Here is a 72,089-nt window from a genome sequence, read left to right on the forward strand (position 1 = left end):
CACCACATTTGCTTATGCACATACTTTTCTTCAGCCGGGAAGGTGTGCATCCTGGAATCCCAATTTAATAGATCAAAGTGTTCTTGCATTGAGTAACTGCCTTGCTGGAGGCCCAATGTCCATTTACTGCCTTAGTACTAAACCTATAAATATATGCACATAGATCTGTTTCCCTACACTAAAATAAATATATTTACATGTGTACATTCCTGTCTCTAGACCTCTATAGATACCCTTTGTCACCTAGTTCTTTCCTCTTTTCCTTTTACTTTCCCTTTGTCCCACTATCATGCTCAGCCTTCATTTGGGTTTCAGTAATTTCTCTAGGTTACCTTGCCTTGCTGAATCCCTACCAGGCCACTCACACCCTCCTTGCTACTGATTTTGGATCACTTATTGCTCCGCTGTCCCTGGGTTGGTCAGCACCACCTCCTTGCCCTCTCCTCTCCCTTTCCCGTGTCCCCCCGGAACCATTGGTCCCGTTGTTTTCTCCTCTAGACTATTCATCCAGTCTATCTTATCTAGATAGATATGTAGAGATAATAACATGCACCAAAAATGAAGTCATAGCAAGATAGGCGATGAGTGAGAACACAGTGGTGACAACTAAAAAGGAAACCAATTACCCATAGAAGAATAAATTAATTAAAAGAAAAAAATTTAAAAAGAAAGAAAAACCTGTAAATAGATCAAGGTCTGATTTTTTATCTCTAGGCTTTTCCTTCAGTCAGGTCCCATGGGGTAACATGCTTTGGCCCCAGAGTCTGTCCTTTGTACTCCCTCAGGGGCTCCCTGCTCTGTTCTCACGTTTGCTCTGCTGCATGCTTTTAGGGGTTTGCCTCAGTGTCACAGGGTCAGTCTGGGCCAGTCCTGACACTGAGTCTCCAGTTTTGTCCCTCTTAGGCCCTGTACCATCAAAGGACGGTGTGTCTCAAAGTGGGACCAGCCATATTGTCCACTCTGTCTATTGGCTGTTCAGAGGAGGGATATCGTCCTCCAGGCCTGATGGGCCAGGATGTGCTCCACTCTCTCTTCCTCTCCTTCTTTGCTCCCATTTGCTCTGATTGAACATGCTCCTCTCCCCTAGCTGCAGATTCAGTGTCCTCCTCTCAAGTAAATTCTTCTAGGATGAGTGACAGTTGTCCACATAGCTGGTATGGGGGTCGAGCCCTCAGGCCCCTCCACTGGCTCCCCACTCATTGCAGGCACACTGCAGTCACCTGGCACTGGCTTTATATCTGGGCCCTCTTTCCCTGTAGAGACACAAAATTACCTTCACTTTGGGTGGGTCAGTGCCCTATTCCCCCATCACACATCTTTTTTTTCTTACCGCCTTCTTCCCTCCACCCCCGTTTTAGTTGGCTACCATATGTACCCCTGGATTTGGTCTGGCCCCTGCCATACTACCTGGACCTCACCCCTGGAGTGTTTGTATACAGTAGCTTTTTCCCTGTGCCCCTTTTGCACTTAACCTTTCTCTTCTCTCTTTTTCTTTATATATATATATTTATATAAACTTACCTCAGCGGACTCATGTTATACTTGTCCTTTTGTCCATGGCTTACTTCACTTAGCATAATTTCCTCCAGTTTTTCCCATGTGTCCATATGCTTCATGCGTTCATCACTGCTTTTTAGCGATGCACAGTACTCCATTGTATGTATGTACCACATTCTTTAATCCATTTGTCTGTTGATGGAAATTTGGGTTGTTTCCAACTCCTTGTGATTGTGAACTGTGCCGCAATGAACATTGGAACACAGAGGTCTGGCCGTGGTTTGTTTCTTGCCTCTTCTGGGTATATGCCCAGTAGAGGGATTGCTGGGTCATATGGTAACTCTATTTCCATCTGTTTGAGAAATCACCAAATTGATTTCCATAGAGGCTGTACATACCTACAGGTCCACCAGCAGTGGTTTGAGTTACTATCTCAACACAGCCCCTCCAACACTTGTTGCTTTCTGGTTTTTTGAATTGAGCTATCTTTGAGGGTAATAGGTGGTATCTCATAGTTGTTTTGATTTGCATTTCTCTTATGGCTAATGATCAGGAACATTTCTCATATGTTTATTGGCCATTCGGATTTCAGACTCTGTGAAACTTCTGTTCAGGTCATTTGCCCACCTCCTCAGTGGGCAATTAGTTTTTCTTTTATTGAAAGCTTGCAAAGTATTGCAGATTTTAGTTATAAGGCCTTTGTCTGATGTATCATTTCCCAGTCAGTGGACTCTCTTCTTACTCTCTTGGTGAATTCTTTCGATGTACACAGTTCTCTTATCTTCAGTATATCCCACTTGTCTATTTGTGACTGCTCAGAATTTTTATCCTTCCCTATTTCTGATAGCCTATGTATTCCCTGTGCCAAGGTTCTTAGGTTTGTCCCAATTCCTCATTGATGGCCCTAATTGTTTGGGGTTTTATCTCAATGTCTGTGATGCATCTTGAGTTTATTCTTGGGAATGGAGTGAGGTAAGGGTCTTGTTTTATTTTTTTCTGCAGGGAGATATCCATTTTTACCAGAATCATTTATTGAAGATGGCCTCTGCTTCCCATTTAATATTTTTTGGGCCCCTATCAAAGATCAATTGCCTGTATGCTGATGCTTTTATTTCTGGGTCTTCAGCTCTTTTCCATTAGTCTCAATATCTGTCATTATGCCAGTACCACACTGGCTTGACTACTATGGCCGTATAGTACTTGCTAAAATCAGGTAGAGCAAGCATTCCCCCTTTGTCCTTCTTCTTGGGGAGTTCTCTGCTAATTCTGGGCTACTTCCTTCTTCGTATGAAGTTGGTAATCTGTTTTCCCAATTTTTTGAAGAAGGATGGTGGTATTTGTATTGGGATAGCATTGAACTTACATAGTGCCTTGGGCAGAACTGACATCTTTATTATATTCAATATGCCAATCCATGAGCATGGGATATTCTTCCATTTGTTGAGGTCACTCTTGATTTCTTGAAGTAATATTTTATAATTTTCCTCATACAAATCTTTCATTTTTTTAGTCAGGTATATCCCTAGGTATTTCAATTTGTGCTTGGCAATTGTAAAGGATACTACCTTTTTAATTGTCTTTTCTGTGGTCTTGGCTGATGTGTAGAGCAGTCCAATAGACTTCTGTTTGTTGATTTTGTATCCTGCCACTCTTCCATATTCCTCTATTGCTTCCAACACTCTGCTTGTGGAGTTTAAGGGATCTTCAACATATAGAATCATATCATCTGCAAATAATAATTTCAGCTCTTCCTTCCCCAGCTGAATATCTTTAATATGTTTCCTTTGCCTTATGTTGTTAGCTAAGATCTCCAATATGATGTTAAATAGGAGCGGGGACAAGGGGCATCCTTGTCTGGTCCCCTTTTTCAGTGGAATTTTTTCATCTTTTCTCTGTTAACTACCACATTAGCTGTTGGTTTTTCATATATGGCTTGTATAATATTGAGGAATTTTCCTTCTGCTCCGATCTTCTTAAGTGTCTTAAACAGAAATGCATGTTAGATGTTGCTGAATGCTTTTTTCTCATCTATTGATATTAACATGTGGTTCTTATCATTTTTCCTGACAATGCAGTGAATAATGCTGATGATCTTTCGTATGTTGAACCTTCCCTGCATCACTGGTATGAATCCCACTTGGTTGTGGTGAATTATTTTTTTAATATGCTTTTGTATTCTTTGGCCAGTATTTTGTTAAGGATTTTTGCATTGATGTTCATTAGGGATATTGGTCTATAGTTCTCGATTCTTGTGGCATCTTTGCCCACTTTAGGTATCAAAATTATACTAGCTTCATAGAAAGAGTTTGAGAGTTTTCCATCTTTTTTTATGTTGTGGAAGAATTTGTATAGGATTGGTGTCAGTTCTTCCCTGAATGCTTGGTAGAATTCTCCTGTGAAGCCATCTGGCCCAGGGGATTTTTTGTTGGTAATCCCTTGATTACCTTGTCTATTTCTTCCTTTACTATGGGTCTGTTGAGATTGTTGACATACATCTGGCATAGTCTAGGGAGGGATTGTGTTTCCAAATATTTGTCCATGTCTTCCAAATTGTTGAATTCATTAGAATATAGACCTTCATAGTACTGTGTAACTATCCTTTTGATTTCATTAGGGTCCATTGTAATGTCCCATGTTTCCACCCTCATCCTTGAAAATGTCGTTTGTTCCTTCCTTTCTTTGGTTAGGATTGCCAGAGGTCTATCAATTCTGTTAATTCTTTCAAAGAACCAACTTTTAGCGGCATTATTTTTTTCCATAGTTTTCTTGTTTTCCCTCTCCTGTATCTCGGCTCTGATTTTTATTATATCTATCCTCTTGATATTAGTAAGGCTGTCCTGTTGACTCTGCTCTAATTGATGTAAGTTTTGTGTCAGCATATCATCCACGAGTCTCTCTTCCTTTTTAATGTGTGAGTTTATTGCTATCAGCCATCCTCTAATAAATGCCATTGCTGTATCCCACATAATTTGGTACTTCGTATTTTCATTCTCATTAGTTTCTAGAAACTTCCTGATATCATCTCTGACCTGGGTCACTACCCAATAATTTTGCAATAGGAAATTGTTCATCCTCCAATTGCTTATCATTGTTTTCTTCACTGTCCTGTTAATTTCCAGCTTTTTGGCACAATTATCGGAGAGAGATGCCTGTGTAATCTCTATGTGCTTGAATTTACTCGTTTGACTTGTGTCACAGCATGTGGTCTATTTTTAATATGTTCCATGTGAACTTGAAAAGAATGTGAATTTTTTGCATGTGGGTGGAAAGCTCTGAAAATATCTACCAAGTCAATTCGTCCAATTTTGTTATTTATATCTACAGCCTCCTTGTTGAGCTTCTTTTCCAATGATCTGTCTTCATCAGAGAGTGGTGTATTAAAGTTTCAACTATAATCATTGAGCCTGTGATCTCTTTTTTCATCTTTTGGAGTGTTTGATTTACAAAATTCACAGGTCTCTCATTAGGTACATATATGTTTATTATGCTAACTGGCTCTTGGTCTATTGTTCCCTTGAGCATTATATAGTCCCCTTCCTTGTCTCTTGTTATGGACTGTATCTTGAGACCAATTTGGTCAGATACTAAGATCGCTACCCTGGCTTTTTTTTCATTACCATTTTCTTGGTATATTTTTCTTCAGCCTTTAATTCCCAAACTGTTTTTGTCTGCAAGCTTGAGATGAGTCTCCTGGAGGCAGCAGATCGATGGGTTATGTTTCCTAAGTCAGTCTGCTAGCCTCTGCCTTAAAATACCTGAGTTCAGGCCATTGATAGTCAGTGTTATTATATCTATCTGTAGACTCTGTGATGTCATATTGCACCTTGTGTGATGGATATTTTCCTATCTACCTATCTTATCCGCATGTTTTGTGTGAGTGGTTTGTATATGCCTTCTTTCCACTATTGAGTTGATGCTATCCTGGGGCATGTTGCCTCTTTGTCACCCTACGGGAGGACTTGTTCTATGTGATGGTCTCTTATTTGCCCTCAGTGAGTTTTGATCTTCTGCCCATATTGGATCAGCAAGGATCTTTTGTAGGGCTGGGTTTATTTTTATGTATTCTTTGAGGTTGTCCCTGTCTGGAAATGCTCTTACTTCTCTATCTATCTTAATGGATAATTTGGCTTGGTAAAGTATTCTTGGGTTTGTGTTGTTTTCTTTCAATTATTGGAATATGTTACTCCATTCCCTCCTCTTCTTCATCGTTTCCGCTGCTAGATCTGAACATACTCTTATTGGGGTACCTTTATACGTGACTGCTTACTTTTCCCTAGCTGCTTTTATGATCTTCTCCTTTTCCTCATAGTTGGATAGTTTGACAATTATGTGTCTTGGTGACTTCTTGGGATTCAGTCTGGCTGGTGTTATTTCAGCCTCTTATAAGGTTGCTTGATTTTCATTTATTAACTAGGGAAGCTTTCCTCTAAGAATTCCCTTGCTATTTTTGCTGTTGACTTCTTTGTTGTGTCTTGTCCTGGTAGTTCAATTATTCTAATATTATTTCTTTTCATAGCATCTGACATGCCTCTCAAGTTTTCTTCAGCGATTTTGATTGTCTTATTTGACTGTTTTTCTCATTTGCTGAGGTCAGCTTGGTTGTCCTCTAGGTCACTTGTGCAATTCTCTGTCTCCTCAAGCCTATTCGCAAAGTCTGTAATTTGTCACTGGATTCTGTTATTTCTTCCCTTCACTCTTGTATTTGTCTGTGGTGCATTGCCTTTATCTCCTCTATCATTTCATCTTTTTCTGCATTACTTCCCTCATATCCTTTATGACTTTAAGCTTCATTTAAAATTTTTCTTTTTGTGGCAAGTCAATAGCTGCTTTTTCTACGTACATCATTAGGTTCATGACTTCTTCCGTCATTGTTTTCTGTTTTTCCTGCTTTTTCATTGAAACTGTTAGAACTGGCTGCTGTTTACACGTTCTTTTAGAGGAGCCTGGAGCCATATTCCTGAGTCAAAGATCCCTGGGCTCTCTCTTGGGGGATTTGTCTGAGTACTTCTATGAACTACCTGCCGGTAGCTGTTCTCAGGGGTAAGTTTATCGCTATATCTTCCTGTGGTTTCACTCTTATCCTAGCCATCCAGAATTCCATTACTTGGAATGTGTGTTGGATATTCCTCTCATGTGACACTGGTCGGGTTGTCATGGACCCACAATGGCATCACTTCCATGGCCTATATCTAAGTAGGCTTCACAGTTCTTGAAGTGCCTTGACTGTCCTGTGGTGTTTTTCTCTGCAACTATAGTGCTGAGGACAGTGTGCAGATATACCCTCCTTGGTGTAGAGCTCTGTAGCTGGCAGGGGAATTACCGGAGACAGAGAGATTGCCTTTCACCTTGGAGGTTAGGTGGCTGTTCCCGCAGTGATGTGGAGCCCCACAAGTGGTGGTCAGGCATTTCCCCCAGTCACTTGTAGGACCTCAGGATTTAGGCTTTGGATGCCTCTACTTTTTGTAGGGGAAAACCCCCTGCTGCTCGGTGTGTGGGAGAGGACCGGTGTGAATTCCCCAGATGCTAGCCAAGCCAATAAATGCGGGTGGGAGCTCCCCCAATTGGGCCTTCAGAATTTCCCTAGGCAGAGGGGAGTGCCCTGGAGGCCACTAGAGTCTTGTGACAGGAAAGAGAGTGAAATGAGTGGAAAAAGAAAGAGGAAGACACAGATTGGAGCAATAATGCCAAGCAAACTGACACCCACTCACCCACGCACACTAAAATGCACAGAGTAAACAAAGGTGAAAACAGTAAAAAAAAAAAAAAGAAAGAAAGAAAAGAAAACTAAAGAGGAGAACTAAATCTGTTGAGTCTGTTGTAGGAAATAGAGAAGAGCTTGAAGGAGAGGAGAAATAGCTGACTGTGTGCTATGCTGTGTGTAGCACTGTCTTAGGGGTCAGGCTACTTACTGGGAGGACAGAGTTACCCTAGGCAGAGTGTAGGGATCTGGGAACTAACAGTGGCATGTGAAAGGAATGAGAGGGAGCAGAGAGAATCATACAAGCAGAGAGAGGGGCGAAGAGATCAAAGACAGAAAGAGGAGAGAATGAAAAATAGAATAAAGAGAAAGAAGGAAATAAGCCCAATTGAGTTCACTAAGATTGGCTGGGATGGGAAAGAGGGAGGAGAGAGAGAAGGAGGAAATAAAGAATAAAGAGATAGCTGATCCCTGATTGCTTGGATGTGGGGTCAGAGGAGTTTAGACCCTGCCCTAAATGGCAGTTTGGTGTGCCCTTTTAATGCTGGGACATAGTGGTGCTGGGCAGAATTGTCCTAGTTGACGAGATCACCTTAGATGGCTGACAAAGTTTTCCTCAGCAGCACAGTGCGGTGTAGGTGTTTGTCCCAGGTGCCTTGTGTGGTGTACAGCACTCCCGCGGAGGGCAGCCTGGAGTTCCTCCTGCTATTTGGGTTGATTTGCCCTCAGTGGAGGGTAGTGACCCAGAAGCCATTACTCGCATATGATAGGAGAGAGTGGGAGAGAAGAGGAGAAAGAGGGGGGAAAAGAAGAAGAAAAAAAGAGGGATAAAGAAGAAAGAGAGAAAATAAAACCCCAACACAAACCTGAGGTCATTTAGACTGAGTGCGGTGGGAAAGTCAGAAGAGCTAGTGAATGTAGAGAGAACAAATAGAGTAGTAGGTAAGGAAATAACTGAGACCTGATCACCTGTCCATGAGGTTGGAGGAGTTCCAACTCTTCCTCAAGGGAGTGGGGTGGTGTACCTGTTAGGTAGCTAGCATCAGGGATGGGAAAGTCCATTTACGCATGCCCAGGAGAGCCAGCATAGGACAAAGCTGGATTTCCCACTGGTGGAAGCAGATGGGCATTACACTTGGAGCAGCCAGGTGATTGCAATTCAGCCAATGGCATCAACCTGGGGTCGTTCACCACGCCTCCCCCAGGAACCCTTGAAAAGGCAGGGACCCCGGAAGGGAGAGGGGTGGTCTGGTCGTCTTGTGGGAGGAGAGATCCTTGCGTGACCCGGAGCAGTCTCTGCCAGGCCGCATGGTCAAAGGAATCCTATGGGTGGCGCATAAAACCTGAAGCTTCTTTTAATTCTCATTAAATTCACTTGGATCACGAGCCCGGCTTCGGAGTGAAATCTTTCTCGCACAGAGCCAAGGACCGAGGTTGGAATTTAGGCCTGAGGGAGAGACCTTACATACCCATTTGATGTAGGGTTCCACAGATGCTGTGTGGGATTACTTCAAAAACAAGATTGTGTGGCCAGGGGTCACTTGGATGCTGGCGTGCACTGCAGCAGGGGATGGGAGGGGGGCACTGGGGTGTTCCCTTAGCCCTGTCTAGGGCCCCAGGACAGGCAGGGGCTCCCCAGCTATGTGTAGAATTACTGAGAGGGAAGCTCGGCTTGTTGTTCTGTCTAGTCTGCTGGTATGTATTAGAGCAGAGGATTTTATTATTTTTTTATCCCCCTGGCCAGCTAGAATAAAATCAAATGAAATTTTCTGTCAGTCACTGGACTGCAGCTCCTTGCTGTTTAAAGCTGACACTTGCTACAGTGGGTCTTTGTTGTGCTAAAAGCTGCAAGACCCTGTAGCTGAGTTCTGGCATTCCTTAGCTGGGCTGATTCTTATGCTGATTTATGTTAAGGGCCTCCACCTATGTGCTCCTTGGAGCTGAGAACCAGACCTGGGTTTGAGTTTTAAACCAATAATATGTATTTCACCCTTCTTTAATTATTATGTTTGTGATGTGCTCCAAGTTGGGGGCTGTCAGACTGAGCCCCAGAGGGGGAGATCCGGCTTATCAGGGCGGGTTGTTTCCTTCTCGGCCAATTGGAACTAAATTTGCTCCCTGGACTCCCGACTTTCTGCCTATTTTCTCTTACACAACGAGCTTCCTAAGGTAATGATATATTTTTCCTTTCTACTCTAAATTATGGCTACCCGCCACCACTTCCCTGTCCATGAGCTCGAGGCAGCCAACCACGCAGAGAGCTCTGGAGTGGAGCTCCCCTCGTGTCTGGGATTCTGTCCCCTCTCAGGCATCCTCCTGCAGAAATCTCTGCTCCAGGCAAGGGACCTGCTGGTGCCTGCTGGATTGCCAAAGCTAGAGCGCTTGAAAGCGTTCTTGGTTTGCTTTGTGAGTGGAAATCCCACACAAACAGGGGTTCAGGAGAAACCCTGGTACCCCAGTTCTAATTTCATGACTCCACCTCCCCGTTTCCTTTGCCTTACCTCCCAATTTTCTGGTCTGGCAGCAGGAGCTCCAGAAGCATGAGTCCTTTCGGGTCGCCATTTTCTCCGCTCCTCCGACTTTTAATATTGAGCTGTAGATTCTTATTGATGTTTTCTAGAAGCTTTCCATGGAATTTGGAGGTCACCAATAATTTCCTGTCACATAGCAGCATGTAAGATTATTCATTCAAGGTCAAAGCACACAAGGACAAGACTGCTAGGACAGTCTTATAAAATATAATGTAATTATGGGAGTATTACACAATAACTCTTACTGCAATATATATATTGGATCAAATCACAGATCCCAATCACATTCTAAGGCAGAGGATTAGACATGATCCTGAACAGAAGGAAGCATGAATCACTGGCACTTGTCTTAGGCTCTATCTGCATCATAATTAGCAAAATCTTATGTATATTAAAGGCAAATACATATGCATTAGGCTTTGAAAACTATAATGGTCTTATGATATAATAACTTTCGGGACACATCTCAGCTCATCTCATGCCTTATAGCTTTAGTAAAATAACCAGTCAAAGGTCAAAGGATATGCTTTCATTTTTTTAGCCTTTATATATTTTATTGTACTTCTCCCAAAAAGGTATTTTTGCATTAGAATATTTTGGGATTTTTTGTTTGTTTTATTCATCATTTTATTGTGGGGTGGCTCTTACAAATCTGCCAGCAAACCATCATTCAATTGTATGAAGCACACTTGTACATATGTTGACATCAATGTTTCCAAAACATTTTCTTTCTACTTGTGCCCTTAGTATCAGGTCCTCTGTTTCGCCCCTTCCTGTCCCCCACTTCACACCTTCGTGAATCCTTAATCAATTACATATTATTATTATTTGTATCTTACACCATCCAGTCCACTATCTCCCTTCACCCGCATTTCTATTACTCGTTCCCCTAGGGGTGGGTGGGCTATATATCAAACCCTGTGATAGATTCCCCCTTCACCTCCCCCTCCCCCCGCCCCCGCCAATACACTCATGGTAATCGCTACTCCCACTACTGTTCCTGAGGGTTTTATCTGTCCTGTATTCCATGTGTCCAGAGCTCTTATCTGTGTCAATGTGTGTACTACTGTCTAGCTGGATTTGTAAGGTAGAACTGGGTCATGGTAGTCGGGAGAGGAAGCTTTCAGGAGCTAAAGGAAGGATGTGTGTTCTGTCATTGCTATGGTACACCCTGATTGAATTGTCCCTTCCTTGTAACCTTTCTGTGGGGCATGTCCAATTGTCTACAGATGGGCTTTGGGTCTCCACTCCAACCCCCCTCGTTTGCATTGATATAATTGTTTATTTTGGATCTTTTGATACCTAATACCTGATCCTGTCAACACGTACCCTTCCTGATTTTAAACCATGCAGTATTCTCCTTTTCCATTTACACAACTGCCTCTTGATCCATGAACAAATTCTGTAGGAGCACAATAAAGTGTTCTGGAATTCCCATTCTTCTCAAGGTTATCTATAATGTGTTATGATTTACACCCTTGAATGCCTTGGAATAGTCAATAAAGCACAAGAAAACACCATTCTGGTATTCTTTGCTTTCAGCCAAGATCCATCTGACATTGGCAATGATAGCCTTTGTTACATATCCTTTCTGAATCTGGCCTGAACCTGTCAGCTCCTTGTCAATATACCACTGCAACTATTGTTGGATGATCTTCTGTACAAATTTGCTTGCATGTGATATCAGTAACATTGTTATATCGCTTGCTCATTATGTGGGATCGCCTTTCTTTGGAATAGGTACAAATATGAATCTTTTCTAGTCAAGTGGCCAAGAAGCTGTCTTCCAAATTTCTTTGCAGAGATGAGGGAGTGCTTCCAGTTCTTCATTGGCTTGTTGAAACCTTTGGATTGCTATTCCACTCTTCCCTGGAGCTTTGTTTTTGGCTAATGATTTCAGTGAAACTTGAATTCTTCATTCATTACTATTGATATTTGCTCATATATTATATTATACATGTATATATGGCACAGGGTGGCTAAAAGAATGGGTTCAAACATAACAATTGTGAAGCTGGCACAGTACTGGTCACTGTTTTGTTCTGTTGTGCACATGGTTGCTATTGAGTCAGAACTAACCAGTACCTGACAAGTATAAATGATATACACATACAGTAGACTAGACCATCGATTGCTGATATGCAAGTTCAGATTGGAGCTGAAAAAGTTAAAACACGTTTAGAAGGGTCAAAGTACAACCCTGAGCACATTCCATGTGACTTTGGAAAACATGTCAAGAACAAATTGAATGCATTGAACACTGACAGAAGACCTCATTAGCTGTAGAGTATCAAGAACACCGCAAATAAAGACAGCAAAAGGTCATTATAAAAAAGAAAAGAAAGGAAGACCAGAGCAAAGTATATGTTGCAAGAGACGCTGAAGCTTGCTTACCAACAGTGTATCTATAGTTAATGAATTTAAGAGTGAAACATAAAATTTCAAAGGAAATTTGCAAGAGTCGAGTATTATAATTAAAGGTGAAAAGACCTGCAATTAGAGAGCCAAAAACGAAGAACACACTCAGCATATCTCCAGCTGAAAGAACTGAAGAAAAAAAATTCAAGCCTCTTGTTGAAATTCCAAAATATTCCCTGGATGAAATATAAAGTTATGCAGGAAGCATCAAAATATGATAGAAGGAATACACAGAATCACTGTACCACAAATAACTGTTCAATGTTCAGCCATTTCAAGAGGTATCATATAATTAAGAATTGATAATATTAAAGAAAGAAGTCAGTGTCAATGAAGGCATTAAAAACATTAGGTTACAGGAATGAACAGAATGTCAATTGAAAAGCTTCACCAAACTAATGACGCACTAGCTCTTATTGTGCCAAGAAACTTGGAAGACATTCACCCGGCCAACTGAGTGGAAGAATATCCATATTGTGCCCATTTCAAAGAAAGGTGACCCAACAGAATGAAGAATTTACCAAACAATTTCATTAAAATCACATAAACATGAATTTACAGAATATTATTCAAAAGTAGTTGCATCAACATATAGACAAAGAGCAGCTAGAAATTCAAGACAGATTCAGACGAGGCTGTGGCAAGAAAAGGAGGATATCATTGCTGACATCACATGGGTCTTGAGTAAAAGCAGAAAACACCAGAAAGCTGTTAATTTGTGTTTAAAAGTTTAGTCAAAAGCATTTGATTATGTGAATCATAATAAATTATAGATGAAATTGAGAAGAATGGAAATCCCAGAACAGTTGATTATCCTTAGGTTGAGGCTGTTCATAAACCAAGTGACAGCTGTTAGGACAGAACATGAGAATATTACAGGGTTAAAATGAGGAACAGTGTATATCAGAGCTGCCTTTCCCCCCACCCCTACTTATTCAATCTGTGTGCTTAGCCGTTAGTCTCATAAATAAAGAAAATAGCAACGGATTGTCCGAGGTTTACTAACGCCCCACGATATGCACATGACCTCACCTTGTTTACTGAGAGGAAGGATTTGATGCCCTGGTTAATGGAAACTGCATACTAAAGTTCCAGTGTGGATGGCGACTTCATGAAAGGGACGAAACTTCTCACAACTGGACAAGTAGCCAGCACTGTTATACATGGGGAAAAATTAGATGTTGTCAAAGATTTCATTTTCACTGGATCCACAAGCAATACCCATGGAAACGATAGTGATGAAATTAAACAGTGCCTTGCGTCAGGCAAATCTGGCACTCAAGACCTTTTTAAAGTGTTGCACAGCAAGCATGCCACATTGAGGAAGACAGTGCGCATAACCCAAGCCGTGGTATTCACAAGCCCCTCATATGCATGTGAGATCTGGCAATGAATAACAAAGAGTGCAGAAGAACTGATGTGCCTGATTATGCTGTTGGAGAAAGAATATTGAAAATACCACGGGCTTCCAGAAAATATCATGTCTTGGAAGAAATGCAGCCAGAACATTCCCTGGAATATTCAACTTTCATTTTTGGATCTCATCCGGAGGGGCCAGTCCCTGGAAAAGGATATCATGCTTGTTAAGTAGAAAGATAAACAAAGTGACAGACCCTCAATAGGTTGCATTGCCACAGTGGCTGCAAGAATGGGCTCAAATGTGAGAGCAGTTGTAAGAATTGGAAAGACTAGGGCAGTGTTTCATTTTGTTGCACACAGGGTTGCTATGAGTAGCAATCAACTGAAGGCAGCTATCAATAATAATAACAGCACGCTGGTACAGACAAGCATGGCCTCAGTCTATTGTGTTGTGCCATTAATAGATTAGTTCAATAATTGTACTGTCTTGGATAGTATACACTGGATACTTGGATACTTGGATACGCTGGATACTTGGAGAGTATACTCTTTTTAGTATATACTTTTCCATTTGCCTTTATGCTGAATGATATAGTAAAATGTATGCTGTCAGTTGAGAACATTTTGTCTTCAACATTAGGTTTCCTTTCTCACTATTTTTGAAATCTGCCACCACCATATGATAAACCTGCATGAGCCCACAGAAGAAAAGATAACCATAGGCCCGTAACTTCTTATTGTACCAGCCAACAACCAATCAACCACTAGAAACAGAACTGCTCCCCCAAACTATAGCTAGACGTAGATCCATGAGGATACCCAGGGAGAACCATCTCAAGAATTCCTTACTGAACTCAGCTAAAATGAATCATCACAACTTGACAGAGAAAAACATGTTGTTTAATTTCAGTTTAGACTATGTGGTGGTCTATTAAGCTCAAAGGGATTTTCACTAAAGATACTTATCAAAAAGGTCCAATAATTTGCACAGATATGTGTGCATTTTACATATAAATTTATTGGTATGTACATGTGTGTGGATGTGATAGTTGCATAGTTTCATGTTAACTTGAAGATACATAAAAGTGTAGGGCTGGCATTCAACCTGTCCATCAGGTAACAGGCTGATGGTGCCTCCTTGTGGGCGTGGCCTTCTCCTAAAGAGGGTCCTGGGAAACTCCCCCTCTCTCTGTGCCTTCACCTTCCTGCTGCTGACCCTGATTGCTCCCAGAGCCACTTTGCACCCACCAACCTGTGATGTTCCTGCATTCTGTATCATCACATACGGCTGTGTGAGTCTGAAAAGGGAGATGACTAGTTTCAGACTTATAGACTTGAGTTTGACTGGGCTGGAATGCTTTCTTGATAAATAATTACTTCTTGATATCAAGCCCTTTCTTATTCTTACTTGTATATGAGTGTATCTGGATTTGTTTCTATTGTCAACCTGGCCTAATACAGTGGATATTATGGAATATTAATTGTATTTTATTGGGGAAATTCCAAAATGAAACTCGCTGCTATGGAGTATAGGGTCATAGTGACCCTATAGGACAAAATTACAAGCCCTTATAAGTTTCTGAGACGAACTCATTACAGGAGCAAAGAGGCTCCTCTTTCTCCTTTCAAGTGGCTGGTGGTTACCAACCACTGACCTTGCAGTTAGCAACTCAATACACAATCCCCAAGCCACCAGGGAAGTTAAATAAAATAGCCACCTAGTAAATAATGCCTTATGTTACTAAACTTTGACTTCCTTTTCTCTTTCTTATCAACACAATAACTTTTAGAACTGCTATCAGCAACGATTATTAAACAAGAAAATATTTTGAGATATGTTTCTATAAATTAAGATATTTTCTCCTCTTCTGAGAAAGAAATTGCTGTTGCCTGATTACAGTGAGAAAATGTAATCAAACCAGTCCTAATGAGAATTGTATCACTTCAAGACTTTTTTAGTAACCAGGACTTTACAGCTGCATTTACAGTTGTGTAAAAAAAAAATAATTAGCTACATTGTAGAAGAGAACACAGATGGAGATATTTAAAAAGATGCATACGTCAAAAAGAAAAGTTGCAGTGGTTTTGTTTTTAGGAGAAAAGGGTCTAAATATCTATGTGCTACCAAAAAGTGTTGTTATTTGTCATTTTATATCGAGCATCTGAAACCAAATATGTTTTTGAGACATTTTTGAAATATGTTCTCAAAATAGTGAGAGATATTTTTAAAGTTATCATATCTTAAAACATTATTATAATTTAAACTAAATAAATGCATACTGATGGGATTTAATATATTTTCCTGTAATTTTTTAAAGGACAATGTATTGTCATGTTCACTACTTCCTTATTTACTTTGCAATGCAATATTTGAAGAAAAAGTGAAAATTATAGAGATCTAGGCATGTAATTGGCAAGCATATAGATGTAATCACAGGCTTATATACACTCAAGATCACTTTTGTCCATCACATTTATTTAAAAATGGGTAAGGCATTGAAAACTATGAAATACTTCTCTATTATGGATTGAACTGTTTCTCCCTAAAGTATATGTTGAAATCCTTTATCTATTCCAGTAAATGCAGTCCTGTTAGTAAATAAGTGTTTTCTTTTTTGTGTCAGCTGGTGGGCTCCATTCTAATTGCGGCTGAGTTATAACAAGAACAACCTGGATGCAAAGGCAACATAAATGGAAGAGGAAGTCGTGCCCAACAGACACCTGCATCCAAAATGATTGCTGCAACTACTAATGCCGGAAATGGACAAAGAAAGACTTATTTCCAGTCAACCCTAAATTGGAACTTCCTCCCTCCTGAACTAGGAGAAAACATGTCTCTTGTTACCTAAGCCATCTGCTGGTGGTATTTGTGCTTTCTGCCTTCTATGACCTCTTAGATAAGTGTTTCCATCTGATGGGTAAGGAAAGTAGAGGGTTTTCAAGACAGTTACCCTTCTCTCTCTTTTTAAAACTTTTCACTTATTTATGTACATCCTTTTATTTGTGGAGTATAACACATAAAAAGAAAAACTCACCGTACACAGTTGTCCACCCACCACATCAGAACTGTAACAGCATCCTAGTAAGCACTCCCCTTCCCCCATGTGTCTTTTCTCCATCCCCCCCTCCCTCCTTTTCTCCCTGTCCCTTCCCTCTCCACTTCCCCCAACTTTCCTGCACATCCGCCGCCCCTCCCCGGCCTGGTTGTAGCCTTCAGTCTTTTCCTTTGGTGTGAAAGCCGTTCTTCCGCTTTAAAACAACGAGCTCATACAATATTCAACTTTATGAGATTGACTAAGCTGGCTGTGCATAATGTCTTTCCATTGCGTTCATGTCATGAAGTGGTTGACAGTGTCAACATTGTTTCAGAGATATGGAATATTCTCCTGCAGTTTATTTCTCCATTCCTCCACAGATATGAGTTTTCCTCTTTCCCGTCTTTTTGCTAGTATAGATATTGCTTTTATAAACGCAGATGTACATATACCTGTTTTGAGTTTTTTTCTTTAGGGTACATACCAAGTAGGGAGACTGCAGAGTTATGCGCTATTTCGGCTTGCATTTGGTTAAGAAGGGACCATCAGGTTTTCCATTTTGCTGTGCACTTCTGCAATCCTACTGGAAACGGATAAGTGTTTCAATCTCTCCAAATCCTATCCAGTAATTTTTCTTTTTTGTTTTGTTGAGTGTTCGTGTGAAGTGGTATCTCATAATTGTTTTTGATTTATATTTCTCTTATAGCTAACGATTACAAGAATTATTCATATGATTCCTGGTTATCTGGATGGCATTTTTAGGAAGTTGTCTATTTAAGTCTTCTACACATATTTGATTGGATTGTTTGTAGTTTGTTCATTATTATTATTAAGTTGATGCATTTTTCTATAGATTTTGAAATTAACCCTTTATCTGGTATATCATTAACAAACATTTTCCCCCATTTGTGAGTTAACTTTTTTACTCTTGGGATGAAGTTTTTTCATGTACATAAGATATATTTAGAAGGTCTCAGTCCTCTATTTTATTTTCTGTACTGCAAATGTTTTCCCATATGTTTTGCAGTGTATTTGTACCTTACATTAGGATCCTTAAGTTGTCCGAATATTTTCAATGATGATCATAATAGTTCAGTAATGATTGTTATAGATTGCTATTTAAGCCTTTTTCTTTATCTTAATTTTCTTTTTGTACGTGGTGTGAGGTTGAGTCCTGTTTTCCTCTTTTGAGGATGGAGATCTAGTTTTCTGGAACCATTTATTGGACATTGAATAAGGATGACCAAAGAAGCATTGGTGCATTTGCATGGTGGTGCTGGTGAAGACTATTGAAAGTACCGTGAACTCTTAAAAGAGCAAAGTAATGCGTCTTGAAGAAGTGTGGCTAGAGTGCTCCTTAGAGACAAAGGTGGCGCAGCTTCATCTCATGTGTTTTGTCAGGAGGGAATCGTCACTGGAGAAGGATATCATGTTTGGTGAAGTAGAGAGAGGGACGTTGAAAGTGAGAAAGCCCTCCATTGGATGGATTTGGAATCATGACTGCAACGATGGGCTTCACCATAGAAATAATCTTGAGGATGGGGCAGGACTGGGCAGTGTTTTATTCAGTTGCCCATGGGGTCACAATGGGTCAGAACCAAATCGAATACGCCTAACAACCTAACAATACCACTTGCAATAAGCAACTAAATGATAAAATAATTAGGAATAGATCTTACCAGAGAAACAAAAGATTCACATAAAGAAAACTTTAAAACACTTTTACAAGAAACAAAATGGAAGAAAGCTTTTCAACAGGAAAACTTAATATAGTGAAGATGTCAACATTATGATATTTTTCACAAAGTCAGTAGTGGCAATATATTTAGTATAACTATTTATTCTGGACTGCTAACCAAAAAAGGCAGCAGTTCAAATTCGCACAGTACCTCCGGGGGAGGGATCTATTCTTGCAGAATTTTGAAAAACAAACCCACTGTGGATTTGATTTCTACCTAAAGGACCTGTACAGGATGCAATAGAATCTTCCTCTTTCAAAGGGTGTCCAATGCTATAAATCTTCACGCAAGCCAACTGCCATACTTTCTTCATTGTAGGTCATTGGTGATTTGAATTTCCCAAGTTTCCAAATGATTATTACCACTGTATCACAAGGGTTCTCAGTAAATATTAAAGCCCAGAAAATTCTGTATAAAAAATCTAATCGATTCAATTTACGCTGATATGTTATTATATTATTAGGATCAATAGAGTCCGTTCTGACCCATAGTGAACCTATGTACAACAGAATGAAACACTGATGGGTCTTCAGTCCATTGTGTCAACTACTGTGTCAATCATCTCATCCAGGGCACTCCGTTTTACCAACCCTCCATTTTAGTAAATATGACGTCCTTCTCCAGGGACTGGTCTCTCCTGACACTATGTCCAAAATATGTAAGATCGTCTATCCTTTGGCAGTCCATGCACTTTCCATCTTCTTCACCAGCACCACAATTCAGACATAATGATTCTTATTTGGTTCTCCTTATTCAATGCACATCTTTCACATATGTATGAGACCATTAAAAAGCACCATGGTTTGGATATTTCCCACTTTATTTCTCAAACATCCCTGATTTTCAACACTCTAAAGAGGTCTCATGCAGTATATTTACCCAACGAAAAATGTCTTTTGATCACTTGCCTGCTGCTTCCTTGAGCATGGGTTATGGATCCAAGCAAGAAGATATCCCTGTCAACTTTAATCTTTGCTCCATTTATTATAATGCTACTTACTGGTCTGGTTGTGAGCATTGTGGTGTTTTTTACGTTGAGTTGTATTCCTTACTAAATGCTGCAACCTTTGATCTTGATGAGCAAGTGTCATTTCAAAGAAAGGTGACCCAATAAAATGCTCAAACTATACAACAATATAATTGAGAGTAAATTTTTTCTGTAGATCATTTAAGAATGGTTCCGGCAGTACACTGACAGGGAAATGCCAGAGCTTCAGGGTGGATACAGAGAGGACGTGAAGCAAGGAATAGTTCTGTGGATATCACATAGATATTTCTGAAAAAAGACAATACCAGAAAGATGTTTACTTGTGTTTAGTGAGTGCGATAGTTTATTGTGCCAGCCTGGCCAAAACACTAGTAGGATTAATTGAAGGGCGGAGGGATAAATGGCTTGGTGAGCCTCTCCTTGATTGTCTCTTGTTCTTTAATCATCAGACCTGCGTGAGGCTGCCTTGCTTGTTCTGTGCCTCAATTTAAAGGGGTACACTACCTGTGGGATGCCTAGCCTGTGGACTGTGTCACTGTAAGTTAAGGTCCCTTTAAGCCCATACGATTGGAATGTTCGTCTCTGGAGTGGGGTACCGACAGTTGGTGACAGTTGGTGACCTGCCGTGCTGTTTGCTGCCTGGGTATATATAGTCCAGCTCTCTCTCCAGAAAGGGACTGGCGACTGGCGGCTCTCAAGACTTAAGGGACTGCTAGTGACTCACTGCTTTATAATTTAAATGTTAATTTCTTGTATTATCTATCTGTATATAATTTAACGGTTCATTTCTTGTGTTATATATCTATCTTTATAAATATATTTATATATAATTACCAGCAATCTGTTTTTGTCTCCCTAGAGAACCCTGTCCAACACAATGAGTATGCAAAGGTCTTCAACAATGAGGACCATAATAAACGATGCATAACCTGGAGAAGAATGGGAATTACAGAAGACTTTATTGTGCTCCTGAGGAACTGGTACATGGGTCAAAATGCAGTTATGTGAATAGAATAAGGAAATATTATATGAATTAAAATCAAGAAAGGTGTGAATCAGGGCTGTATCCTTTCGCCACACTTGTTCAACCTATACGTTGAGCAAAGCATCAGAGAAGCTGAATTCCATGAAGAAAAGTGTGGCATCCAGATTGGAGGAAACAATGGTGGTACGCAGATGACACAACCTTTTTTGTTGAAATTGGGGAGGATTCGAAGCACTTGCTGATGAAGATCAAGAAGTGTAGCCTTCAGTATGCATTAAAACTCAATGTAAGAAAGACCAAAATTTTCACAACTGGACAAATACATAACATCCTGATAAATGGAGCAATGGTTGAAGTTCTCAAAGATTTTGTCTTTCTTGGATTTAAAATGAGTACTCATGGAAACAGCAGTCAAGAGGGAAAAAGAAGAGTTTAATTGAATGTATCTGCTGCATAAGACCTCTTTAGAGTATTGAAAAGCAAGGATGTTACTTTCAGGACTAAGATATTGTCATTGTGTCATATGCATGTGAAAACTGGACATTGAATAAAGAAATGCATAGAAGGATGGATGTATTTGAATTGTGGTGCTGGAGAAGAATATTGAAATAACCATGGACTTCCAAAAGAAGCAACAGATTTGTCTTTAAAGAAATGAAGTCAGAGTGCTTCCTAGAGACAAGGATGGCAAGACATCATCGTACAAATTTTGGACATGCTGTCAGGAGAGACCAGTCCTTGGAGAATGACATCATGCTAGGTAAAGTAGAGGGCAGCAAAAGAGGAGCAAGCCCTCAACAAGATGGATTGACACAGTGCTTGCAATGGAGGACTGGAGCAAAGGAACAATTTTGAGGAGGGGGCAGGACGGGGAATACTTTGTTCTGTTGTGCATAAGGTAGCTGTGGGTGGGAACTGACTTGACAGCATCTAATAGCAACAACATTTTGAGGTGCAGTGCTGTCTCTGATAGGATTAGATCTATCTGCCTTCATGGAAATCTAATCAGTAGAATTGGTATTCAAATTTCCATCACCAAGGGTTTCAAAATGAATCTTGTACTTTTCGACTATGAATGAAATGCCATTCCTCTTGATTGTGTCATTCCATGTGTAGTAAATCACATGGCTTCCTGATACAAAATGGCCAGTAGCAGCCCTTTTCAGCTCACCAATACCTAGGATATCAATCTTTATGTTTTCCATTTCTTTTATATGATTTCCAGTTTTTGTAAATTTATGCTTCAGATATTTCACGTTCAGAGTATTAGATACTTGCAGCTGTTTCATCTCACCTTGAGGCATGTCCTAGCAGAAAACGAAGATCCTGGAGCCTCCCCTCCCATCGGCATTAGTCCATTCACATCACCATGGCTCACTCTACTATAATCCATCAGCTCCTCATCAGTTACATTTGGGGTGTCTTCTAATCCAAGGAATCTATCCTTCAACACTATCCAGGACAATTTTATGCTTCCATCCTTTTGGCGTTTAATAACAGATCATGTTTAGAAGACATGCATAAAGTTTTCAGCTGCTACTTCTGAACTTGGCAGCTAATTCCTTCTTTGAAGTCTGCGTTCAGTCGGGGAGCTTCACTGTAGTCTGTTCACTTTGGGAGACCCTGCTGCATCTATAAATACCAGTGACAGCTTCCAACATTGCAATACACAAAAACCACCACGGACTGATAGACAATGTATAGAAATGGAAACATCGGGCAGTGTAAGATCTGATAAAATAATAATTTACAAATTATTAAGGGTTCATGAGGGAGTGGAGAGTGGGGAGGGAGGGGGGAAAGAAAAATGAGGAGCTGATTCCAAGAGCCCAAGTGGAAAGCAAATGTTTTGAGAATGATGAGGGCAACGAATGCATAAGTGTGCTTTACACATTTGACGAATGCATGGATTGTGATAAGAGTTGTATGAGCCCCCAATAAAATGATTTTAAAAAATAAAAGGTTATTTCATATATATTTTATTGAGTTTTAAAAAATGATTTATGGTAGCTTAGTTGATCCACTAACAATTGTTTCAAGATGGCAAAAATAGAATCAGAAAACTGCTTTTATCCATTTCACTAAATAAATGTTATCAAAAGATTGAAAACATTTTACTTATGGTTTGACTATGCCATAGTATTATATTATATATACAATAATTATAAGTTATTATATAGCATTTCCTTGCCAAAAAGGAGTACAATCTTTCTTTTCAATAATTAAATCAATAATCATGTGCTTAGAGTTATTAAACCATATATAATATAATTTGCCATATCATTTTTAATAATATAAATATGTCCTTTTTATTTAGGACATCATCAGAATATAAACATTGTACAGAATTTTGGATAGCAGAGAGTTAGTACATCCACCTAAAAATCATTGCATCAAGTCTACATCAAATTTATCTCAATGCCATAAATGTATCCAGGTAAAGGACCAAGGATGTCAGCATGTACATCTAAATTGTTGTTGCTAGGTGCTTTTGAGTATATTCTGGTGCATGGATGCCCTAAATATAACAGAAGAAACACTGACTGGTCCTGTGCCATCCTCTCTAGTTTCCTTTTTTTTTTTGAGTCCCTTGTGTCAATCCATCTTATTGAGGGCCTTTCTTTATCTCAATGTCCCTCTACTTTACCAAGTATGATGTCCCTCTACTTTACCAAGTATGATGCTGGGACTGGTCTAAGCAAATAATCTATACAAATATTTCTAATTAAGGATTTATAGAGCTAAGGAGTTTCTCACTTTTTGTTTATAAGCAATAAATTAATTTTTCTAGTACAGATTTTGGATAATATTTTTAGGCCCAGCATTTTGAATATATCATCCCACAAATACTTTTTATTAGATTCTGATTCTTATAAACAGACATCCAAATTTCTAAGGAAATGTAAAATTCTTAAACATCACATATATTTATGATCCAAAATAAAAATATCCTTTGCAATGTTCTTTGGCATATATTCTGAGGAATATTTGTCTAAATATACTATTTTCTCTACTAATTTTCAAATAAAAATTATATGATTGGTAGCAAGGAGTATTTTATATCTCTTGGGGGAATTTTTATTGGTAATTCTGTACAGTAATATCATGTCTGTAGTTTTTTCAATCCAATGCCAAAAAATATACCACTCTCTGTTTTCAGTTTCAGGGACTAAATAACTGAAGAAAGGCATGCATTTGTACACAAATCCAAAAACACGAGAATCAGAAACACACCATTACTGTTTGTACCATATAAATTGGCTATTAAAAGAAAGAAGGAAAAAGATACACAAAAGGTGAACGTTGGAAGACAAATGTAGAGAAACAAATCCATAGAAACTCATATGTAATAAGAAAGAGGTTTATGTAGAAGAGCAGTTAAATATTGAGAAAACATCCCAGCCCAGTCCAGATCAAGGCCATTAGTCAGATATTAGCCCGTATGTCTGATACCAATCTATAACGTCCTCTTCAGACTCATGAAATACAAGCAATGATGCCAAATGCAGGATGATCATAAGCCAGTGGGTAGAGGGTCTTTGGATTCAGTGGCGTCAGCATCTCAGTGCTGGCAGGGGTCTCCATGTGGCTTCCCCCAGTTTCCAGTGCTGTATCAGGGTAGGTACATGTGTCTCGTCACCTGCAATGTCTCCCAGGGAGTGAATAAAGAGAGAGAGGTGTCTCCCAAGTCCAAAGAGGAAACGTCAGGATTTCCCAGAATTCTCAGGAAAATGCCAGGCCTACATAGAGGCCTCATTGGCTGTATCTTGATTGACAACTCCACCCTTTCACTTGTAGTCCTTTCAAATTAATACCACATTATGTAACTACCTCACATGCCCACCACCCATTTTTTTTCCTCTAGACCTGTAACTAGAATTAAGTCTCAGAAAATTCCTAAAGGTTAGGTTCAGATGATGACTCAGGAAGAAGTGTACTATATTCATAAAGATCTGTTCAGTTTTTTAATAAAAACAGAAGCCTGGGGAATATCCATGGTAATGGTTACTAAGCGTGTGAGACGTTGGTATGAGGAATGTAACATTAGACCAGTCTGTGTTCCATAATACGGGCCACTTAAGCACAGATTCTTCTTTCAATGGCTCAGCAGTAGAGATTTTCTACACTGTAGAAAACACCTAAAAGCATAGGGAAATTGGTATGTTGGAAAGGATCTATCAGAATAATCCAATAGACCCAAGACAGGAGGGCCCCGAGGACATATTTTTCACCAACACTATAAGTAGCAGATGTTTGAAGGGGCCCCAGCATCTCTGAAGACTCCTGTGAATGATGTTTTATGTGCACCAGTATTAACAGTGGGAACTGCCCTAACTGCACTACGACATTTACCTACAATGGGACTGAATGCTACCCATGTGGTAGAGGACAGGTGTCAGCACCGAATCAGCAGAGAGGAGGTGGGCATAGTTATTGTAATGGACAGCATGATTTCCATAGTAATCAGAACAACCCATCTTGAGTATATTTATGACAACTACTTAGTCATGGTGTCCCTAGGAATGATGTACATGGGAAACCAACTCAATATTTATGTGATCTGCACAAGCAGAAGCTTGCTAGATCCAGTAAACAGCAGTTCAGCTCAATCACCAGAATAGAGCCACAACCCTTCAATCAATTTCCAAACTTGAGCCAGTTCACAGACCCACACCTCCTGGAATGAGGGGAAGGCTGGGTCCCTTTGAAGAAGGACCCTGATACATCGCCGAATATTTATACTGTTGGTGTGTCTTCTAGCCGTCCCCAAAGGGACTTGTGGCCTTTCTCAAGAGTGACTGTTCAATGGGAGAAAGGAAAATATCAAACATTTTGGGAATTACTGGACACTGGCTCTCAACAGACACTAATTTCAGGAGACCCAAAATGTTTTGAAGTCCCATCAGTCAGAGTGGGAGCATATTGAGGTCAAGTTATTAATGGAGTTTTACCTCAAGTATGCCTCATTGTGGGTCCAGCGGACCCACAAACCCAACCTGTGGTTATTTCCCCAGTTCCAGAATACATCATTGGAATAGACATACCTAGGAACTAGCAGAAACCCCGTATTGAATCCCTAAAATGTGGAGTAAGGCCTACTTTGATAGAAAAGGCCAAGTGGACACCATTTGATTGGCCATTGCTAAGAAAATTGTAAACCCAAAGCAAAACTCCATTTCTGGAGGGGTTGTAGAAATTAGTGCCACCATCAAAGACTTGAAGGATGCAGGGGTGCATCCTTAAACACATCCCTGTTTAACTCACCCAATTGGCCTGTTATAAACACAAATGAATCTTTGAGAAAGACGGTGGATTATTGTGAACTTACCAGGTAGTGACACCAATCGCAGCTGCCATTCCAGGTGTGGTTTCAATGCTTGAGCAAATTAATATTTCTCTTGACCAATGGTTTCTTCTCAATACTAGTCTCCAAGGACCACCAGAAGCAGTTTGTATTCAGCTGGCAGGGACAACAGCACACTTTCACATCTCTCCCTCATTGGTAAATCCACTCTTCTGCCCTGTGTTATAATTTAGTCCAGAGGGACATTGATCACCTTTCTCTTTCACAGAATGTCACACGGGTCTTTTATATTGATGACATTATGCTGATTGTACCCAAGGAAGATGGATCAAAGACTCGAGATTCATCGGTACAACATCTGCATGCAAGAGGGTGGGGAATCAACCCAATGAAGATTCAGGCACCCTCACATGGGGTGGGGCATGTTAACATATTCCTATTAAAGTGAAGGATAAGCTATTGCATCTGGCCCCTCCAACATCCAAACATGAGGTACACCACCTACTGGCTTCGACAGAGTTTGTAGGCAATATATCCCTCATTTGGGTGTGCTACACTGACCTATTTATCAAGAGACAAAAAGGGCTGCCAAATTTGAGTGGGTCCCAGAATAAGAAAAGGTTCTGCATGACGCTCACCTTTCCGACACAAGCACTGAAGACAAGCGGGTGTATAAACAAATTTGGTGAAGAAAGTTGATGGAGCCCAGTTATCAAAAGATATTGCGTCTAGGGTCTTAAAGACTTGAAGGTAAACAAGTGACTATCTAGCTCAGAAGCAACAAAGCCCACATAGAAGAAGCGAACCTGCCTGCATGATAACAAGGTGCAGAAAGGATCAGTAATCAGGCATCAAAGGACAAAAAAATTATATCATTGTGTGTTCACCTCCCCAATATGATCAGGAAGACAAATCGGTGCATAAGCAAATGTGGTGAAGAAAACTGATGGTACCCGGCTATCAAAAGATATAGCATCTGAGGTCTTAAAGGCTTGAGGTTAAACAAGCGGCCATCTAGCTCAGAATCAACAAAACCCACATGGAAGAAGCACACCAGCCTGTGTGGTCACAAGGTATCGAAGGGATGAGGTATCCGGCACGAAAGAACAAAAATCATATCATTGTGAATGAGGGGGAGTGCAGAGTAGGCACCCAAAGCCTATCTGAAGGTAACTAGACATTCCTTACAGAAGGGTCGTGATGGAGATGAGCCATTCAAGGTACAGTGTAGCAATGATGAAACATAGAACTTTTCTCTAGTTCCTAAATATTTCCGGCCCTCCCACTATCATGATCCCAATTCTACCTTATAAACCTGGCTAGACCAGAGGGCATACACTGGTACACATAGGAACTGGAAACACAGAAAATCCAGGACAGATGATCCCTTCAGGACCAATGGTGAGAGTGGTGATACCAGGAGGGTGGAGGGAGGGTGGGGTAAAAAGGGGGAACTGATTATAAGGATCTATATATAACCTCCTTATTGGGAGATGGACAACAGAAAAGTGGGTGAAGGGAGATGTTGGACAGTGTAAGATATGACAAAATAATAATTTATAAATTATCAAGTGTTCATGAGGGAGTGGGGAGCAGGGAAGGAGGGGGGAAAATTAAGACCTGATGCCAGCAGCTTACGTGGAGAGCAAATGTTTTGAGAATGATGACGGTAATGAATGTACAAATGTGCTTTATACAATTGATGTAATAAGAGTTGGATGAGCCCCCAATAAAATGATTAAAAATTAATTAATTAAAAAGAAAAGGCTCTGCAACAGGTTCAGGCTGCTGTGCAAGTTGCTTTGTCACTGCCCATATGATACAGCTGACTCAATGATGCCAGAGGTGTCAGTTGTAGAGAGAGATGTGGCTTAGAGTCTTTCGCAAGCCCTAACTGGTGAATCACAGCATAGACCCTTTGGAGTAAAGTCCTGCCATCCTCTGCAGACAACTACTCCCCTTATGAAAAACAGCTGTTAACCTGTTACGGGGCCTTATTGGAGACTGTACATTTCACCATAGGCCATCAAGTCACCATAAAGCCCGAGCTGCCCATTATGAACTTGGTGTTATCTGACCCACAGAGTCATAAAGTCGGACATGCACAGAGTAGCATTCCATCATTAAATAGGAGTGGTACATACAAGATGGAGCTAGAGCAAGACCTGAAGGTACAAGTAAGCTGCATGAAGAATGGCCCAAATGCCCATAGTCTACAGACCTGTCACAGTACTTCCTTCTTCCAGTCTGCACCTATGCCCCCTGAGGCGTTCCTTATGATAAGTTGACTGAAGAACAGGAAATTCATGCTTGCTTTACTGATGGCTCTGCACGATATGCAGGTGCCACTCACAAGTGACAACAACAGCACGGCAGCCCCTTTCTGGGATCTCCCTAAATTAAAGTGGTGAAGGGAAATCCTCAATTGGCAGCACCCCGAGGAGTGCACCTGGCCATTCAGTTTGCCTGCAAGGATAAATGGCCAAAATGTGAGACTGTATATTGATTAATGGCTAATGGTCTGGTTGGATTGCCAGGGAATTGGAAGGCACATGATTGGAAAATTGGTGACAAGGAGGTGTGGTGAAGAGGTGTGTGGCTAGATCTCTCTGGATGGGCCAAGAAAGCAAAGGTAATCATGTCTCATATGAGCTCTCTCCAAAGGGTTACCTCTGAAGACGGAGGTTTTGACAAGTGGATAAGATGACACTTACCGTGGAGACTAGTCCTCCTCTTTGCTCTGACTCTCCTGTCATTTCCCAGTGGGCACGTAAACAAAGTGGCATGGTGGCAGGGATGGAGATTATGCATGGGTGCAGCAACATGGACTTCTACTCACCAAGACGGACTTGGCCATTGCCACTGCTGAGTGTCTCATCTGCCAACAGCAGAAGCCAACTTTGAATCCAGGATATAGGACCATTCCTTGGGACGGTCAACCAGCAACCTGATGGTTGGTTGATTATATAGGAGCACTTCTGTCATGTAGGAGGCAACGTTTTGGTCTTGCTGGAATAGACATACCAACTCTGGATATGGATTTACCTTCCCTGTCTACAATGCTTCTGCAAAAACTACCATTTATGGACTTACAATTATGGTGCCAACTAGGTGACAACACCTTGTAGGGCTGAGGAAATGTTCTCTAGGAAGTTATATATACTCTAAACCAATGGCCAATATATGGTACTTTGTCTTCAATAGCCAGGATGCATGGATACAGGAACCAAGAGGTGGAAGCTGGAGTGGCACCACTCACTATTTATTACTCCTAGTGATCCACTTGCTGCTCTTTTGCTTCCTGTTCCAGCTACCCAATATGCTTCAGGCCTGAAGGTGCTAGTTCCAAAGGAAGGAACACTCCCGCCTACACACACAGACTTGATTCCACTGAACAGACAGGCACGAATGAGCTCTGGCCACTTTAGACTTCTCATGCCTTTGGAATGACAGGTCAAGGCCGGTGTCACTGTACTGCATGATGTGATTGATCCTGATTAACAAGGGGAAATTGGACTGGTGCCACATAATTGGGGTAAAGAAGAATATGTCTGAAATCCAGGAGATTCCCTAGGCTGTCTCTTAGTACTACCATGTCCTGAGGTTAAAGTACATGGCACACTACAGCAACCAATCCTTACAGGACTGCTAATATCCCATATACCTCAGAAATGAAGGTCTGAGTCACCCCACCAGGAAAAGAATGACAGCCAGCAAGGGGGTTGGCCAAGTGCAAAGGTAATACAGAATTGGTAGTGGAAGAAGGCAGTTCTACCTACCAGTTATGACCACAAGATCATTTGCAAAAGCAAGGTTTGTGATTGCCATTATTTCCTATTTATATGTGCTTATTGAATAAATTTCCCTCATCCATGTATAAGATACCAGATACAAATAGGTTAGGTTTTTTTCATTTGTGTGTATGCTAGCTATATGATGTTGGTTGTAAGCATAATTTCACTGATGTTGGAAATTAAATATGGTTAAACAATTGTTTACTAGTGTCAAGCTGAAGAGGAGTGGACTGTGATAACTAGTATATTTGCCAACTAGCCCTCCATAGGAACACATGGGAAGAGTCTATTCAGGTCATAGATTGATTTGAGGGCAACCACAATAAATATGTCCCACGGCTGACCTCCCCTCTCTCTTCCTCCCTGGAGATCGCACTCGTGTGCCGCTACTTGAGTTACTTCTTTGCCCAACCATGTGCTGCACTACCTGTGAGCTGAGCCAATCCATGGATCATGTCGCTAGAGCTTGAGGCTCCTTTGAGAACTGCATCAACAACACTCCTGGAACATACATTGCTTGAGCTCGAGGCTGGTAGATCATGTCATCATGCATTGCAAGAGTTCAAGTTCCCATTGAGGCCTATGTTCCCACGCCACTGACTATTCCTGAAGGACTTTCAGTATATTAACTGTCCACAACAGTGAGTTGAACTGAGTCCTCAGTACTGGACTAATTAGCCATTATATTCCTTCTTGCTGTATAAAATTATCCTTTTATATATGTGTGTATGTATATATAATATATATAATTATACAATAAATATATATATATATATATTCATAAGTGTACTGGTTTTGTCTCTCTAGAGAGCCCTGCAAGCCTTCAGGGAGAAGAGAACCCAATTTCATACCAGTTCAAGACTGATTCCCACAAGGTAGTGACCATACATGTCCCCACCTTCCAGTAAACTTTACCATATTCTGACAATGACTTATGGTAGTTTACTTCTCTGATTAATATGATAATTCATTGTGATATCCTTAAAGAACTCACAAACAACATATTGAGTTACAGGGGTTTGATAAGTAAGGTAAAATGTGTCAGAATCAGAAAACATTGAGAATTGGTCATGAGATTCTCTGTTGCTGTTTCCGACATGGTTCACTTTATACCCAAAAGAACAGAAAAATGGACCAATCCCTGAGTTTGAGGCCTTGAAATTTTGTTTGCATGCTCTCATACATTCATTGCACCACTAGTCTGTCAGTTTGTCTTACTGTTGTGGGTAGCATGTTACTGTGATGGTGAAATTTATGTCATCTGTGTTTTTAACACCAATAGAATCATCCAAGGTAAACGAGTATCAGCAGAGTTTCCAGATTAAAAATGGACTTCGAAAGAGAACCAAGCTGTCCACTTCCTAGTAATTAGGCATAGAAATCTGATAAAAAGCAGAAGAACGTTGTCAGATATTGTGTCAGAAGATGAGTTCCTCCGATTGGAATACACTAAAAATATATGCCTTCCAAATAGGAGTTGACTATAATCATATAGATGGAGTAAAGCTTTTGGGACCCTTATTTACTGATGGTGTACAACTCAAATTAAGAAGAAATAGCTGTAAACATCTATTAACAATTAAACTTGGAATGGATGAAGTATGAATCCAGGAAAATAGGAAATGATAAAAAATGAAATGGAACACATAAATAATGATGTACTATGCATTAGTGAGATCGGTCTAGTGTTGGCCACTTTGAATCAGACAATCACATAGTTTACTGTGCCAGTAATAACAAATTCAAGAGGAATGGAATGTATTTATGATCAAAAATGACATTTCAATATATATCTTTATATAAGCCACTAGCTGTGATAAAATAATATCTATCCCTATGTACAAAAATCTAATCAATACAACTATTTTTCAGATTTATGCACCAACAACTAAAGCTAGTGATGAAAAACAGGAGAATTGTACCGATTTTTTCAGTCTGAAATTGAACAAACACACAATCAAGATGCTTTGATAATTATGAGCAAGTAGAATTAGAGGTATCATGAGAGAATTTTACAAGATTAATGAATTATAAATCACAAATATGATTTTTAAGAACATTAATAGTGATTATACATGGAAACTTCTCTAGATGGGGTGAATAGAATTCAAATTAACTACAACTGTTGTAAGAGATTCTGGAGAAACTTAATATCAGCAGCTAAGGTATGGCTGGGGAGCAACCGTATAGAACATCAATTGCTCACACATAAGTTCAAATTGAAGTAGAAGAAAATTAAAACAAGTTCACGAGAGTGAAAATGTATATTGATGCGATTTTGAATATATCTCACCTGAATTTCAAGAACAGATTTGGCTCATTGAGCACTAATGAGAAAGGCTCTGATGAACCGTGTGATGACATCAGGAACATCATGCATGAAAAAGCAGAGTTGTTAGATAGACAGGAAAACCAAGTCCATTTAGGATTTGTTCTAGTTTTCAATATTTCCTCTTTTGGCTTGACAGAATTTTTTCACTCTTTGGTTTATTTTAATATTATTATTTTTCATATATATATATTTGCTATCTTTGGGGCGGTTTTTTATTTGTTTTTGTCGTTTCTTTTGTATGTTTTCCAGTCTATGAAACAGAAGTTAGTTGGGTGCACAGAGACAATAGCAGTTGTAATCACTTATCAGGGATACAAGGGCAGAGGTTGGAGGGAAATGGGGAGCAAATAATGAATACAAGTGGGGGAGGATGTTCTACAACCAATTGTGATGATGCATATACAACACTTTGAAAATACATACGATATGTGACTTATATCCAAAAAAAAATATCGGGCAAAGATGGACAGGAAAGAAAGGAAAGATCAACATGGGTGTCAGAAGACAGTCTGAAACTTGCTTTTGATTGTCCAGTAGGCAAACAAAGGGAATGAACAAACAAGTCAAAGAGCTGAACAAAAATATTCAAAGGAAGCTCAAGAAAACAAACTAAAATACTATAATAAAATATACAAAGACCTAGAGTCAGAAAACCAAAAGAGGAAGAATACACTCAAGTTATCTTAATTTGATAGAACTGAAGAAAAATTAAAATCTTGAGTTTCAATATTGAAGATTTTATGGGCAAAATATTGAACAATGTAGGAACCAGTCAAAGAAAAGGGAAGGAAAACACAGAGTCACGAAATGAGCTGGTCACTATTCAACCAACCATTTCATTTTAAAGAGCAGCGTATGCTTCAGACCAATGATACTAAAGGAAAATGTCCAACCTGCACTGAAACCGCTTTTGAAACACAGGATTATGGGGAGCTGACGGAGAACGAATTGGAATGTTTCTCAGAGTTGATGATACGCTAGACGGACTCACTGCACTGTGGTAAGGATTCAGAATGCAGCTGTCCAACCAATGGGGTGGAAGAAATCCATTTCTGTATCCATTTCAAGGAAAAGTGCCCCAACAAAATGTAGAAATCATTGCACAACATCATTAATACCACCTAAAAGTAAAATTCCTATGATTGTTCCGCAAAAGCTGCAGCATTACTTTGACAGGGAAATGCCAGAATGTCAGGCTGGTCGCAGAGTGGGTATGGAACAAAAGATATCATTGCCGACAGCAGATGGATCTTGACTAAACGCAGTTTACCACAAAAAGGTTTGCTTTTTGTTAACTAGTCACAGGAATTTGACTATGTGGGTCATAACAAACTATGTATACCATTACAAAGAAAAGGAATTCCAGCCACGTCATTGTTCTCATAGGGAACCTGTACATCAAGCAAAAAAGGAAATTCTGCATGGCTTTAAATCAGGAAAGATGTGTGTCAACGCTGTAGCCTCTCACTACACTTATTCAACTTGTATGCTGAGCAAATAGCTTGAGAGTTTGGACTACATGAGAAGGAAGTCAGCTGCAGAATAGGAGGAAGGGTTAGTAGGAACTTATGATATGTAGATGACACAACCTTGCTTGCTGAAAGTGGGAAGGACTTGAAGAAATTGCTGAGGAAGATCAAGGATTGCAGCCTTCAATATGGTTTACAACTCAAGGTAAAGAAAGCCCAAATCCCCCACAATAAACCAAGAGTCACATCAGCATAAACAGATAAGATTGAAGTTGTCAAGGATTTCTTCTTGCTCGGGTCAACAATTAATGCTCACAGAAGCAGCAGTCAAACCAAACAATGCATTGCCTTAGGTAAATATACTGCACGGCATCTTTTTAAATTGTTGAAGAGCAAGAATGTCATTTTTCAAGACTAAAGTGCGCCTGACCCCAAGCCAAGGCATTTTTAAATCTCCTCATATGTATATGAAAATTGGACATTGAATACGGAAGACGAGGACATTGAAGGAAGGAATAGGACATAGAAAGAATAAGGAAGAATTGGACATTGAAGAAGAATCGATGCATTTGAATTGTGGTGCCGACAAAGAACACTGAAAGTGCCGTAGACCAGCAAAAGAACAAACACATCTATCTTGGAAAAGGTATAACCAGAGTACTCCTTAGAGGCACGGATGGTGAGACTTCATCTCGCATACTTTGAACATGCTATCAGGAGAAAGCAATCCTTGTGGAAGAACATCGTGGCTGGTAGAGCAGAGGGGCGGTGAAGAGGTGGAAGACCTTTCTCAGAGGTAGTTTGCTAGAGTGGCTGCAACAGTGGGCTCAAAGATAACACTTGTTATGGATGGCACAGCACAGGTAGTATAAAGAGTTCATTTTTTCTGCTGTACATAGAGTTGCTACCAGTCACAACCAACCACCTACATGGCACCTAACTACAACATCTAGTCATTTGGTAAGAGGTACAAAGACTATGGTTAGAAGATCACACTAAGTAATCTTGTTCCATTGTAATAAAAATTAATAAGAGAGCATTAAAATAACAGAATTTCATCGAGTTGATTATGACCCAAAGCAATTCTACAGAGCAGAATAGAATGGACCCTGGGGGTTTCTGAGTTTGTAAATCTTTATGCAGAAAATTGTATTTTACTCTCTCCTAGTAGGTGGTAGGTTTGAATCTCTTGCTCATGGATATCAGATAGAAATATTAAAAAGTGAAATCAAGGTTGGTAACAGAACAAAGAATAATACTTAGTCTAAGAGACATTTTTCTGCTATTCTTAAGGTTTTAGTGGCTAAACCTACAGAAGAGAATGACTTGTCCATTTTTCCTAATCTGTGAAATTCAATTTAAAGAAAACAAAAATCCTCACAATTGGACCAATAGTCAGCATCATAATAAACAGATAGATTGAAGTTGGTAAAGTTTTCATTTACTTGAATGCACAGCCAACACTCATGGAAGCAGTATACTGCATTGGTTTAGGCTTCGCCTGGAACACATCTTTAAGGTGTTAAATATCTCTCTTCGAGGACTAAGATGTATCTGACCCACACCATTGTATCCGCACTTGCCTGTGAAAGCTGAAGACACTGTGAAGACGGTGCAGGACTGGACCCTGTTTCGTTCCGTAGAGCATATGGTCGCTTTGAGCAAGTGCTGCCGTGACGGCACCTGACACCAACAGTATGACGTCTCTGCTGAAACCTGTTCCCCACGGAGGGCCCTGCCGGTATTTGAAATATTGGTGGCATTCCTTCCAGCAACACAGGAGCACGCAAGCCTCTACTGTAGGAAAAAAATGGGAAAAAATAGAGAGCACTATGCTTTAGGGAAAAAAGGCATTCTTAAGGTCCCTAGAAACAAAATCCAAACTTTACTTGCTATGATAAGTAAAGTTCTTAACATTGCTGTGTGGTTTTCGCCACTTGGGATAAGGAAAGCAAATGTCAGCGGTTCATGAACTGAAAGTACTGTGATAAGTAAATAAAAGTAATAACCTTGTTCCAGTCAGTAACTGCTGACCACAAAAATGTTTTAGCTTTGGGTGTTACTAAACTTTATTTCACTAAGCAAGACAAAATAGTTGAGTCAACAAGAATTACGCCCCCGTCTCTATAAAACAGGTGTTATAAGTAAATAAAGCAAAACTAAACCTGCCAGCTTCTAATGTAGCAATCTTTGGGGAAAGGGGAAAATATGCAGTAACCTCCTGCATATGGTGACAAAGAAAGAATGAAAGCACAATAAAAAGAGGAAGAGCTGATTGAATCTGCTGAAGCAAACACTGTTTGGGTGACTTGAGAGTCACATCTCTTGACTTACCTCTTTAACCACAGTAATAGACACAGTGACAGTCAATCAATGTCATTCACAATCAATTAACAATGTAATTCATAACCAATTGACAATAAAATTTATAACCAATTCACAATATAATTCAAAATAAAAAGTTCACAACCATAATACTCTTTCCTATATCCACCTGACCAAAAAAATGTATAAATCATAAGCATACCTATCACCGAGATGAAGGGCCAGTTCTCTCTTTTCTTAGGATTAATGCTAGGACTTCATTCTATCAGCATGTATCAGTGAATCGGACACATTTTGGTCCCATCCGATTCTTTACTAAGTCAGATTTTATCAGTGTGTTATGGAGCCCAGTTGGTGCCTAAAGATCCAATAAGGGAGTTGTGGGGCCAAGATGGATTTTTGTAGCAATATGAAAGTGCTGACCTCTTATACTAGGTTGATTTCTACAAACGCAATGCTACTATGACTGCTGTCACTACGGTGTTCATGAAGGTGGCTGCATCAGACCACATCAGTCGTTCAATAGTCATTGTAATATTTATAAATATATACTCATAGATCAAAAGAAAGAAAGATAGAAATTGATGCATATGGGTTTTCAAAAACTCTGATTTTTCCTCAAAACTTAAAAGTAACCATCGCAACAAATATTGTCAGTTTTTCTCCCTGGAATGGCAGGTTCACTTCATTTTTGAGAAAATACCTGCCAAAATATGTCTGAATAATTACAGTATATCTGTCAGATGTTTTCTCAAGTAAAACATGGTATTCCGATAAAAAAGCAGCTAGTTGAGCTTACATCTCCATCATGCAGGTGCTTTCCATCAAGAAAGTCATTATATTTCAGCATGCAGTAGACATTCTTCATGTGCACTTCCCCGTTTATTATGTAGACAATTAAAATGCCATCTACCCAAAGGTCAAGATTTAATTAAGTTAATAACTTGTCTGCTTCATTGATCTCTTTCAACATTATGGCAATCCATCTTTTGGCCGATACATATGTGGGGGAAGCTGAGATGTCTTGGTTGGTCTTCCACCACATCAAAATGTCACAGCAGCGTGTTGGTGCAGGATGGGGCCATGTGTGCTACAGATAAGAGAATCAAGATACTAAAGGGATTGGCGAAAACGTGTAACCCTATAATTTTCTTCACAGTTTATTATTATTATTTTGTGCCAATGCTTAAATTAAACTTGATTGTTAATGTGTTATCAAGGTCATATGGATCCCGCGTACAATAACACACAGCCCGGTCCTGCATCATCTTCATAGCTGTTGCTGTGCTTCGGCCTATCGCTGTGTCAGTTTATCTGGATGTGGGTCTTCCACGTTACCTAACATGATGTCCTGTTACAGTGACAGGGGGCTTCTGATAAAGTAATTGAATTATGTGGGACGTATCTCACCACACAAACATCCTCCTAACTGAACCATTAAGCAACATCACGATTGATGGAGAAAGGATCAAAGTTGTTAAGGATTTCGTTTTACTTGGATCCACAATGCAGCCCCATGGAAGCAGTAGCCTAAAAATCAAATGACACGTTGCACTTGGGAAATCTCCTGAACAAGACCTATCAGAAGAGTAGATATCACTTTGCGAATGGACGCGCTCTTGAACAAGTTAAAATGTTTCAATCGTCTCATCTGAAAGCTGGACAATGAATAAGGAAGACCAAAGAAGATTTGATCGATTGGAACCCTGGTGTTAGTGAAGAATACTGGCATACTGAGGATTGCCAGAAGAATTAATATAACTGGACTGGAGGAAGTACGAAGGTTTCTTAGAAGCAAAGATGCCAACATTTTGTCCCGTGGACTTTGGACACATTATGAAGAGAAACCAGTCCTGGAAGAAGTACATCATGCATCATAGCTGGTCAGTGAAAAAGAGGAAAACCCTAAATAAGATGGATTGATAAGTGGGCTCAAACATAGCAACAATAGTGAGAATGTTTCAAAACTGGGCATTATTTCCTTCTGTTAAAAATGGAATCACTATGATTCAGAGCCAACTCTATGGCACCTAATAACAAGAAGCAATTATTAAAAGTGGAAATGTTTTACTGTTTAAGAACAACTGCTCTAACTACATTTTTATATAGATTTTGTATTTTACGCTAATGCTTCTATTCAGAACAATATGTCCAATCATTTCGGTCCTTCTGCTGCAATAACACCCTTTTACAACCCATCACTGACCCTCCCAAATGGAGGTCGTGACTCACAGTAAAACCACACGCTTAGACCTGGACTCTTTCCCGTTAGCAGCAGCAGCAGCATCTCCAGTATATATATATTTAGCTGAGCACCTATTATATTATATTCTAGCTATTTTAGTTTTCATTTTACTTAATCTTCATCAAAATGACTGAGTTATCTTCTCTTACAATAAGCGGTTTGGGTTAAAACAAATATAGCATACTTCTATTAGCACTGGTAGAAAATTTTACCAATAAATAGTGGTGATATTTATACATGATAAAATTAAGTCAATGCCATGAATTATATATGGAAAAATGTTTATCTCATGTATACACAGATATGAGGGGGTACCACAAAAGTCTGGGATTTTCATGGGTAGAGTGAAGATGTCACAGAATGCACTTTCCCAGGGAGGTAATCATTGAGCAGCTCACTCCAAGTTAGTGTGCACCCAGTGGTGTCACCTTAGTGGATTCTCTCTGGGCACAGTGCATTTTTTCCTAAAAGCCGTTTTGCTGAAACGGACCAGTCCTGGGTCTGGTCTTACTTCTCAGGTCCCACCAGAAACCTGGTCATTCTCTCCCCACGACTGGGTCTTGCCTGGGTGTGGACAGGGAAGGAAAAATGTTATGTTCAGCAAAAAAGAGGCATGAGTTTGTTGACGTTGGAGTTTAGAATCAGCCTCGAGGTCTGATGTCCAGGCCACCAAACTCACCCTGCTGACATAGCTCTGTGTGGGGCGTCTTTCGCTCCCACTGCCTGCGGGCTCTCACTCTCCTTTCTCTCACTACTGCATCCGACAGGATTGCTATCAATCCTTGAATTGAGTTGGAATCAATTCAAGAGTGGCTTTGATTTTTTTAATAATTAATTATATGTATAATTAATTATTTTATTTTTGATTCATATCCCAAATATTGGGTGCAGCATATTTCCACTGTAACAAAAATTGTTTGTCATTTTTGTGAAATTCAAATGTAACTAGACATCCTGTAGTATATCTGACATCACCTTACAAAGTATCTCCATGAAGGCTCTCAGTAACGTTACATGATCTACCCACCGTGCGGGGACACTCTTTCCTTCTAGGCATTAGGGAAACCATATTATCTTGGCTTTTCCCTCTGGCCTTTGCGTCATCTACCCAGCCCTTCATGCCGCCTCTGTTTCTTCAACCTGCTTTAATTGAGCGACTGTCTTAAACATTAGTGTTCAGAAGAGTTACCTTTGCTGCATCCCCTGTTGCTGGAATGCACATGACACCAAACCAGACCAAACCCATTGCTATTGAGCTGATTGGAACTAGGGTTTCAGAGACGAAATCTTTACAAGAACAGAAAATGTCCCCTTTCTCCCAGGGAGAAGTAACCGGTGGTTTAGAACTGCTGACTGTCGCATTAGCCCAAACATCCTGAGAATTTGCTACATGGTATAAGGCGACCAGACGTCCCGCTTTGGGAGGGACACTCCTGATTTTTAAGTTTGTCCACGTCCCACAGCGTTTTTAAAAAGTCCCGCTTTTTGGAAAGAATGCACAACAGGCTAGGGAACGGCAGGAGGACGGGAAGGGAACATACACTTTTTGGCTGCCATGTGGCTGTTTCACCAGCATATGAGTTTTACATTATTTTTGTTAATTTTATAATGTTAAACTTTAATAATAACAAATAATTGTTGAGAACTGATTATCAAGAACTGCTTATCAAAGTTCGCATTGATCAGCTGTTGGAATTCAACCACCATTGTTTGGACTTAATGAACAATGGCAGGTTTTGGCATTGGCAACGACGAAAACATTTTGTAACTGTCTCTCAGACGATACACATCACACTTCATGCTAGTGTCAGTTAAACAAGGGATGTCAAGAAATCAGCTATTCAGATAATTTAGGTAAGTAATTTATTTATTTCATAAATACATAAATTTTCTTGAATTTAGCAGATAGTGCTCGTATTATTTATATTTTATAGTGGCAGCAAAAAGTCTAGCGCCGGCTTTGAAAGTGACATGACTTACGTTACGTCAAATTCAGAGAAAAAAATAATACAAGTTAGTATTGTTATTATTTAGAAAGAAATATAGGATTAAAATTAAAATAATTTAAAAATACAATTAATTTATAACAATCAAATTAATTTAATTTACAAACTAACAATAAAATATGTTCATGTAATTATATACCTACTTGCTGTGTTTTTAAGCAATATGTATACAATAATTTATAATATTTTAAAATTATTTTTTAGATTTTTAGCATTATGAGTAAGAAAAAAGGATGCAAATTCAACGATGATCTAAGAAGTGAATTTCCTTTTATTAAAAAAAAATCAAAAGCGATTACATGGTAAAATGTGAGAAATGTAATGGTGAAGTTTCTATTTCGCAAAGCGGGAAGAATGATATTTCAAAGCACTTGGAGACATGGAAACATAAAAGATATTTGAACACTGCTGCATCTTCCTCCAAAATACAGGAATTTCTTCGGAAAACAACTTATGGAGATGAAGAAAAGAAATTAGCATGAGCAGAAGGACTTATGTCTTTTCATGCTATTAATCACAGTCATTCCTTAAGATCTATGGACTGTACATCACAAGTTGTCAAAAAGTTATTCAACCAAAAATTTGCCCATGCTAGAACAAAATCCGAGGCAATAGTGTGTAATGTGCTTTCCCCATATGCATTTTCAGAATTAAACAAAAGTCTAGAAAAAATTAATTTTATATCCATATATTCTGATGCATCTAATAAAAATTAGAATTTTAGATTCTGTTTCTGTGCCCTGCAAAACTTCTGAAATAATCTTCAGTTTCATTATTAATACTTTGGGAAAAAAAACAATTTAAAACATAAAATGATTGCATATTGTGCAGACAACATGAACATAAATTTTGGAGGAAAAGCAAGAAGAGGTACAAATAATATTTTTTATAAATTAAACAAAAACCTTAATCAAAACATTTTGGTGTTGGTTGTACAGTGCACATAATACATAACGCCATTCAAACAGCTGCTGATTTGTTGCCCATATATGTGGAAATATTGTTATTAAAATATATTCTTATTTCTATATATACACTGTGCGCATTGAAATGCTTAAAGAAGTTTGTGAAACTATGGAAGTCGAATATCAAAAAATACTTGGATATAGTAAAACATGCTGATTAGCGCTTTTCCAGCTGTTGAAAAAATTTTGAAAATATATGATCCTTTGAGTCCTACTTTCTATCACAGGATAATTGTGCTAGAATTTTAGAAAAGTTTTGGGAAAAAGAACCTTCAAAAATTTGGCTAGAGTTTGTACACAATCAAGCAGCTCTTTTTCAAAATGCTATAAAACTTATTGAAGGTGACAAAATTCGGGTAATCAAAGTAGCAAATGAAGTTAATAATCTAAAATTTCAGTGTCAAGAGAGGTTAGAAAATAATTTTCTTCCATTAAGTATCCATAATAGTATAAGCCAGCTAGAAGAACAGGGTGCAAAAAATCATGCAGATATCATGAATCACGTTAAAAACTTCTATAGTAACTGCATAGATTATTTAGAAGAGTGGACGGTACATTACGATGATATTGAACATTTTCATTAGATTACATTAAAACAAGAACTTGATTGGAATGATGTGCAAAAATCATTTAGATCATATTACTCAAAATTTTCCACATAGTAATATTTCTGAAAATGATCTTTTTAATGATGTATCATTATTAAAATATATATACTGATAAGGAAAAGGTTAAAACTTTGGCATCAGCAAAAACCACAATAAAGAACAAATGGTTAGAAATATTTCATCATTTTGAAACAAACCATGTTCCATACAATAATGCACTAAAAATTATGGGATGTGCGCTGTCCTTACCAGGAACTAATTCTGCGACTGAAGACAGTTTTTCTACAGTAAATAAAGTGTGGACATCAGAAAAATCACAATTAAGTGTTGAGACTTTGAAAGCCATTTTATGTGTGAAATATAATTTAACAAATTCTTGTGAAAATTTTTATGACCTTTTAAATGACAGCAATCTACTAAAAAAATTCACTCAAATGAGAAATATGCCAAAGAATGAAATAATACTATACATAATTTTAGTATATGATATTTGTAAATTGTACTTATGTTGAAATTAAAAATATATATTACAACACTATTTTTACATTCTATGAAAATTTTTGTTGTTCCATATAGACCAAATTTTTAATCAAGAATACCTACCCCCCCCACCACCTACCCTCGGTCAATGGTGTCCCATGGAAGTATAAAACTAATACACCTCAGAGTTCACACTGCATGATTTTTTAAGTATGTTAACATGTTGTGGCATCCCTAACAGTAGCTGAGAATCTCATGTAAAATACAGATGCATTAACAGTAACTGAAAATATGATGTAAAATGCAGAAACATTCATGTTTTACTGCTGACGTAACGCATGCCCCTCCAAACAAAGAGAACAATAAAGCCTGATTGTCCCAGATGATCCCCTCCCACATGCCTTGCCTATAAAGCACCACGTGATGTGTTGCTCTAGCCGACAGATTTTTGTTAAAAAAAGATCCACTCTGTCTCCTGGATAACAGTATCCCATAAATACTCCTGGCTCACCTGTATGTCACACCTCGTGATTGAATCATGACTGACTCACGGGTGTCTAGTTGATCCGACCTCATAGACACCCTCTATATGGAAACAGAAGGCCTCATTAGTTTTTCCTGTGGTTCCAAACTGCTGACCTTGTGGTGAACAATCAGTGTGAAACCACTGAGCCACCAGGGCTGCTGCATGAACACAGAGGGGAAAGATGCGGTGGTCTGCTTCCCTTAAGATTGGCAGTCTGGCAGCTGTGGGGGATTCCATCCTCTCCGACAGGGTCGCTATGTTATGAATTGAAATCGACTCCATGCAGTATTTGTCTTTGTCATCTCTTATCTTTCCTATAACTTTTTAGTGCAATTGTTTTTCAGAAGTCAAAGTTTTTCAGGAATACATCAGATGATCTGTATCACATTGTACAATGCCAGCAGTTTCATTGTTTCCTTATTCTTTCTCCTAAATAATTAATCTTTTTCTCCCTTGGTTTTATGCTGAAGCTTAATATGGAAGGCGGTTTGGTGTGCAGAAGGCTGGGGTTTCCAGCCAGAGTTTTAACTCCACCTTGAGCACTGACTTGAACCCACACTCCATCCTGGTTACTTTAAACACTTCTGCTCACAGAACTGCCAAAATGACCATGGATGATTCCAGGAAAAGGGAGACAGACAGTTCATTCTCAGGAAGGACAGACTTCCTTATGCTCACACAAAGAACAAGGTAACAGTTTTAGGGGAATCATTTTTAGAACAAAGCCTAGATGAAGGGCAATTGTACCTTTTGTTTTCTCTCCTTTTCTAGCCTGGTGGACCAGTGATGGCTCCTTTCATTTCTGTTACCACAAAGTTATATGGATGCTGTTTTGGAAAGCGGCACAAGGAATCAGTAGTACTCGGCTTATCTGTGGATGGGAGACCCCTCGGTGAAATAGATGAAGACAGAGGCTGCAACAATTGGCTCAGATAAATGACTTTGAGGGTGGCGCAGGGTCAGGCAGTGTTTCCCTCGGTTGTGAGAAGGGTTGCTTCGAGTTGGAACCATCTCGGGGACACCTAACAACAACAATACCAACAGCAACAATGGAAGGATGAAGCTTAGCCTGATTTTTAATGGTCATATATACCGTGCATTCTGTAATGCTCTTTGGACTCGGGTACACACTGTTCTGATAGCCTGTCTGTCCATTTGTCACCTCTGTTTTTGCTGCATTCGCAAAATAAAATCTCTTTTCTTCTCTACTATACATTTATGATAATTTTCTCCTGGGACAGTATATCAAATGTCACCTGGAGAAAAACGAATCCTGAGCCTATTTCTCATTTTTAAACTGTTTCCATAAATGTCACTTTACTATCTTCCAACATTTTTCCCACTGATATTACAAGTTTAACTTTCTAAAACTGGAAATTGAAATTCTGTCCTTTTTCAAAAACCAGCACCTTTAGAGCCATCCTACTTTCATCCTTGCTCAAATTTTAGTCATTTATTGCCGCGCCGACTGTGACCTTACCTATAATGACTGACCGGGCTACTTCAATATTTCTGCCTCCAGTCCTCTGTGCTACACCCCTGAAAGTGTGATTGAGCCATGGTAGATGGTCCATCCAATTGTTTTAGGTTATTACATGAACTTCACTTACCGTATATATATTTATGACTGCCTTCTTTGATCCTAAGTAATGGTGCATACTTTATGCTGATGTCATAAAATAAAAGTAACATTTTAAAAGTAATTCCAAACAAGTACATCAAATATTAGAAATACTGTGGAAATATTGTGAAGATTTTGATAGTCCTATACAAGAGAATAAAGATCCAAAAGTGTTTCCCAGGCTGTAACAGTTTGCTGGAGCTGAAAGCCCAATCTTTCTCCTGCGAGGCTGTTGGTTGTTTGAACTGCCCACCCGCAAATAGCAGCCCAGCGTAACCAACACACCGCCAGGGCTCCTAACCCACAATAAAAGAAGCAGCATTTTAGTATAAATGTACAGGGATTCCAAAGACTTGGAATGCAGCAAACTCTTGCTCCTTTGTTCTTTTTCCTTTTCCTTTTTCTCCTCTTTCTCAGACCCTTCGCTCTTTTGTGCTTTGTATGATCTCGTTTACGGATGATGACTCTGAATGAAGGAATGATTCCATGTCCCGAAATGAAAGAAGATTCGGATGAGTTTCAGGGAAAAAGAGGGACCAACCAGTTTAGACCGACTCTGGCAACTGATGCAAGAAATGAGTCCACTATTTCCCCATTCATTCTCTTGCCCCCTTCTCTCAGGCACAATTGTATCATGGGATGAAAAGTGTGGTAGTGTCTTATGCTTTAGCTTAACTATTAAAATTGAAGGGGAAAGGAGCATGCATTTGCAAACTACATGTGTTCCAGCCCACAGCACCGCACTGAAAGGTGAGGTAGGCATTAGTGGCTAGGGAGCAAACACAGGTTTATGATTACTCTTTTTCATCTTGCAAAAGTTATTACATAGCCCTGATATGTTAAAAATCTGAGGACCCTGGTCATATAAGCATCCTCACCTAAAATTAGGAGTCATAATTGACATTTCATCAATCAACCAATTGTCACCAAGTCTATTCAGGCTCTTGGTAATATGTCTACCATTTTATTTGCATTGGCATGGATATCAGTGAGACCTTATTCATTCATTCCTGGATTACTAAAAAGCTTGAGCAACTAAATTTTGCCTTAGTCATGCAATTTCCCTATATATTATTTCACTGGCTTTTCTGTAAACAAATTAGTTTTCGCTCCATGACACTGGAAGGTGTTATGCATATTCCTATGGATTCTTCCTAAAATATTAACTTTATCATTTAAATCTTCCATTTAACTCTTTTAGGTCCTAGAAGTAAAAAGATAATAAAGTTATCAAATAGAAATTAAAGTAATTCCACAATCATATTCTAATTTAGCTATCCAACTTAATCACTAATTTTGTCTTCCTAAAAAACATACAACAGTATTTATTGCTTGCATATAATATGCACTGTGCTATGCACAATTGATAATAATTTATAATTTATCAAGGAATCACAAGGGGGGCTGTGAGGGAGGGCAAAAAGAAGAACTGAAAAACCAAGGGCTCAAGCAGAGAAAAATGTTTTAAGCATGATCATGGCAACATATGTACAAACATGCTTGATAAAATTGATATATGAATTGTTGTAAGAGCTTTGAGAGCCCCCAATAACATGATTTATTAAAAAAGAGAAAATGTCAAAGAAGCATAAAATATGATTCATAGATTATAACAACTGATTCATCAGGTGGGAATTACATATAAAATAATATATGAATGGGGGACACTATAAAGTAAGCACTAACTGAAGGACTAGACAACCATTCTAAAGAATGGAAACATGGCTGCAGCAATGGGCTCCACATAAGAGCCAGAGTAAGCGTGGTGCGGGACCAGGCAATGTGCCATTCTGGCGCGCATAGGAGTGCTGGGGATCAGAACTGGCTCAACGGCACCGAGCGGCAAATGAAAAAGTAGGACACTGTGGGCCAGGAAGCCATGGAGGAAAGAAAGATCAATATAGATACCTTCATAAATCTGATGTTCTAATCGTCCTTCCCTTCAAGGGGAAAATTCCTCCATTAGCCACATTCACCTTCTAAGGCTTCCTATGTCATAAAATGCCCAGACACAGCTCAGTGCTGTCGATCTTGTGCTAGGAATGAATAAAACTCACTAGAAAAAATGACTAAACCTTACCGAGTTTTTGTGTTTAACTTATTAACTTTAAAAAATGCATCCTATTAATTAATATTCACTTAATTCTATATTGGCTATGGGTGTGGCTTCCCTACATACGTATATACTGCAAATAAGTGAATTCTGAATTATTCAAACAGCTTGTTTTCATGCAGGATTACAATAAGTATAAAAATAATATATGTTTTCTTTTCACATATGCATCTTATAAAAAAGAAAAGAATTTACTTGTATACTAAATTAGAATATTAACTATTGCTATTCAATATTTTAAAATAGAATGGACAATGAACACAGCCATAGTAAAATCAGCTTCTGTTGCTCTTAATTTCATTTCAGAAATAAAAGTTATTAAAATTTTATTTTAACCTTTCTTTTACCAGGAAAAGAATTGATGTATAAGAATTATGGTGTTGGTGAGGGCTATTGAAAGCACCATCGTATTTAGTTACTCTGAAGCAGTAGTTAACAGAAGAATGAACTAGTCTGTCTGGAAAAAAGTGCAGTCTGAATGTTTCTCTGAACAAAGGGCAGCTAGCCTGTGTCTCACATGCTTTGGACATCTCACGAGAGTTCAGGCCCCGGAAATTGACGTTGTGCTTGGGAAAGTAGAAGCAACAGGAGGACCCGCACAGAGAGAGCTGACACAGTGGCTGCTACTGTGAGCTCAAACACGACAGCTGGGAGAAAGGTGCAAGATTTTGTTCTGCTGTTCCCAGGGGTGCAAAGAGTCAGAGCTGTCTAGACAGAACCTAATAATAGCATATTACAACATACAGAAACATTTTTAAGAGGAAAATGTATTGATTTTACTGTGAGAATAAAATATTATTGATTCAGCCACGGGAGCAAAAAAGAAGGGATAAAATCACTCTTCCTGCCATTCCTTCTGTTTTGAAAGCTATAGGTATTATATTTCATAAGCCTAAAACTGTGTATTTTAAATGACATCAGTTCAAATATTGTCAGATATGACCTCTAAATTTCTTTAAATTAATGACCATGCTGTAAGTCCTCTGTTGATTTTTCTATTAGTTTTAATTTGAGAGTCTAATGGTCCTGTCGTAACCATTATCTTTACTTTTTCCTCAAAAAAAAGTGAGAATTCGACAAAGAAAGATAGTTATGTAACACTATTGCCTGTATTCTTGTGGGGAAAGTGTCAAGAAATCTTAGACATTCAGATTTAAATCCAGAAATATAAAAGTCTTGGCGTTTCATAAAATTGAAAGGTTTGATCATGGTTTCATAAAACTCACTGATTTTATTCTGATATTCTGAGCTTTTTCAAACCCTCACTATTACATTTTACTGTAATGGTTCCTTGTGGACCGAGTACAACATTCTTACTGTGAATATACTATGATTTTAGTGTTTGTATTCTGCTTAGAGAATTCTTGAGTTTTTACATTTTTTCACTTTAGTTCACAGCATTGCTTTGCTTCCAAAGAGTCTCATTTATAAAATTATCTTATGAAGTAACCTTTCTTACATGCTAAGAGAATCTAAGTAATTCTGAAGCTAACTGTTGCTTTTAAAGTAATACCCACTTTTCCTCTAATTTTTGTGGGAACCAGAAAAGGCAGTATTTAGTGAATGGCTCCTTAATAACATTCACCGACATTGAGTCAATTCTGACCCCTAGTCAGTGAAACAGAAATAACATCTTTCCATCTGACAACCACAATGATATCCCTTGATCCGCGTCCTCTTCTGAATCTGAACTGAACCTCTGGGAGTTCCCTGTCGGCGTACTGCTGTAACCATCGTTGGATCGTCTTCAGCAATGCATGTGACATCACTGACATTGTTCTGTAATTTGCATGGCCACTTGAGTCAACTTTATTTGACATGGGTCCAGAAATGGATCTGTCCAGTCAGCTGGCTGAAAAGCTGTCTTCCAAATTTGTTGCCATAGACGAATCAATGCTTCCTGTTCTTCATCAGCTTGTTGAAATATTTCGATTGTTGTTCCATCAATTCCTGGAGCCTTATTTTTGGCGAATGCTTTCAGTGCAGCTTGTCCTTCTTCCTTCAGCACCTTTAATGGTTCTCAATCCTGCACTGCCTCTTGAAATGGTGGGATGTCAGTGGGTTTTTTAGGTACAGTGACTCTGTATATTCTTTCTAGCTGTTTTTCAGACACCCTGGACCAGTCAATGTTTTGTCCATACATTTTTTTCAATATTGCAAAAAAGCTTTGGTAATTATTTTAGTTAAAGATACGTTGAGCATGATGTGCAGTTAATAAATTGTGACAATTTTCTGTTGATTAATATGCCAATAATATGAAAATAAGTAAATGGATAATAGCACTTGCCATGATTCACATGGTGGAAAAAAGTAGTCAAACACAGCCCCTTGGCTCTATTGGCCTTAGTTTGAAAGTTTAGTATTGCTCAAAATACAAAGAAAAGTTGACAAGATTAACCTTTAAATAAGTTTAACCATTCCTGTACCACCCACAAAATTATGTGACCCTACGTGTGTGAACAGAGCGGTTTGTCATGTTTTCAATGGCTGACTTTTGGAAAGTAAACTTAGCAAGATCTTTGGAGGCACCTGTGGGTGGTCTCAAATTGTTTGGTCAGCAGTGTGGTGGATTAACTATTTTTACCACTAAGGGATCCAAATGTTAAACTAATGTCATTCTAAACTTTACACCAATGGATGGTTACTAGATGTTGTCATTGTGCCAGGAAATACACAGAGCTTCCTGGAAGCAAAATCAAGGGCAGTTTTTTATAAGACAAGTATGGTAATTAAGATGCAAAAGTGATAGCCTGAATACAAAAATAAAACATATGATCTAGTTATTCAGAGAAGGAATAATGAGATAAATGTGTGCTATTTTCTTGTCTGTATGACAGTGTGATTTATTCCATTTCTGCCTTTATGTTTTACTGGTTGTGGTTTTTCAAGATATAATTGAACAGCTAGAATAGAACAGGGGAAACATTTTAATTACTATCAAATCTAGTATATCTATTTTTGATGCAATAATCATGCTCTAACTGTTAAAATATGAAGAGAAATTATGTGTAGAATGCAATCCATTTGATCAAGGTTGTTTATCTGCTCAAAATAAAAAGTGGCCAGATTCTTAATGTCCTCTTACAGTCACCAGTTTACACAGAACATAGAAGAGATTAATGAATTTTTTTTCTCTGAGTAAAACCATTCTAATCCCATTAACACCTCATGATCACACAGACTGGTGGACTTCTTCCATGTGGGCTTTGTTCCTTCTCAGCTAAATGGCCACTTGTTTATCTTTAAACCTTTAAAACTCTCAATGGTATATCTTTTGATAGTTGAGCACCATCAGCTTTCTTCACCACATTTGCTTACGTACCCATTTTGTCTTCAGTGAGTTTGGTGGGAAGGTGAGCATCCCAGAATATTGGGTTATTAGAACAAAGTGTTCTTGCATTGAAGGAGTACTTGATTAGAGGCTCAATGTCCATCTGCTATGTTAATACTTAATATATGTATATAGATCTATTTCCCTATCCTTATATATAAATGTACTTACATATGTAGATGCCTGTATTTAGACCTCTATGAATGTCATTTGCCTGCTAGTTCTTTCCTCTATTTCCTTTTACTTACTTCTTGTCCCCCTGTGATTAGGTATCAGGCATCAAAGACACAGAACAGAAAAATCATATCAATGTGAATGAGAGGGAGTACAAAGTGGAGACCCAAAGCCCATCTGTAGAAAGCACTGATGAAGCATACAACTTTCCTCTAGTCCTTTAATGCTTCCTCCCCCTGCCCACTGTAATGACCCCAATTCTACCTTACAGATCTCGCTAGACCAGAGCAGGTACACTGGTACAGACAAGAGCTGGAAACACAGGGAATCCAGGACAGATAAACCCCTCAGGACCAATAATATGAGTAACAATACCAGGAGGGAAAGGGGAAGGCAGGGGAAAAAGGGGGAACCAATCACGGTGATTTATATATAACTCCCTCCCAGGAGGTACACAACAGAAAAGTGGGTGAAGGGATACATTGGTTAGTGTAATACATTATAAATTATCAAGGGTTCATGTGGAAAGGAGGGTGGGGGAGGAGTAAAGGAGCTGATACCAAGGGCTCAAGTAGAAAGAAAATGTTTTGAAAATGATGATGATAATATCTGTACAAATGTGTTTGACACAATGGATATATATATGGATTGTGATAAAAAGTTGTATGAGTCCGCAATAAAATATTTTTTAAAGACCATTTTAATTCAGGAGAATAGAAGGTTGTACTGCATGATGTACATAAGGACAGGTGTGTGTCAGAGTTGTGTCCTCTCACCATACTTGTTCAACATGTATGCTGAGCAAATAATCAAAGAAACTGAGCAATATGAAGAAGTGTGTGACATCAGGAGTGGAGGAAGGCTGATTAAAACCTGTATTATACAGATAACACAACCTAGCTTGCTGAAAATGAGGAGGAATTGAAGCACTTGCTTATGAAGATCAAGGACTTCAGCCTTCAGTATGGATTATAACTCAGTGTGAAGAATAACAAAATCCTCACACCTGGGTCAGTAGGTACCATCATGATAAATGGACGAATGATTGCAGTTGTCCAAATACGTCTTCTTGCTTGGATCCACAATCAATTATCATGGAAGTAGTAGTAAAGGGTTTCATTGTTGCGCTGCAATGGGTAAATCAGCTGGGCAAGACCTTTTTTAAGCATGGAAAAGCATGGGTGTTACTCTGAGGACTAAGGCATGCCTGACCCATGATATGGTTTTTCAGTCTCTTCACATGCATGTAAAAACTGGGCACTGAGTAAGGAAGCCTGAAGAACAGATGCATTTGAAATATGGCGCTGATGAGGAATGTTGAAAGTGCCATGGACTGCCAAGGAGACAAGTCTAGCTTGAAAGAAACATAGTTAGAATGGCTTCAAACACGAGAACAAGTTGAGGACCGTGCAGGATCAGGAGGTGCTTTATTCTGTTGCGCATAGGGTCACAATGCATTGGAGCCAATGCAAGGACATCACACAAGAACATTAATTCCACACTAACCACCTGGTAAGCATCTTGTGAGCATTATTGTTCTTAAATTTCATAACAACTACTTGATGTATATTTGTTAATCTTACTTTACAGACGATATAACTGCAGACTATTAGAAAACCGTGTCAGTGCGGGTAAATTAGAAAAACAAATCCATGGGCATGCATGTGTATAAGGAAGAGATTTCTATACAAAAGCAACTGAACATTGAGGAAACATCCCAGCCCAGTCCAGATCAAGTCCATAAGTCTGATATTAGCACATATTTCTGATATCAATCTGTAAAGTTCTCTTCAGACTCACGAAACACATGCAACGGCACTGAATGCAGAAGATCACAGGCCAGTGGGTGGGAAGTCTTTGGAACCAGTGTCATTGGAAACATCTCAGGACTGGCAGGGGTCTCTCTGTGGAGACTTCTGTGGGCATGGCCTGCTCCTGAGAATTCTGGGAAATCGGGTACTTCCTCCTTGGAGGCGGAAGACACCTCTCTCTCCCTGCTACTCCCTGGGAGGCATTGCAGAAGACAAACCACATGGACGCAACCAGACCTTGGAAGCCGGAAAAGCAACAGAGAGACCCCTGCCAGCACTGAGATGCTTACAACGCCACTGGACCTAAAGACTTCCTACCCACCGGCTTGTGATTGTCCTGCATTTGGCTTCATTGCATGTGTTTCGTGAGTCTGAAGAAGACTTTATAGATTGATAGCAGAAATATGGGCTAATATCGGACTTTTGGACTTGATATGGACTGGGCTGGGATGTTTCCTCAATGTTCAATTGCTCTTGTATAGAAATCTCTTTCTTATACACATATGCGTGTCCATGGATATTTTTTCTCTAGTCTACCCAGACTAACACAAAAAGTTAGCAACTTGTTCAAAATGATACATTGACCATACGGTAAAGCTAAGTTTACACATTGGTGTATCTAAATCTATTGACCCTCTGATTTTTGTCAACACATGACTGTACCTCTCTGATCAGATTGCTCATGGCCCATGGTGGATAGCAACCCCCTTCACAGTGCTCACGGAAATAGCACATCCTAACGTGTTACAGAGTTCTAGGCATGGTAGTTCAACCTGCTGCAGTCAAAACTGAATCAGGGTGATTCCTCTGAGAAACATCTTCTCAAACAGGCAGCTGTGATGGTTACATAATTTCATGTCAGCTTGAAGCTATATAATAGTATGGGGGTGGCATTCAACCTCTCAGTCAGTTCACAGCCTGATGGTGGCTCCTTGTGGACTTGGCCCTTTCATAGGAGAGGGTCCTGGGAACCTCTTCCTCTCTTGGGCTTCACCTTCCTGCTGGCAAGCCACTCTGAAACCTGTCACCTTCCTGCTGGCGAGCCACTCTGAAACCTGTGTCCACTGCCATGGGATCCACAAGACTTTACACCCACCAGGCTGTAATCTTCCTGCCTCTGCATTTTTGCCTGTAACTGTGTGAGGTTGAAAAGGGACTTAAGAATCTCATAAGGGTTTTATCACAGCCTTTCTCCTAATGTTTTATGACATTCTTTGCTTTCCTTATTACCCAAATTTCAACGCATAATGAAGAGTACTTGTCACCCAGTAGTCTTGTCATGTCTTTTATATTGCTGATTTTCATTGTGACTGAAAACTCATTTTTATTTAGTGATTTATTTGTTCAGATAATTTATTTTCAAATAATGGTTGATGTTTCTGGGAGCTACATATATAAATTTATTTCCAGTACCCAGAACTCAATCCGATGGTCACATTTAGGAACACGAGATGCTGAGAGAGTAGCCTGTGGCTGAATGCATGCGAGTCCTGCTAAAATATGTGTGTATGAGATGTAGTTGACAGAGGTTAATTTAATGTGAAGTTAATGAAACAGGTCCCTGAGACCAGGGGTCTAGCCACAAATTCATAATAATTTATTTATTTTTGTAACAATCCCCCAAAATAGATTTTTTTTCCTGGCCTATAGGTAAAAGAACTATAAGAGGTGTGCATTCTGGAAGAAAACACAGTTTCTGCCTCAAAATAATATCCTTTATTTTAAAATGCATATCAAGGAAGTTTACTATTTTGTCAAAATAGGATTGGAGTTCAAATTAGAACATGGTTTTCCATTGCTGAAAAAATTTTGTGTCTAATAATAAGATAGTCAAATCTGTTAGATTTTTTATATCTTTCCTTCTATAATTCAAGGGAAAAATTGGATAATCTAGAAATTATAAGGCAATTGCCTGCTTCTTTTTGTTTTTATACATTCATATGATCTCAGAAGACAAAGTGAAAGAGAATACGGAAGATCCAGCTGCCAAACTGACAGGGCAGCCAGTTAGTCTTATGATGCCACTTTTAGATCAAGCAAAAGGCTAATAACACAGATGCAGCCAAAGATCTGATGGATAGAGGCTGTGAACTCCATACTAATAACTTCCAGGGAACACTGGGAGGTGGCAGATGAGGAGGCCAGTCATCAATTAAGCATGGCAGTCCATTTTTATAAAAAGGCCAAAAAGGATTATTAAATTTCACATCGTACTTTGCTTTGGGGAAAGAAGTCAAATAACACCAAAGGTTGCATTTTAAAAACATCATTTTGTATAAACTTGTGCTTCAGGCTTCATGTCGATCTGTTACAGAGACGCTTTACAATCTGATCTGTGCTTTAGACTTTTCATTCCCTAGTCACGGATTATTAACACCACATTTATTCATCAATAATATTCCGTTTTAGTATTTTTCAACTTCGGGAAAACATTTAATTATCAAAAACAAATTCAAAGTCAGAATGTGTGCAAATTGAATATTTATTTAGTAAATCAACTTAGATTATACATTCTTCAATGTTTAATATCATAACATAACCTTAGTCTCGACACTTGCTTTATATAAATTTCCTTATGGATAGTGCATTAAGAAAAGTGTGCTGTACTAAATCTGAGGTAACTAAAGTAGGTCAATTTCTAGATACATTTTAAAAAAAATTCGTTCAGAACTGAATTGAATCCGTTCAAGTGGTGCTGAATTTATTGTGCCCTTGCATTTAGGAAATCTCTCTGAATCCCAGAAGTACTTGGCAGCACACCATCAAAACTGTAAGGCCCAATTCAACATATCTTTGTATTATATAGAAAGACAACTATAATTTTAATTCAATTGCTATCAAAGGAAAACATTTTCATAAAAACAAACCAACAACAACAAAACCCTCATTGCCATTGAGCCAGGATGTTTCTAAGGTGAGCCAGAGGCAGGAATAGATTTGGAGCTGCATTTTTTCCTAGCTACAACCTAAGAACAATCCATTCTCATTACACGGGCTGCTTGATACCCTCATCAGGTAAAACAAAAGCCATGAGTGCTAGAGCAAAGTGTGGTGATAAAGTTAGATGATGACGGGCTATCAGATAGAACAGTACCTGGGCTCTTAGAGGTTGGTTTCCAAACAAGCAACGATCCAAGTGAGAAGCATGGACAACGACACCTATGAACCAAGAATTATAAATGATATAGTCCAGATCTGAAGGGGGTAGTATCAGAGGTCAAGCTGTGAGATTCTGCTGGGCAGAAAGCTATGCGTTACAGCAGAAGCCCCAACGTATTTGCAGGATTTACACAGGGAATAAACTGCTGGTGATCTCCCTCGAATCATCATGGAGGCATGACAATAACTTGCTTAGAAGACAGAGTACAGTAGAGATGACTTTAGTAAGTAAAAATAATATTTATCTAATTAATTAATTAATTAATTAATTAATTAACATTTTATTAGGGGCTCATACAACTCTTATCACAATCCATACATATACATATACATACATCAATTGTATAAAGCACATCCGTACATTCTTTGCCCTAATCATTTTCTTTCTTTTTTTTAAAATCTTTTTATTGGGGCTCATAAGGCTCTTATCACAATCTGTGCATACATCAAATGAGCAAAGCACCCTTATACAAAAAGAAGGGAAAATGACAAGACTTCATCTTGGGTTTTGTGTCATGTTATCATGAGGGACTAGTCGTTCTAGAAGAAAATCATGTTTGGGAGAATGCCAGCAAAAGAAGAAAATATTCAATGAGACAGGTTGACACGGTGACTGCAACAATTGGTCAAATCTGAAACAATTGGGAGAATGGCTCATGAAAGGGGGGGGTGGCTTCATAGTTACTATGACTTGAGGGGACCTAACAACAATGCACCACTTGCCTGTCAGTTTGCTATGCTGCTGGGCCCTGTGCGTTGCTGGAAGCCATGTCACTGGTATTTCAAAAGCCAGCAGGGTCACCCAAAGTGAGCAGGTTTCAGGGGAGCTTACATGAAGATCATTGTCAAAGAAGCTCAGACAATGAAGGAGGAATCGGCTGCCCACCTTGGAGGAGGTGGCAACTGAAAAGCTTCTGCACAGCTTTGAAACAATGTCTGATACCCAGGGCCTAATGAATGGGAGCAGATGGTTATCAGAGACAATGGACATGTTCTCAGGAAAAACCAGGCCCTGGAGAAGGCTATCATTTTGGTAAAGCAGAGGGGCGATGGAATGAGGAAGACCCTCCAGGAGATGAATTGAAGGTACAATTAGGAGGATGACCCTGGACCTGGGACTGTTTCATTCTGTTGTGCATAAGGTTGCTCTGGGTGGAAACCAAGTCGATGGCATCTAACAACAAAGTAACATCAGAATATGAACAATTAGTCATGACTTAGATTTTATTAAATCATTACTTAGATTTTTTTCATTTTATTGGAGACTGTAACAACTTGTCATAATCCATACATAACTTGCATCAGGCAAATTTGTACATATGTTGGCTTCATTCATCTCCTGACATTTACTTTCTATTGCGTGCTTGGTATCACCTCCTCTTTTCCCCTCTCCCTCCCACCCCCGCCTTCATCACCCCTTGATAGATTGTACATTGTTATTATTTTCTTATCTCACACTGACTGCTGTCTCCCTATCTCCATGTTTTCTGCTGTTCTTCCCCCTGGAGAGGGGTGTATGGTTATGTGACAATCATTGCAATTGGTTCCCCCTTTCTCCTTTCCTCTCCCTCTCTTCCCCCTACCCTTCTGGTATCACTATTCCCACTCCTGTCCTGGAATCTGTGTGTCGTGAGCTCCCATCTCTTATCTATGACTGTGTACATGTTCCGGTCTAGTCTGAATTGAGAAGCAGCACTGGGGTTATTAAGCATGTCATGAATCTAAGAATAGTGTTTTTGTTGTTTTCCAAAACCATGTTATTGGGAGTTAATACTTTGTCAAGTGGATGTACTCTGGACACTAATTTAAAGAGGTGGGGCTTGAAAACTTTATAAAAAATAGAAAAATTAAAACACATTGAAATGATAGCTATAAATTTCATGTTTCTTTTTTCCCCTTATTTTCCAATTCCTTGCTTTATTCTGAGAAGATATCACTAAGGAAAATAAAACACATTAATGCAAAAAGACAACTTTATTTCTTGGGAAAAGGGGATAGTTCAAGTAATATATCTTATATATATTCAATGAACCTTTTTTAATATCTCTATTAATGTACAACTAACTTAAAAGTAATAGGATGAATGTATATTGATTTCAGATTCACTGACTTATAATTTTCTTCCTTAGAAATAATACTTAAATATGTCCACTTTTTCTCCTTATTTCCAGTTGAACTTATTTTAGAGTAGTATATGAACACTTTGTATAATTACAAAAATTAAAGAAAATGCATTTAATGACTGCTTTATATGTTATCACTCAAACCTGAGGACTTGTATACAGATGTGGATACTATGACTTACATACTTTTTCAGAATTGTTATATGACAGGGTATAGAGTGCCAGATTCTGACGCAGTCCCCTGCAAAAAGAGAAATAAACTGGAATGGAAAGCATCATTGCAATCAGCCATATGGCTGTCTCATTCGTAATGGGTTGCATTTAAAGGACCAGTTTCCAAGATACCTCCCTAGAGGAAGAATTAAAAATAGCAGTACTGCTATGAACATCAGCACTACATAGTCACTATTTTAGCAGGCGCTAAGTTTCTGAACACGATAATGCTACAGCACCAGTCATCCAGTGACTGGAATGAATAGTCCCCTTAGGTTCAATCTGGTTGGCATACTCTTTGTAGAGATAGAGGTAGCCTTGAAATTTAGGCAGAACACAGATGAAAAGAGCCATCTCTCCACTGTGACCATTGGATCTCTTCTTTTGATGTCTCGATTTCTTTACACAGGTCTTAAACATGTAAGAGATTTCCTTTCACTCTATTCAGAATCATCCTGCTAGAAGAACCACTTCTAACCTGAAAATAGCCATGCTTTCCTTAACTTTTTTTCAATGACCGTTTTCATGATCTGTAGAACGTTGATGAGTGATAGGGGAAAGGCGAAGGTAATTGGTCAAATATTATTCAACAACTGAGACTGACCATGAACTTTGTCTGTGTTAATTTTTATGGCAAGTGACAGCAGCTCCTCCTAATGGCCCCATGCATCATGCATCGGGGAGGCAGTAAAAGATTAATATGGGTCCAATTTGGCCTCAGAGATTGCGATGTATTCTGACAGATTTCACTTTGTTCTCGATTCTTTTGGACTTCGTATCTAGTTGTACTTCCTGACTGCTGGCCTGGCTGATGTCTAGATACTTGAGGGCCAATATGAGACCTGGAGGCAAAAGTCTTGCACAGGCTTCTCTATCAGTTTCCATAGAGCTGCAAGGTCTGCATTTCTACAATATATATCTTTTCTTATCATTCATAATGATTTTACTTCTCAAGTCAAAAAGTATCCATGTGGAGACAATAATGAAAAGGCTTATTTTCCTAGGCTTTCCGGGGGAGTTAATGAAGAAACTAGATGTATGCTTGTGCATTCTTTGAGTTAGCTCCACATCTCTGAATACATACTTCTTTGTGATCTTCTTAATTTAGGAACTATTTTACACAATAACACCAAGGTCCTCCAAAGGTAGGATACAGTTGCTAGCAACCACTCCTTCAAATGTTCACCCTCAATCATCCTAGACTCTTAAATAAAAATATCTTTTTTGTGTTAACTTTGAGAGTGTGGTGGGCTACATAAGCAAATGCCAAAACCAAAGCCATAGTCATCCAGTCCATTCGGATCCTCCGGGACCCTATAAGCTGCTCTTTAAAAAGAGAGCAGATCACTAGCTCCGATCCTTCTCTTTGTGTAATAGGAGTGTTGTTCCATGCCATCCAGTCTGTTCTGACCCATTGGGATTGTATGAACAGCAGAACTCAATATTGCCGGGTCTTGCACTACCATCAAAATTGTGCCTGAGCTTGAGCCCGTTGCTGCAGCCACCGATCAATTCCCCTTGTCAATAGCCTCCCTCTTCCTAACTGCCCTTCATCACTTTACCAAACATGACGTCCCTCTCCAGAGACTGGTGTCTTCTAACAAGGGGGCTGGTGTCTCCTAATAATATGACAAAGCGTGTTAAGACAGAATCGCTCCTTCCTTGCTTCTAGGATCACTGCAGCCATACATCTTTCAAGGCAGATTTTTTGGTCTCTTTAGCAGGCCAGGGAACTTTCAATATTCTTCTCCAGGGTACAGTTGAAAAGCCTCAATTCTTCTTTGGTCATCCTTATCCAGTGTCCAACATCCACATGCATATGCGTCAATTGAGAATAACAGGGCTTGGGTCAGGCACGCAGTCTTACAGTTCAGCTATTCAGGTTTGGGGAGGAAGTGATGCTCCTATTTTTTCTCCTTCTATGAGGGTTAGCTTAGATCTGGTACTTAGAGAACACACACACACACACACACACACACACACACACACACACACACACACACACACCCCAAACTAGAGTGATGGCCACATCTTCTAGTCCAGCACTAAATTACCCTGATATTAAAAGGAGCGGTGCCTATCAGCTTTCTGACTAGGAGCAGCCAGACTGCAATTTCCATTTTTTCCAGCACACTTGGTCTTTGGCAGCCAGAGTACTTCATTTTTCTTCCCTGACAGCTGTATCTGTCACAGGCCCACTGTACGGAGCCTTTCTTTTTCTCTGCCATCGCACCCATTATTCCTCAAGCACTTACCGAGCACGTGCCGTGCCCCAGGCACTGAGCTGGGCAGAGGATTTTTTTCCCCAGTAAATAAGAAGCTGTAACAAGATAGGTGAAGAAAAGGCCTTGCCACTTTATTCAAAGATAATGTGTATTCTTAGGCCTTAGGGCACATGCTAAAGAGTGAGGAGTTATAATAAAGATATATGTAGGTGGGGAAATATAGTTTTAAATGGACACATCATAGAATCTATATGAAAGCCTAATGATAATTGAGTGTTAAGTAAGCTTTCATTCCATGTAATCAACATCAATAGTACTTTAACATTTTTACATAACCAATCATTTCTAGAATTTTATTTTCCTTTTAGCTTTTTCTTGTGCCTTAGATGTAAGTTTACAGAGCATGTCAACACTTTGGTACTGTGTAACTCACACACGTTGTTGCACGCCATTCACTGCAAGCCCCTCAATACATCCTCACTGAACCCACTTTCTCTCTTTGCTTCCTGCTTGCATTTCTCCTTTGCTAATCCTTGTTAACCTCGTCCTTGGGGAAACACCGTCCTTTGGATCTCATTCTAATGTGTGTCTCACTTCGTAATGTTACTATTCCTCTTACGGGCTCCTCACGTGTCTGGCTGGAAAAGAGGATGGGAGCAGGAGGGTAAACTCAGTTCCAGACCTGAGGGTTTTAATGGGAGGAGAACATTCATTTTCTTTTCTGGGCTAAGGCTTCGCGTTTCCATTGGAGCACACTGAATTCAAGACTAACAGAAATAGTTTACAGAGCGTCTCTAGGGCTAGCTTGTTAAATTGCTATTCCCAAACTAAGACTCGAGGCTTTAACTTACCCACTCAATGTGCATTCCAATTATTCTAGAGACAGAACTATAGACTGGGGAGTTTGCTTAGAAGAAAACGAGGAAATTAATTTCTATTTCTACTCTCTACTCATTGGTACATTCTGCCATAATACATAAAGAGTGTTGTCTGCAACCCATTAACAGTAAACAACAGTGAAGAAGCAATATTTATTAGTGCAAATTTAAAACAAAAATAATGAAAAGATACCATATATATCATTGCAATTTTACTTTAAGAATTTAGAGAAATAAGCTTAGTTACACATGCATTCATACAGAAAGTTATGTGAGTGAGCACTAAAATACACCCTATGGCGAAAACTCATCATTATATTTTTTAGTAGAAGATAGAGTAGACAAATTCTGAGTACTATGTTCAATTCTGTTTTTTTGTTTTGTTTTTTCAGAAAAAGCTACAACAAAGCAGTGAGGCCTAAAAATTGTTTTTAAACCTAAGGGGCAAACAAAGAGCTTCCCTACTTTATCATTCGGGAAATAATATTTTGGATTCTATTTCAATGTTGGCTCTTCTTCTCGTATTAACTTTATGAAGGACACATTAGCAACTTTTAAACATTAATAATGAAGATGACAGTAATAAACCTACAAAAGTTTGTTTCTCAAGAAGCCATTACTGAAACCACTTTGTATCTATAGATTATGTGGGGAAAATACCCAAGACAAGCAAAAAGATTTATGTGTGCTCAGTCGCTATTATTATTTATTTATTCATTTGGATTTGTACACTCAGTACTTTCAAAAATGATTTAGAGCAGCTTATAAACATACACAGTCCAACAAAATTCCAAAAAGAAGTGCAAATGTTGTGGTAAGTAAAAAGGATAGAAACAGTAAAATAAATTCAAAAGTGACGAAACATGCATGCTCTGGAGTACATAGCATCTCCTAGTTGCAATGTGCCGCACAGCTGAAAAGCAACTGGAAACAAACACAGTTACTTGAACGACATCTTCCAAAGCATGAAGCCAGGCCAGTTCCTCAGGAGAGACACATCAAGTACCCGTACAGATGCCAAAGATAACTATCTCTACTCAATCAAGCTTTATGAGCTGTTTTGCTTTTGTTACTGTTTTTTTAAATATTTTTAATTTTTAACACATTCCATTTAAGCAGAAATAAATGTAGACAGAGATATAGCCCTCTCCTTTTATATATTGATTCAATCATATATTTTAACACACCTGGTAGAATAATTCATAACCACTTCTTTAATGGTTTAGTTACTATGAAATTTTGAGGAAAACACTAGACTTCCTTATGTGGATATAATTTATATGCAATTTGAAGGCTTTTTAGAGCCTTTCTTACTAAGAGGCTAAGGTGGGGTTTGCATGGTGGTGGTGGTGGTGCTGGTGGTGGTGGTGGTGGGTGACTGAGTTAACAATGTTTCCTGAAGGAAATCCTGACATTTAGCAATAATTAATATACTGTAACACTCTGAGGAGATCCGAATGCATGTATTTTGAGTCTATGCTACTATTCAAAGCAAAATGACATGCTAAGCAGGAGATAGAAATGATTTCCCTTTGTGAGAATGAGAAAGCAAGAGACAAGAAAGTGATACACACTAACAACGGTACCTGGTTTGATGCAAGGGCACCTCCCCTCCCACAAAGGTGGGACACTGAAACATTCGCGAGTGTTGGTGACAGGGCTTCTAGAAGGTCACTAGGAGAGCATATTATCAAATGAATGTACAGATAATGAAAGCTTTACAGATCTATGACCAAAAATGATGAAAGAATATTAGCTTAGAAAATACATTGTTTTATTAATAAAGAAAAATACATCTATATATAGTGTGTGTATTAAATACTACGTACAAGGCAATAATAAATAAGCTGTTGCAGGGCATCTTCCAAAAGCCAAAATATGACATTGATTTTTGAAGAGTGGCTACATTCTTTATTGTTATTTATTATTCTTCCTAACAGTAATTGCATAATGAATTAAATTGGCTCCAAATTTAAGAACATGTATCTTTGTCAATTACATAGATGACCACATATATCTTCTCACTCTCTTTAACCAAGAGCACACTAACAGTTCAATCAAAAGTCAAGATGTTTACTAAATTTAAATTTTGAAAAAGTATTAAAATCTAAGCACTATATAAAAGTGAATAACAAAGTGTCTATATTGATCTTAAAATGCTCTCTGCTAGATGACTGCTCTCCCAAGGTTATGAAGTTGGTGGTCATTGGAATTTGGTTTGAATCGCTTGCTTTGAGGGTGCCCAGTGAACGTGCATAGGGTTACTGTGAGTCTGAGCTAATTCAATGGCATTTAACAACAAGGAATGATGGCCTGAGACTAATATACATTTTCTACTCTCATTAATACTCTCATTGATTTCTAATGACATATTATTCCGGTAGGCATGGTTCTACATCTGTGAATTAGCGTCCTTGAAAATTTTGCCCTATCACCAGTCCCCATTGTTCTTGGAAATAGTGTTCAGTCACTTGATAGTTTAATCTGTACAAGTCTACAATCTATGTATTTCAACCTAAAGCTGGTCTACAATTGTAGAATTTTCTTTACTCAATAGTGTTTGAAATGCTATACTATTGGCTAAATTAATGACACTATCTATAGTTATCAAGCAAGGGGATGATTTATAATATTTTCTATAACAAAATAATGATCCCTGTAAAGTGAGCCAGAGACATACATAAACCATAGATATATGAATGGATTTTGAGTGTGCAAATAATCATAGTCTAAATCTAAGAACAATTATTTCTTATGACTTGGCCCTGCTCAATATTGGCCCTTATGAAGGAATCACTGAATCACGGAAGAGACTGGTGCTGTAGCAAAGTGTGGTGGTGAGAGGACACATTGCTCAGCTATCAGAAAGCATAGGGCCTGAGTTTTAAAAGGGCTTCTCTGAAAACAAGCAGCCATCTAAGTGAGGTGTGAACGAAGTCCACGTGGGAAGAGGCACACCAGCCCGTGGAATTCAAGGATTGTAAATAATAAGAATCAAATCTGAAGGAAGGAATGGTAGCAGAGCTTACATTATGCACACCTGGTTTGCAGAAATTTATGGATGACAGTAGAGGACCAAAATCCTTTTGTAGTTTTCCCACACACATTAGACCTCGGGTAAATTTCCTCTGACCGGAGTCCAGGCATATCCTTGCTATCCCACAGAGAGCATCGTAAAGTCAATTATGGCTGATGTAGTGAGGTTAAAATAAAATATCATCAATTGAACATCTCCATTGTGTCCCTTTTTAAAGTTGTTTCAGTTTTTAATATTTTCTACTTTCTTTTTGATTGAACGTTTTTATGGTTTGGTTATTATTTTTGTTTTTCATTGTTGTTCACTTCATGTTTGTATTTTGTATGATATTCTATATATGAAATCCAGAATAGATAAATCTATAGAAACTATGAAAATATTAATAATTACCTAGGGATATGATTCTGGACATTGGGGGAAATGGGAGCTAAAAATAATGAATATAAGAAGAAAATGCTTTGAAATTGATTGTAGTAATAATTTAAGAAATCTTCTTAATACGGTTGAATGATTAAATTAGATGATATGTGATGCATATGCTACTAAAAAAAAACCCAACTCTCTGCTTAGGGCTTGTGCAATTGTGAGATCAATTTAAAGAAAACATTATTTAACATTATTTAAGTTCCTGGAACTATCTAGTCAAGAGTAATGTTTAGTATTAGTTAATTTACACAGGTCAATAAATTTCTAATTTTCATTTAAATATTTCAAAATTACTTTAGTAATGCTTAACTAAAAAATCCCATTATATGTAACCCATAATTGAGTCCACAGCACTGAACCAAAGGACAATATAAGGTCACAAAAAATCCCACACTATGTAGTATTATTCTTCCAGAGAGTAATGAATATATAAGTGGGTCAATAGTAAAATTGTCATATTTTAAGCTATCCTACTCTTCAAATAGACAATTGAAATCATAAGGCCAATGATTGATTGCCAAGTATGAATTTTACTATGAATTTAGAGATATACAAGTTAAGAGAATTATAATCTATTGGAAATAGAAACTTGCCTTAAAATTAATAAAATAAATCATTATTTCAAGTGACCTTTTACCTCCTCTGTCTTGCTGACTTCGATGCATCTTTCAGTTCTCTGTTTAACTATTTTTTTTTTTTTTTGGAAAATCTTCCCTCAAGTGCCAAACTAAACCAGCAGTTATGTTATGATTATTGGTTATAAGTTTTACTTTTACTTAGCTTTTATCATGAAATATTTCCCATATCTTATATGATTAATAGCAACATTTCCTTCACCTACTCTGGTACCTTGGTCGCTCCACATCGGGTTGCTGGTCCCACGGTGAAAACCACTAGTTTCTCCGAGAGAAGGAGAAAGAGGAGATCTCCCGCCGCGAAGTTACAGTCCCGGAAACCCACAGAAGCAGTGCTACCCAGTGCTATGGGGCCCGAAGCGTTAGGATTGACTCGATGGCAGTGTGTTTTGAGATATGTTTTGTTTTTCTTTTAATTTTGTTTGCTTGGTTTGCATTGTATTCCATACTCAGTGTAGAGGCTGACATATTGATTGGCCATCAATCAATGTGTACAATGAACAAATGGATGAAAAAAAACTTGACGGAAGAATGAGTAACTAGTTTAATATGTATATACTAATATTTTTTAAATCCAGTCTATTCTGACTCATAATGACCATCTAGGACAAATGAGAACTGCTTCATATGTTTCCAAATCTGTGAATCTTTATGGAAACAGGCCTCATCGTTCTGCAGCAGAGTGGCAAGTTTGAACTGCTAATTTTTAGGTTAACTGCTTACCACTTAACCCATTGTGATACTAGGACTTCTATATTTTAGGTAGTAGCATTGATTAATCACTTTTTATTAACAGTTATAGAGTATGTAATTTTCAGAATCAATACAATGACTAGGATATGTCATCCGATGTTTATTATAACATAAATTAGCTATTGTGAAGTGCCCTCCAATTAGTTCCAGAGAAACCTTATGCTCAACAAAATGAAGCACTGCACTATCTTGTGGCATCTTGATGATTGTTCGCATGTTTGAACCCATTGCTGTAGGCACTGTATCAAGCCATCTCCTTGTTGGTCTAATACCAAGCAGGCGGTCCTTTTCCAGGGGCTGGCAGCCCCTGGGAACATGTTCAAAGTGTGTGTCTCAAAATCCCACCACCTTCATTTCTAAGGAATGTTTACACCATACTTGCTCCAACGGAGATGCACTTGTTCCTCTGGCTGTCCATGGTGCCTTCAATAGTCTTTGACAGGCAGTAGCACAATATAATTCCGTGGCTTTTAGTCAATCTACTTTTGTAGAGCACACTTTTTTCTTTTGTAGCCCACATTTATCAAGGTGTTTGGTCCTATAGACTTTTAAATTTCAGTAGCAGAAAATAGGGTGAGAATCGCTTGGGATAAACTATTGTAATTCTGTTATTTGTTTCAAATTAAATAAAAAGAAAATGGAAAGTAGTGCCTCAGACCCATGCTGAAGATGTGGGAATAACATTTATTGTCTACTATGTTGTAGAGTCTCTAGAATTTCATAGAAAACTAAGAAATGGGAATTTGATAAAAGAGGAACTGAAATTCAGTTAAAATGACATATTCAAAAGACCTAACACTTGTCAGCATGTGGGATTATAAAAAATAGTGATTATATATATAAAATTAAAACTTGCTCTCTACTTCCAAATAATTTTACTAGAAAAATTATAATTGTAATGTATATTTTCTAATTCAACTCATTGTAGTTTAAGGAGCATTCTTGGGATACATTTTTATTGACTTAAATGTATAGGTTTAAAATATTATTATTAGAAATAATATTATAAACACATATGAGGATTTTATATTTTTAAGAAAAAAAGGTATAGATTATGCAAAGAACATATAAAGTAACTGAAATGTTTATGAAGTTACATGGTACTTGAGATAGGTAAAGTTTATTGTGCCAACCTGGCCAATAAACACGTATGGGGTTAATTGAAGGACAGAGAAATAAATGTCTCAGTGAGCCTTGCCTTTCTAGTTCTAGGGTCACTTGCTTTCTGAAGGTCAGACTAGGGTGCAGCTGCCTTAGCTAGTTCCCTGCTACAGCTGGCAAGGCTCACTTCCTGCAAGAAATCCCTGAGGAGAAGCCACATGGACCTACCCTGATGCAGCCCTGGGTGCTAGAGCAGCCGTGTGGAGAACCCTGCCAGTACTGAGATGCTTATACGTTCACTGATTTGGTTTTCCTCCTGCAGTCAGTATCATTGCATGTGTTTTGTGAGATGGAGGAGGACCTTGTGGATTGGTGTTGGACATAGGGGTTAATGTTGGACCTGTGAGCTTGGGAAGCACTGGGTCTTGATGTACACTTACCCGTTATATAAAACTCTCTCTTATACATGAGTTTCCGTGGATTTGTTTCTCTAAAGTACCCAGAATAACACAGTACTGTAAATTTATATGAGTATTATATTTTTAACAAAACTTAAATCATGCCAATATAGACCAAAAATATGGATAGTAATGTTTAATACTTATCATAGTTATTCATAATAGTAAAAATGTAAATAAACTACTAAATATAGATTGATTCAATAAATTTTGCAATGTTTAAATACTAAACTTCCAAGCAATCACTTTAAAAAATAGAACTAGAATGATTGATCTAGGAATAATATATTGTTGAATATAAAAACTGATTCTAAAAGAGAATCATTTTATAATCACGCACATACTGATGATTAAAGTGAGGATAATGAGAAATAAATACCATATAAAATCAATTCTAAAATGCATAACATGCTAGTCTTTTCTACGCAATCTCTCTGACCTACCCTCTATTGCTCTGTAATAGACTTTCAATGAGAGGAATTGACACTGTGTCTTTAACAACGAACTTAAGCAATATTGATTTGCTGACCCTGCAAAATCTATATCTGAGATTCCTTGCCAGCTAGCTTCCATTTAGTATTTACCAAGGGGAGGCACTGACGGATGTTCAAAAGATAGAAAAGGCAAGACATTTCTCTCCTCTTGTGACTTTAGGAAGCTTGATAATGATGTGGGTTAATTCCAAGGTCAGCAGTTTAAACTCATGAGGCTTTTCTTGGGAGAAAGAGGAGGCTTTCTGCTCCTATGAAGATCTGCAGTCTCAAAAACCCTAAGGAGAAGTTGTATTCTTCCCTAGAGATAGGGATATAATGTGTCAGATTCTACTTGATGACAAGTAATTTGATATGGTTTGCCTCTCCTTGATTTCCTCTATGGTCCTTTGGTGATATTTCCAACCTCTGCCGCATACCCAGGCTGATGTACCCGATAACAACACTTCGTCTCCTTTCCCCCCTTTATCTATGAATTGGAGCAACTTCCTTAGATGACTAATCCCTGGTTTCCTTTTCAGCTCTTCTAACATTTTAACAGTACCTGTCTATTAAAATATCTCTATTCAGTGTCCGAGCATCAGTTTTGTTTCCTGGCTATATTGTAACAGAGGTACCCAGGACTTTAGCATCTAACAGTTCTTAATGTAGAATGGATCGTATCATTTTTGCTAAGGAGATGGTGAAACTGATTCTCTTGAAGTTCCCTGTTCACATATATCAAACCTTACAGAATGAATGTCAATAAGTTAAACTATATTAAAAAAAGACAGAATATTTTCTAAAGAAGCATTCATCAATTGGGGCCTTACAGTCATAGCAAATATTTTTAAATTGCTATTGACCACTCAAAGACAAAAAGTGAGTCAATAGATTCAGCAGCTACTTATAAATACAACTCAAGCATAGCGTAAATACTTTTTGCTTATATGTGCTTTTTATGTATTAAAATGTGACATAATGTTAAAATATTGTTTAAATATATATTTAAAGGTTCTTTCAATAGATAATAGCAGATATGATAAGCTATAGGCAAATATTATACCATAGTTATACTTGACAATATCTTTTTTCAGGTTTCTCTTAGAAGACATACCACCAGAGTGCTCCTTTGAAACAAGGATGGTGCGATTTTATCTCAGGTTCTTTGACAGGTTATGAGGAGAGAATAGGCCTTGGAAAAGGACTTCAAGCTTGGTAAAATAGAATGACAGCAACATGGACAACAAAAGGCCTCACCAAAATGGACTGACATGGTGGCTGCAACAGTGGGCTCAAGCGTAAAAACAATTGAGGGCTCAAACATAAAAACAACAGATGTGGTTGCTATGATGCAGAACCAACTTGAGAGCCCCTGATAGCAATACCATTACGTGTTGTTCATTAAATACTGAAGCACCTTAACAACTGACGTCACTTTGTTGCTCCTTTTTGATGGCATAGAGTTGGCCCTCACCCATAGGGACCCTATGCATAGCAGTAAGTTCAAGTTGGTTTCTTGATTGTTTAACATATAGCATGTATACACATGAAACACTCAAATTCCCTGCTATCAAGTCAATTCTAACTCATAATCACCCTACTGTACTGAGTAGTATTGTCACTGTGGTCTTCCAAAAATATAAATCTTTATAGAAGCAAATCTTTCTATAAATCTTTATAGAAATAGAAAGCCACAAATTCTCCTTTGGAGCAAGGGATGGTTCCAAATACGATCCTTGGAGTGAGCAACCCACTGTGCCAGCCGAGCTCATCAAGCACAGCACTAGAGAAGATTATTGCTAAGTTTACAGTAGGCATTTGTATAATTTTTTAGTTCTTTTGTCATTTTAGTTCTGCAATATTTTCCCTGATAAAGTGTCATTATTTAAAAATATTTTATTATAAGTAATATTTTAAAGACATATAATAAAGCAAAATGTGCACACATATTTGCTAAGGACAATTCCAATACGGTGTATTGTGGGCTGCTCGCCCACATAGAAGTCTGTATTCAAGGCTGCTTTGCAAATGCTTCTTGGCTCTTACTCTCTGGGGCTTATTGATCGTCTAGTCCTTACAACAGCTACTGTTTCCTTTTCTCATAAGCTGAAAAACCAGAATTTATTGATATTTCCTTTTTAGTGACTGAAGTTCTATAAAGCATTCTCTTAATTAATACATAAACTATATTTAAGTATAAAAATTACTCGATAAATTGATGCTGGTAAAGGAATAGACACAGTGAAGAAAGCTGATGGTGCCTGGATATTAAAAGATATAGCATCTGGGGTATTGAAGGCTTAAAGATAAACTAGCGGCCATCTAGCTGAAAAGCAACAAAGTGCACATGGAAGAAGCACACCAGCCTGTTAGATCATGAGGTATTGATGGGATCAGGTATCAGGCATCAAAGACCTAGAATAAAAAATCATATCATTGTGATTTAGGGGAAGTGTGGAGTGGAGACCCAAGGCCCATCTCTAGGACATCCCTTTATGAAAGGGTTGCGGGGAGGAAACGTGTCAGTGAGGGTGCAGTACAGCAATGATGAAACATTTAATTTTCCCCTAGCTCTTTAATGTTTCCTCCCCCAACCCTGACTATCATGACCCAATTCTACCTCACAAATCTGTCTAGACCAGAGCATGTACACGAGTATAGAAAAGAGCTGGAAACACAGGGAATCCAGGACAGATAAACCCCTCAGGAACATACCAGAAGGGTAAGGGGAAGGTGGGGGGAGAAAAGGACCGATCACAAGGATCTACATATAACCCCATCTCAGGGGGATGAACAACATAAAAGTGGGTGAAGGGAGACATCTGTCAGTGTAAGACATGAAAAAATAATAATTTATAATTTATCAAGGGTTCATGAAGAAGAGAGATTGTGGATGGGAGGGGAAAAATTGAGAAGCCGATACCAAGGCTCAAGTAGAAAGAATTTTTTCTTAAAATGATGACAAAAAATGTACAATTGTGCGTGACACAATGAATGCACGTATGGATTATGGTAAGAGTTGCACAAGCCCCCAATAAAATGATTTAGAAAAAGGAATAGACACAGAAGATGTCATGGTTGGCTGAGTAGTTCAAGTTCAAAAATAAGAAGGTCATGTGGGAATGGAGGATAGTAATTCCAGAACACAAGCTTCGGGTTAGAGATCAAGGTCATAATGGTAGGAGCTGGCCTCCTTGATCATATGCCTGGTTGTCAAAATGACAGAAAAGAAATACTTTTAATAACACAAAGCTTAAAATTCAAGACAATGTTAAAAGTGCTTAAAAATAATCAATTAATTTTTCCAGCAACCAAGTACCATGATTATCTCCATCTTCCACAAGTAGGATAACATATGAAAATTTAATTTCACATTTTAAATATTCACAGTGGACATAGATTGTCCCTAACCTTAGCAGTGTCAAGTGTCCTTGGTACATACAGTAAATAAACTTACCTAAAACTGTGAAAATCAAAGTAGCCATTTAAAATTTGTTTGTCCAATGCATATGAAGGATCATGGGATTGAACTGGCATGTATACCTTTAACACACTCATAAATTGAAAAAATTGGGGTAAAAAATATTTTTAAAATAACAATTTCATACAAGAAGTGGTGTCCCAAAATATATTGAAACTTCCTATATTATTTATCTATGCTAAATTACCCTAAAATAGAGTGGCTTTAACAGCAAACATTTATGTCACACAAAGTCTGAGGTCAGGAATTTGGAAGAAGTGCAGCTAAATGTCTATAGCTTAGGATTTCTCATGAGATTGCAGTCAATCTCTGACGCAGGAAAGAAGTCTTTTAAGACTTAACTGAGCCTATAGCTTTTCTATTTCCAATTTTACTCTCAAAGCAGTTGGTAGGAAGCTTCAACTTCAGTATGTAGACATCTCGATAAGATTATTCTCGGCCAGGGGTGTGAGGAGCGATGCTGGGAGAGTGGAGGGTGAGTGGGTTGGAAAGGGGGAACTGATTACAAGGATCCACATGTGACCTCCTCCCTGGGAGATGGATGGCAGAGAAGGGGCGGGGGAGGGAGACTCCGGATAGGGCAAGATATGACAAAATAACAATCTATAAATTATCAAGGGCTCATGAGAGAGTGGGGAGCGGGGAGGGAGGAAAAAAAAAACAGGACCTGATGCAAAGGACTTAAGTGGAGATGTGCTTTATACAATTGATGTATGTATATGTATGGATTGTGATAAGAGTTGTATGAGCCCCTAATAAAATGTAAAAAAAGAAAAGAAAAAAAAGAGTATTCTCGGCATGACTTCTCTCAGATAGAGTGACTTAGAGAGAGAAAAAAGGATGATGAGGGAGGGAGGGAGGGAGGGAGAGAGAGAGAGAGAGAGAGAGAGAGAGAGAGAGAGAGAGAGAGAGAGAACATGCAAGCAGGCGAGTCAGAAAGAGAGCACAATCCTGTTAGAATTTACAGTGTTCTATAATCTAAGCTCAGAGGATTGAAGTTGTTAAAGATTTTGTCATAATCATATCCACAATCAATATTGATGGAAACAGCAGTCAAGATATCCAAGAACACATTGGTATTGCATTAAGCTGCTGCACAAGATCTCTTTGAAATGTTGAAAATCAGGATGTTACTTTAAAAACCAAGGTGTACTAGGAAAATCACTAGGGGAGTGCAGCAGAACAGCAAGGGAATGGAGTGGCAAGGTCCCCAGGGAATGCTGAAAGTGGACTTTGGGGCCAGGGCGTGGTGCCCCAACAGACTGGACTGGAAAACGCTCCTAAAGGCCAGCAAACGATCCCTGAACTAACTACAAGCTTTTCTCTTGTGAACTGTTTTGTTCTGTTCTCTGTCAGTGGTTTGTTTTGTTGTTTTGTTGTCTGGTTGTATACTGTTGCTTTGTTTTCCTCTGTCTTGTTTTCGTTCATGTTAGTGTCTCCACAGGTCTGTCTGAATAGGACAGGCTGGATGAACTATCTGGAGGAAAAACAACGGACCTACAGTTCCGGGTGGACTTGGGGTGGGGGGGTAGGGGGGGGTAAGGAAGTGGTGTTAACAAACACAGGGACAAGGGAAAAACATGGGACCCCAAATGGTAGAGAGAGGGGAGTGGCAGGCCTGGTGGGAAATGATCAAGGGTAAGGTTGCTTAGAGAAGAGGTATACTCTAGCCCAGGTGGCGACGAAGCATGGTAGTAGGGCAGGAGGAAAATCAAGGGAGATGGAGGAAAGAGCTAGGAGTCAAAGGGCATTCATGGAGGTCTAGACAAAGA

This window comes from Tenrec ecaudatus, chromosome 2, assembly GCF_050624435.1.
Source record: "Tenrec ecaudatus isolate mTenEca1 chromosome 2, mTenEca1.hap1, whole genome shotgun sequence".
Classification (NCBI taxonomy): domain Eukaryota; kingdom Metazoa; phylum Chordata; class Mammalia; order Afrosoricida; family Tenrecidae; genus Tenrec; species Tenrec ecaudatus.